The sequence below is a fragment of the Gossypium arboreum genome, chromosome 1, assembly GCF_025698485.1.
Source record: "Gossypium arboreum isolate Shixiya-1 chromosome 1, ASM2569848v2, whole genome shotgun sequence".
NCBI classification, from domain to species: Eukaryota; Viridiplantae; Streptophyta; class Magnoliopsida; order Malvales; family Malvaceae; genus Gossypium; species Gossypium arboreum.
The window spans coordinates 28,801,841-28,873,929 of NC_069070.1; the positions used below are offsets into that span (position 1 = coordinate 28,801,841).

The 72,089-nt window shown below is 32.2% G+C and overlaps 6 protein-coding genes and 1 non-coding gene across 11 annotated transcripts; 5 read left to right on the forward strand and 2 right to left on the reverse strand.

Moving 5' to 3' along the window:
• Window positions 1-15,788: 15,788 nt before the first annotated feature.
• Window positions 15,789-19,227, reverse strand: LOC108461713 (subtilisin-like protease SBT3.5). The gene is made up of 10 exons (XM_017761633.2): window positions 18,998-19,227; window positions 18,796-18,887; window positions 18,611-18,708; window positions 18,376-18,531; window positions 17,635-18,305; window positions 17,469-17,560; window positions 17,139-17,381; window positions 16,935-17,049; window positions 16,650-16,842; window positions 15,789-16,552 (listed from the first exon to the last, which is right to left on the reverse strand). The coding sequence occupies exons 1-10, from the start codon at window positions 19,082-19,084 to the stop codon at window positions 16,002-16,004; spliced, it is 2,298 nt and encodes a 765-aa protein (XP_017617122.1). The 5' UTR covers window positions 19,085-19,227; the 3' UTR covers window positions 15,789-16,001.
• Window positions 19,228-22,180: 2,953 nt separating this feature from the next.
• Window positions 22,181-22,262, forward strand: TRNAS-UGA (transfer RNA serine (anticodon UGA)). The gene has a single exon. It is a non-coding gene; the product is annotated as a tRNA-Ser (tRNA).
• A 2,308-nt stretch (window positions 22,263-24,570) lies between these two features.
• On the forward strand, window positions 24,571-27,071 carry LOC108463316 (protein ABIL3-like). Of its 4 annotated transcripts, none has more exons than XM_017763269.2 (9): window positions 24,571-24,723; window positions 24,996-25,103; window positions 25,192-25,274; window positions 25,347-25,497; window positions 25,581-25,680; window positions 26,350-26,392; window positions 26,478-26,566; window positions 26,640-26,728; window positions 26,822-27,071. In XM_017763269.2, exons 2-9 carry the CDS (start codon window positions 24,999-25,001, stop codon window positions 26,978-26,980), a joined length of 819 nt encoding a protein of 272 aa, XP_017618758.1. In that variant the 5' UTR covers window positions 24,571-24,723; window positions 24,996-24,998; the 3' UTR covers window positions 26,981-27,071. The 4 variants fall into 4 exon arrangements, with proteins under 4 accessions (XP_017618758.1, XP_052886801.1, XP_052886785.1 ...); XM_053030825.1 differs by lacking the exon at window positions 24,571-24,723 and adding an exon at window positions 24,745-24,862; XM_053030792.1 differs by lacking the exon at window positions 24,571-24,723 and adding an exon at window positions 24,767-24,867.
• A 14,290-nt stretch (window positions 27,072-41,361) lies between these two features.
• On the forward strand, window positions 41,362-43,626 carry LOC128279459 (uncharacterized). Its single transcript, XM_053018386.1, has 5 exons — window positions 41,362-41,767; window positions 41,858-41,959; window positions 42,530-42,708; window positions 43,100-43,345; window positions 43,465-43,626. The coding sequence occupies exons 1-5, from the start codon at window positions 41,362-41,364 to the stop codon at window positions 43,624-43,626; spliced, it is 1,095 nt and encodes a 364-aa protein (XP_052874346.1).
• A 238-nt stretch (window positions 43,627-43,864) lies between these two features.
• LOC108462493 (uncharacterized) lies at window positions 43,865-44,403 on the forward strand. The gene is made up of 2 exons (XM_017762434.1): window positions 43,865-44,234; window positions 44,354-44,403. The coding sequence occupies exons 1-2, from the start codon at window positions 43,865-43,867 to the stop codon at window positions 44,401-44,403; spliced, it is 420 nt and encodes a 139-aa protein (XP_017617923.1).
• Window positions 44,404-61,040: 16,637 nt separating this feature from the next.
• Window positions 61,041-65,376, forward strand: LOC108464093 (protein NLP6-like). Of its 2 annotated transcripts, XM_017764186.2 has the most exons (6): window positions 61,041-61,572; window positions 62,057-62,628; window positions 62,766-62,813; window positions 62,924-63,857; window positions 64,021-64,970; window positions 65,046-65,376. In XM_017764186.2, exons 1-6 carry the CDS (start codon window positions 61,299-61,301, stop codon window positions 65,151-65,153), a joined length of 2,886 nt encoding a protein of 961 aa, XP_017619675.1. In that variant the 5' UTR covers window positions 61,041-61,298; the 3' UTR covers window positions 65,154-65,376. The 2 variants fall into 2 exon arrangements, with proteins under 2 accessions (XP_017619675.1, XP_017619674.1); XM_017764185.2 differs by having other exon boundaries at window positions 61,048-61,572; window positions 64,021-65,376.
• Window positions 65,377-65,554: 178 nt separating this feature from the next.
• On the reverse strand, window positions 65,555-69,282 carry LOC108464095 (bidirectional sugar transporter SWEET4-like). The gene is made up of 5 exons (XM_017764187.2): window positions 68,770-69,282; window positions 68,521-68,557; window positions 67,471-67,852; window positions 67,270-67,389; window positions 65,555-65,998 (listed from the first exon to the last, which is right to left on the reverse strand). The coding sequence occupies exons 1-5, from the start codon at window positions 68,816-68,818 to the stop codon at window positions 65,819-65,821; spliced, it is 768 nt and encodes a 255-aa protein (XP_017619676.1). The 5' UTR covers window positions 68,819-69,282; the 3' UTR covers window positions 65,555-65,818.
• Between the last annotated feature and the right edge of the window lie 2,807 nt (window positions 69,283-72,089).

Below are 72,089 nucleotides of genomic sequence, written 5' to 3' on the forward strand. Positions count from 1 at the left end.
TCATCAAAACTAACATGAACTAGAAAAGTAAAGAAAAGAAAATGTTAAAATTTTTATCCTCTAATCTTGTTTTATAAAAGATTTTAATAAAAATTAAACTTACAGATTGAAATTGAATGATTTAAAATCAAGATTTCATGAAAAAATGACAGAAAGCTCGAGAAAACAATTTGTTATTTGTTTGAGAATGTAATCTTGAAAATTCCCCCAACCAATTTTTCAAAAAGGATAGTTGCCTAGATACCCTTGGTCTAATTACTCAATAAGGACCTCTATAACACCCCTAACCCGTATCTGTCGCTGGAACAGGGTTACAGAATATTACCAGGGTTTACAGATCAAATAATCAGATATTTCATATAATATAACAATCATGTCAGAAACTAATCGAAATTAAACATATTGTCCCTTATACAAGCCCTCAGGGCCCAAAATACAAGTTACAAAGAAGTCGGGACTAAATCAAGTACTTAAACTTTTTTTAGAAAAACATTGAAATTTTTCAAAGTTGTAGGGGTCACACAGCCGTGTGGCCAGGCCCTGTGACTCACACGGTCAGGAGACATGCCCATGCCTCAGGCGTGTGGGCATTCGAAATAGGGACACACAGCCGTGTCTCGGCCCATGTCCATGCTCGTATAACTCTCTGACTTGGGTCACACGGCCAAGTCACACACTCGTGTGCTAAGCCGTGTGAGCATACTGATTTTCATTCTTCAAAAGATACAGGGGACACACGGCCGTGTCACTTAGTCGTGTGTCACACACGCCCATGTCTCTACCCTTGTAGATGAAAATAGGTCATTTTGTAAGCCATATTTCTCACTCAAGTTGACACCAACCTAGCCTCAACAAATTGCACATCAATAAGACATAACAAGGCATTCGTAACAAGCTAAAAATCAAGTCTCAAACATGCATTATCACTACATACAACCAATATGCCATTAGGCACCTCAAATGACAACTTAAAAACATGTCAACCAAGTATCCAAACTTACCTAATTAATTTACCTAACCAAGTTACCAAATTTCACTACAATTTAATTACATACATACATATAACACTCATACTAACATCACAATTATACTTTAATTTCATACCAATATGTAAGTTAATTATATAAACAAATATTCTTTATAATATTTACATATGTTAAACTTTGACCAAAACCGCACAAAAGCCTATACATGTCATATAAACCGTATTGAACGTTTCAAAAACTATCGAGATAAGCTGGATAGTGTGACTTGAATGCTGATCTGATCGTCTAACCTTCCGAAAATCTACGAAGACATTAAACAACACATATAAGCTTAATGAAGCTTAGTAAGTTCAACGACTTAAACGAAAATCTTATTGAATTAACTATAATAAATCAAATATTAAAAATTATCCATGACAACTCCCTGTCATTCACAACTTCAATTGATAAATACATCCGTATTCAAATCAATACAAAAATAAATAACATGTCTTTCAAATTCATTAAATAAATCACCTTACCAAAAAAATTTCCAGTCGAAGAATGACTTACGGATAACAGTACATCGTTAACAGAAGCTCATAAGAGTTGGTCCTCCCAAATACATCAACAGAAGCTCGAAAGCTAAACAGAAGCTCGAAAGCAAAACAGAAGCTCGTAAGAGCTAAATAAAAGCTTCTAAGAGCTAATTCACCCAATTACGCTAACAAAAAGTAAAACACGAGAGTTCATAATAAATGCTGAACCCCAGTTTACTTAGAAATAATATCGTTGTCTCCCTCCAGTACCATCATACACTAAATTATAAATGTACTCAAATCTCACATTCAATTCAAACCGAATATCCAATTCAATGTTATAATTCATTTCTAACAATAGAATAAATGCATAATACCATTCATTAATTTATAGAAAATATTAAATTTTAACCATACGAACTTACCTAGATTGAATTGTAGTAATTGTAGAAGTTTAGGGACTATTTCGCTATTTTTCCTTTTCCACAAGTATCTACAGGATCTTGATCTAAAATATAAAATTATTCATTTATTAGCATATATTCCATTTCCAATTCATTATACAATTAATACCCTTTTATTTTTGAATTTACACAATTACCCCAAACTTTTACAATTTTTGCAATTTAATCCCATAATTAGTTAATCTATCAAATTAACTAATTTTCTCAATTAATAATCTATCCAAATATTCTAGGTCTTCATACAGCCCCTAATAAACCCAAAATTCACTATCAAACCCTAATATTTTAACCTTTTTACAATTTAATCCTAAAATTAATATTTAACAAAATCACTTTATAAAATCATCAAACAACATAATCAAAGCTCTAAATCCATGTTATTCATCAAAAAAATCTAATATTTATCAATGGAAACTTCCAAAAATTTTTAATAAAATCAAAAATGAAGGTACGGTTTAGTTGGACCTAATTGCAGCAATCTCAAAAATATAAAAATTACAAGAAACAAGTAAGAATTGAACTCACATGAAGCAAAATTATGAAACCAGCTTAAGCTCTCTCTCCTATGGCGTTTTAGGCCGAAATTGAAGAAGAAATGCCTAAAAAACTTTCCAATTCCAATTTGTTTTATTTTAATTTCACCTAAATTACCATTTTGTCATTCAAGGGCTTTATTTTATTTTTATTTTTTTCATATGCCACGTCATCACTTTAATTTAGGTATATTTATTACTTAAGTCCTTTCTTATTTATTAATCAAGTCATTTAATCACTTAATTATTATAATTAGCAAGTTTTGCACATTTTTCAATTTAGTCTTTTTAATTAATTAACTATCAAAACATTAAAATTTTTCAACAAAACTTTAATACCACATTATGACACTCCGTAAATATTTATAAAAAATATTTACGGCTCGGTTTATAGAAATGAAGTCCCGAAACCTCACTTTCTAAAACCACTTGACCTAGGGTTTTACTACTCGAACCTAATAAATCATTATAAAATATAAATTACCAATTCAAAAACCTTTTTAAAACCATATTAGACTTGTAAATATTAACTAGTAATATTTACAAGCTTACTCGCCGGATTTTGTGGCCTCGAACCACTATTTCGATACCACTGAAAAATTGGGCTATTACAACCTCCCTTAGCTTAAATCCTATTTTCTTACCTTAAGACACTGACCCTCTAATTTATCCAATCTTAAAATCTAGTTTATAAGTCTTAATTCTAATTTTTAATTACAACGGAATTTAAGAAATTTAGCATTAGAAATAACTAATTAACAAAGCCACAAATCCGACACCATGCCCATTCCCAAAAATTTATTGATTTAACTATTTGAAATGGTTAAATATAGGAACTCCTAACAACATACGAATTTTCAACTTTAGAAAATTTCTGGGGTGTTACAAGTAACTTTGTGATCTTTTTATCAAACATACATCCAATATAAATAGGCAAAGGTATGAAATCTTCATCACATGAAGTTGGACGCTTCATCTTTCAAGAAACAAATAAACCAATTGACTGTAGAAATAAATTAGAATTTAAATACACAATATTGAAAGTAATTGGCTTAGAAGAATAAAATGTGACGCTTTGAGAAAAATAGGCAGCTGACATAAGAGAAGACTATTACAGGATGAAACCGAAAATAAATCCTTTATCCAAAGAATGAAACAACATCGAGTTGAAGCATGTGCATGCTCCAAATAGGAAACAACGATTAACATAAACCAACTGTTAGAATTAAGTGACCCAAATTCTTATTTAAATAAAATACGATGGAAAATAAAATAAAAGTAAAATCTATATAGAACTAGACTTCTTTTATTTTATTTTAGAATAAGGTTTTTAAACCTTATTAAACTCCATCTATTTTATATTGATTAGGATAAGGTGTTTCAATCCTACTAGAATATGGCTTTGCAAGCCTATAAATAGACATAGTCTATTCCTCTTGTATTTGAGTAAAAAAATTTTTCGACATAGTGAATTTTCTTCTCCTCCGCCTGTGGTTTTTTTTCCGAAAGGGTTTCCACGTAAAATTTATGTGTTCTTTATTTTATTTATTTTATTCTATTTTATTTTTCACAAATTGGTATCGAGCTTAGGGTTATTCATCTCGATCACGGTAATGGCGTCTTTGAAGTATGAAATTCATTGTTGGATCGCAACACCGATTTGCGTTGTGGCAAATTAAGATGCAAGCGCTTCTTGCAGATGGATCTAGAGGATGCCTGCTAGGATAGATAAGATGCCTTCGACATTAACAGATGAAGAGAAGAAGCGTAAGGATCGAAAGACATTAACACAATTACATCGCATTTGTCCAACGAAATTTGCAGGATGTGATGAAAGAGAAAACCGCATTGCATTATGGAAGAGGCTAGAACAAATATGTATGTCAAAAACTCTAACAAGCAAGTTGCATATGAAGCGGCGTCTTTATGCTCATCGTTTGGAGGAAGGTGCGTCAGTACACGAACACTTAATGGTGTTTAAAGAAATTCTCTCAAACTTGGAGGCCATGGAGGTTCAAGATGATAAGGAAGATCTAGGGTTGATTCTACTTTGTTCGTTGCCCGTCTTATTCAACCTTTAGAGACACGATTTTATATAGCCGTGAGTCTCTCACGCTTGATGAGGTTTATGATTCTTTAACCTCGTATGATAAGATGAAGCATCTTGTGGTTAAACCCAACTCTCGTGGAGAGGGTCTCATTGTTCGTGGGAGACAAGACCGGAATGTTGATGATGATCGTGGTAGAACACAGAACGGAATCCTCGTGGTAAATCTAAGGGTAGATCGAAATCTTCAAGCAGAGGTAAAACTTGCAACTTCGCAAGAAGAAAGGGCACATTAAATCTGAAAGTGCTATAAGCTACAAAATAAGATTAAAAGGGAGGCTGCGAATCAAAAGGAAAACAAACGAGAAAATTCGGTGAAGGCGATGTTGTAGAAGACTACAGCGATGGTGAACTTCTAGTTGCTTCATCAATGATTCTAAAGTAAGCGAGGAGTGGATACTTGATTCAGCTGCACCTTCCACATGAGTCCCAATCGGGATTGGTTTACAACTTATGAAACAAGATTTGAAGGTGTTGTTTTGATGGGAAATAATGCTTCATGTAAAATCGCGGTGTTGGAACAATTAAAGTTAAGATGTTTGATGGAGTTGTCGAACACTTAGTGACGCGGCATGTTCCGAATTGAAAAGAAATTTAATTTCGTTGAGTACTCTTGATTCAAAAGGGCAGATACACACTGAAAGTGGGGTTTTAAAGATTTCCAAAGGGTCCTTGTTGTGATGAAAGGGCAAAGAAAGATTGCCAAGTTATATGTTTTCTGTGGTTCTATCATATTGGTGATGCAATTGCCGCTTCCTCTTCCTTGTCGATGATGATATTACTAAACTTTGGCATATCGCCTAGGGCATATGAGTGAGAATGGCACGCGAATTAAGCAAAGAGGACTTCTTAATGGGCAAGGAATTTGTAAACCAATTTCGTGAGCACTTGTGTTTTGGGAAGCAAAGAGAGTTCGATTCACTAGAGGAATCCATAACACGAAGGAAACATTGGAGTATATCCATTCGATCCGTGGGGCCGCCCAGAGTGCCTTCGAGAGGTGGAGCTAATTATATGCTAACCTTTATTGATGATTTTTCGAGAAAAGTTTGGGCGTTCTTCCAAGCGAAAAGCGATGTGTTTTCCACATTTAAGTCTTGGAAAATTATGATTGAAAAACAGACGGAAAAGCAGATAAAATACCTCCGCATGCATAATGGCTTAGAGTTCGCTCGATGAGTTTAATAGATTGTGCAAGTCGGAAGGATCATGAGACACTTGACGATTCGTCATACTCCACAAAAAAACGGCGTTGCGAGCGAATGAACGAACGATCATGGAGAAGGTTCGATGTATGTTGTCAAATGCCAACTTACAAGTCATTTTGGGCGAGCGACCTCTCATGCATGTTTTTGATCAACCGATCTCCATCCGTTGCCATTGAGAAAAAGACTCCACAAGAGGTATGGTCCGGTAATCCCGCTAATTATTCGATTTAAAGATTTTTGGGTGTCTGCGTATGCTCATGTTGATAATGGAAAATTGGAACCGAGATCCATTAAATGCGTTTTCTTGGTTATAAAGTGGTGTAAAAGGCTATAAGTTATGGTGTCTGAAAATAGAAAAGTTGTGATTAGCAGAGATGTTGTTTTTGATGAAACCGCTATGCTACCTAACTTATCTCTTAAAGACTCTTCCAATAAAGAAAACCAAAAGCGGTGGAGCATCAGATTAATACGTAATCAACTCCTCAAGCCAATACAAAATTGAGAATAGAGTTGCTTCTTCACCGCAATACTCTATCGCCAAAAACAGGACAAGAAGAGAAATTAAACCTCCAAAGAAGTATGCCGAGGTTGATCTAGTTGCTTATGCTTTAAATGTGGTGAAGATATAGATGCGAATCAAGAGCCATTTAATTATTTCGAGGCGATTAGTGTGAAGACTCGAAAAGTGGATGTTTGCTATGCAAGAGGAGATGGAATCACTCCACAAAAACAGAACATGGGATCTTGTAAAACTTCCTAAAGGTAAAAAGGTCATTTCGTTGTAAATGGGTGTTTAAAAGAAAGAAGGACTCAGGAGTTGAAGAACCCGGATATAAAGCAAGGCTTGTTGCAAAGGGTTACTGATCAAATTCCAGGAGTGGACTTCACAGATGTGTTCTCTCCGGTTGTTAAGCATAGTTCGATTCGAGCTTTGCTTGGTATTGTTGCCATGCATGATTTGGAGCTTGAGCGGTTAGATGTAAAACTGCATTTTGCATGGAGAACTTGAGGAAGATATTTACATGCAACAACCAGAGGGTTTTATAGTCTCGAAAAAGAGGACTATGTTTGCTTGCTGAAAAAGTCCCTTTACGGTTTGAAACATCACCAAGACAAGGGTACAAGAGGTTTGATTCCTTTATGACTTCTCATGATTTCAAAAGAAGTAGTTTTGACAGTTGTGTCTACTTTAAGAAAAACAGTGATGGTTCTTTTGTGTATCTACTTCTTTATGTTGATGACATGTTGATAGCGAAAAAGATAAAAGAGAGATAAGAAAGGTTAAAGCCCAACTAAGTAAAGAATTTGAGATGAAAGATTTAGGACCAGCAAAGAAGATACTTGGTATGGAGATTCTCGAGATAGAAAAGCAAGTAAATTGTACCTAAGTCGGAAGGGTACATTGAGAAAGTTCTTTTGAGTTCAATATGCAGAGTGCTAAGCTGTTAGTACTCCTTTAGCACCCATTTCAGACTTTCATCGGCCTTATCTCCTCAATCGATGATGAGATTGAGTACATGTCACATGTTCCATACTCTAGTGCAAGAGGATCTCTCATGTATGCTATGGTTTGTTCACGCCCAGATTTATCATATGCGATCGGGCAGTTAGCGATACATGGCGAATCTCGGTAAAGAACACCGAAAGCGATTCGATGGATTTTAAGATACCTACGAGGCACTACTAATGTTTGCTTACAGTTTGGAAGAACTAAAGATGGAGTTATAGGGTATGTTGATGCTGATTTTGCTGGAGACCTTGATAGAAGAAGATCTCTCACAGGTTACGTCTTTACAATCGGAGGTTGTGCAATTAGTTGGAAAGCCACTTTGCAAACTACGATCGCTTTGTCTACCAATGAAGCGAGTACATGGCGATTAATCGAGGCTTGTAAAGAAGCTATTTGGTTGAAGGACTATTTAGTGAACTCAATGAAGACCTTCAAATCAGCACAGTATTTTGTGACAGTCAGAGTGCCATCTTTCTTACAAAAGATCAAATGTTTCATGAGAGAACAAAACACATTGATATTCGGTATCATTTTGTTCGTGATATTATTGCTCGTGGTGATATTGTTGTGAGCAAAATTAGCACTCATGAAAATCCTGCAGATATGATGACTAAGTCACTTCCTATAACCAAGTTTGAGCATTGCTTAGACTTGGTTGGTGTTCATTGTTGAAGTTAAACCCTTAAGGGGTTTTTTGGAAGAGGTGAAGAACTTGTTTATTGAAAGTTCGCGATGAAGAACTTGTTCATTGAGAATTTGTGTCAAGGTGGAGATTGTTAGAATTAAGTGACCCAAATTCTTATTTAAATAAAATACGATGGAAAATAAAATAAAAGTAAAATCCATATAGAACTAGACTTCTTTTATTTTATTTTAGAATAAGGTTTTTAAACCTTATTAAACTCCATCTATTTTATATTGATTAGGATAAGGTGTTTCAATCCTACTAGAATATGGCTTTGCAAGCCTATAAATAGACATAGTCTATTCCTCTTGTATTTGAGTAAAAAAAATTTTTCGACATAGTGAATTTTCTTCTCCTCTGCCCGTGGTTTTTTTCCCGAAAGGGTTTCCACGTAAAATTTATGTGTTCTTTATTTTTATTTATTTTATTCTATTTTATTTTTCACACCAACAAATATTAAAGAAGTCAATCGAAAACAAGGCAGAAAATATATGATGAAAAAATAAAGCACGAATAGGATTATGAACATTATTAGAAATTAAGAAGAAACAACACTCAAGAACACGGAACAACCAAACAAAAAGAAAAGGATGAGAAGAGGAAGGATGACCAATGACGAAAGATTGAACAGAGGAAAAGCAGACACAACTGTCGATCAAGCTCAGTGAGATTGGTGAAATAATCAACAAAGAAAACCAACCTGGTTGACAAGAAATATCTCATATTATGTTTTTTTCACCTTACTATTTTCTTTTCATTAATGTAAGAAATTTAAACCCTAATTTAAATGAAAATGTTAGTTTTCATGCAAACATGACGAATACTTCAATCATAAAAAATATTTAAATACTTTTTTAAATTTTATTTATACCATGATGATGTTCTCACTTCATTACGGACATGTAGAGAATGACCATCTAAATAACATAAAACAACAAATTTAAAGATAAAAAAATTGAAGAAGAAAATATTATAAAGATAAAAATTTAAATAAAATGTATAAAAATTATAAAAGGTTAAATGATACTAAGATAAAGAATCAAATTATTGCATCATATCAATTTGGAAGCTTTAAAAATTGAAAGCAAAACAAAGTAATATTGTTACTCTATTTGTAAATCATTCTATTTCTCATAAACCACAACAAAAGTTGAATAAATAAGTTCTTTTTATTTCCTAATAAATAGTTTCAATTAATAATTGATCTTTAACGATAGTGGACTAAAAAGAAAGCATGTAAAAAATAAAAGTTAAACACTAAAGAATCAAACTTATATGTAACAAGGTAGAAATAACAACAAAAAAAAAAATCAAACCAGCGATTATAAGTGAAATATTATTGTTGATACCTAAGATCGATAAGGAGGAAGAGTGGCGAAAGTAGGAGGCCGGTTCACCCAGTGAAAACGAAAAGTCGTCAAGAAGAGAGAGAGAGAGAGTGTGTGTGTGTGTGTGTGTGCACGTTTGTGTATATCCTCTCTTTAAAGGAGTTCATGGTTATCATATTAAAAGTGCGAGGAGTCATGTGATAAATTCCTATAAATAGATGGGTCTTCCAATTATCCTTCAATAAAGTTGACTGTGTGACATTATAAAGTGTAGATAAAATGGATAATGACTGTCATGTCAACATGATGGGCTTTCTACTAGTGGTCGTTTGAGTGTTCATAATAATATTACTCATGGTGGAGGTGTGTTAGCAATCTTGGTTATGATCAATGGAGGTGATTAGTCAAAGAGCTGCAAACGAACCAACACAATAATTGTAAAAATAACTTAGAGAACTCTATTTTAGATTTGATATTCATATTTAGAACATACTTCATGAAGCTTCTGTAACACTCAATTCCCAATTAACCCAAAAATTGAAAATAATTAGAGGACTATATCGAAAGAGATCACAAGCTGGCGACCTCCATTGAAAGAAACGAGAAAGCTTGAAACTAAATTAGACATGGTTGAGAACCAAATCTAGTTCGGGTAGAAAGGAACCAAATGATTCCATTGTGGGAGACATAATGATTGTGAATGCATAGTTCTCATGAGGTTGGTAATCGCACAGAAAGGGCTATAAATAGCTGAAAATGGCTTCCTAAGGATGATTTTCTTCTCGGTTCTATTTCATTTTCTTTCGTTCTTCATCTTCTTTGGTCGCCCGAAAAAGGAATAGCTATGGAAGGTTCTGTATAAAGTAAACTTCATGAAGATTAAGCTGAAAAAGTAGGAAAACTAGCAAGCTGGTAAGATTTTTAACCCTTCTGTGTACGTAAGAATAAGTAAATAAAGTTATGGACTTCAGGACTATTTTTAGGGTTCTCCATGTATGGGTTTAAGCTAAGAATATTGAGTTTAACCTATGATTTTAGTTGAAATACTTAACTGCTAGGAGAATGGAAGATTTGGCATTCAAGGAAGCTAAGTTGTGGAAAAGATAAAGATTCAGATGAGTTCCAAACTCCAAACCTGCTGTTATGATTTATGCCATCTAAGTATGCCATGTTGCATAACCATAAAATATGATGATATGTGCATGCATTGCATAAAAACTGTGGGAAAAACCGTTAAGAGGATAGATGAAGTTAGAAAACAAAATGCGGAGTGAACCTGTTAGTTATCGCCATGAGCAAAGCTCCAAGACTTGTGGAGGGAACATCGCGATGTTCGAGTATCAAGGTTAAGTGCTATAACACCCCACACCCGATCCCTACGCCGAGACAGAATACGAGGCGTTACTACACTTAAACACATGCTTTTCAATGTTCTCGAGTCATCTAAACTTGATCAAATTTAAAACTTTAACTAATCTCCTTAACAAAGGCCTATGAGGCCTCAAACATCTATTGGGAACCACTCGGGACCGGCTCGGGTCCTTAACCGACTTTAGAAAAAAATAACCCTTGAAACAGGGCACACGCCCGTGTGGAAGGGCAACACGTCCGTGTGTTCATTATAACACGACCATGCTGATGGCCCGTGTGGCATACACGGCCTAAGCCTCTAGAGACACGCCTGTGTCCCACGTCCATGTGAATTAAATTCTAAATTTGAGCCTACAGGGGTTTTCTCATGGCCTAACACACGCCCGTGTCTATGGCCCATGTCTCTCACACAGCCATGACACGTCCGTGTACTAGCCCATGTCTGAAAATATTGACATTCTGTTTCTGAAGTCAGCAGTCCTTAAGGGTCACACGGCCAAGGCACACGTCCGTGTGCTAGGCTGTGCCCTTCACACGGCTGAGATACACGGCCATGTCTTTGCCCGTGTATTTACTACCATGCATACTGACTTGAAATTTTTATGTGCAAGGGATACACGACCGGACAACACGCCCATGGGGCTGGCCGTGTGTCTACCAGTGTGGACAATATAGGGCTATTTACTTGCCACTCTGAAACACAAAATTACAACATCCATCACGCTAAAGATCATCATAATATGATTCCTTAATCCAACAACCACATCTAAGGCCTTTACACATTTCTTATTTACTAAAACAACCAACAAAATTACCCATTCATGAAATAAATTCTTGTATTCATATGACAACTTTCAACTTTAGCCATTTCTGTGGCCTTGTACAAAATGAATCAAAATGCTATAGTAAGCCAACACATTTGGCCAATTAACAATGACACAAAATTCTAAAGTCAGGGTCCTATACATGCCATAATCAAAATAAATAGATCTAACTATACCAAGTGCTTCGATTGATAGTGTGATCGATGCCTTTGGCGTCTGTTGATCCACGAGCTAATTAGACGGCACTATGAGAAAATGGAAAGAAATAGGGTAAGCATAAAGCTTAGTAAGTTGCAAGAAAATAAGAATAACGACAACTTTACCATTCATCATCACCCTTATAACACTAAAATAGGCATAAGCACAACTTACTTGTCACTATCCAACACAATTCACATAGCATATACTAAGCTCACATCTCATGCATTTCATTTAGGTACCTATATCACTCACAACATGGTTATACTTTTCTCGTTTAACTTAAACTATAACTTTCACTGTTGAACCATTTGAAATACTATCGGATAGTCATTAAGCCTCAAACATAGGGTATAATGCTGATGCCATGTCCCAGACATGGTCTTACACTGACTCTCATGTATCCGTGCTGATGCCATGTCCCAGAAATGGTCTTACACTGACACATCATGTAGTCGATGCATGTCCCAGACATGTCTTACACTGGCTTACATCTCGAGGCCGATGTATGTCCCAGACATGTCTTACACTAGCTCTCGTCTCAATGCCAATGCCATGTCCCAGACATGGTCTTACACTGGCTCTCATAATGTGGCCGATGCATGTCCCAGACATGTCTTACACTAGCACACAAATAACCCGAGTGTCATGGCATGAATATGCGATTTATTTTCTAAGGTTCGAACGGGAGTTCTACTATCTCAATATTCATCATACATAATTATTTCCACAACAAGAAATCCATGCTATCTCAATTCAAGCACATATAATAACAATGTATTTGTATTATTTACATACAACTTACCTCGAATTACAAAATGTAGACGACTAGTTCGGCTTAGTCCACTTGCTTCGCTTTTCCCCGATCTATGCCCGGATTTTGTAATTCTTGATCTAAAATGATAAAAGTTCACAAATTTAATCATTTTATTAATCTAGATACTCAACAATTTAAAATTGGGAAAAATGATCATTTTGCTCCTAGACTTTTACAAAATGACCATTTTGCCCCTAGGTCCGAAAATCCATTTTTATCAAATTTCTTCATATCTTAAGCCTAGTTGATTACTTTTTACACTAGAAGCAGTCCAAAATTCTCAATATTTCACAACTTTATTACCTATTTTACAACTTATGCAAAATGGTCCTTTTTAGGGTTTTCATGAGAAATCTCTTCACAAAAGTTGTTTATTTCACCACCATGGTTCATTTTCTTCCATAAAATTTTAGAAAAAAACATGTCTACTATCATGGCAAAACCTTAGACTTTCAACCATTTTGCAAAATAGTCCCCTCATTTGAAAGTTCATGTTACAAAGGTTTTGAAAATGTAAAAATTTTCAAGAAAAACCATCAAGGTCACTTACTTGCAAAAGTGGAGAGTGGCTGAAATTTTTGAAGCTCAAAACCCCCTAAAATGGCTGAATTTTTTATGGAGAAGATAATAGAAAAAATATGATATATTTTCTCTTTATTTTATTTTTATTCTAGTCAAAATTAGGTCATCAAATTACCTAACCATTTGACCCATTGATTTCCTTGTCCCTATGGCCGGCCATGCCTTTTGGAGGGGGTCTAATTACCCTTTAAAAACCTCCAATTATGGCTCTCTAGCTGTTTGGTATGTTTATCAAGTAAAATAGAACTTTTACCCTTTATGCGATTTAGTCCTTTTTCCCAATTAAGCATGCAATCACTAAAATTAATTCACCAAAATTTTCATACTCTCATATAATCATGCCAAAACACATAAAATAAAAAAAATAATTTTTCCAACCTCAGTTTAGTGGTTCTAAAACCACTATTCTGATTAGACCTAAAATTGGGCTGTTATAGGTGGTTTAAAAGAGGTAATGGGAGAAGGATTTAGGAAATCAATATTATGGAAAGGTATTTACAGCAACGGCGGTATCAACTGCTCATTTAGGGCAATACCGTGACGACTGTATATGGCGTAAGACCATGGATGAAAAATGCTATAGCAATCTAGTATAAGGTATATAGCGTAAGATCATATATGAAAAATGCTATGGCAGTTTGGTATGAGGTACGTAGTGTAAGACAATGGATGAAAGACACCATGGCAGCATGGTACAAAGTATAAGGTATACTGTGTAAAACAATAGATAAAAGTTGTTATGACAGCTAGGTATAATGAGTAAGACCATGGATGAAGGACTCCATGGCATCCATAAAACAAAAAAAGTCCACTGGGATACTAAACACAGAATAGATAAAGTTCGTTGCGGCAGTAAATATGGGTTAAGTCCGTCGGGACAGTGAATACGAGTTAAGTCCAACAGAACATAAGAAATATAGTGAGAAAGGTATAAGACCATAGCTCAACTACAATAACCCATAGAGTCCGCTAGGAAACAGATGTAGAATGCTCATCAGGATCTCAAGCGATGGATATGATGCCAGTGCGTCAAGTATGAGAAACCACGTAGGTGGAAGAAGAGTTAAGAGAGAGCGTATGTATGGCGATCGAATCATGTGAAATCTGCAAAAACTGATGAAAATGGTAAGGATATATGCGAAAGCTAACAAGGCATGATCAAGGACCCAACAAAAATTAGAGAAAGATAGGTCGTGCAAAAGCTAGCCTAATTATGAAGATGTAAGAGAGGAAATTATCCAAGGATCGCAACTAAGGATCCGTCATGAAGAGCCACAAAAGGTAGCTAAATGAAGTTATACGCGAGAAGCAAATCTTATGAGAGGGATGGGAATTTCCACTCCCAGGATAAGAATTCTGGCTAGGGGACAGAATGTCTATTAAGACTATTCCTCTTTAAGGAAAGTCTAATACGGGTACACCGACATAATCAGAGCCCGTAAAGAGGGAATGAATAAATGGGATGACAAGCTCGTATAGTTATAGAGATGATAACTTGTTGGATCAACAAGTCAGACTGAAAATCACTTATAGGACGAGTGAGTTCCCAAGTAAAAGCTAGAGTGAGGGGCAGATTACTGGAAGTAATTCCTCCCATTGTAACCAATAGGATGGAAGAAAATGGGTTCGCCAGAATGGCAAGGTTTGTTGTAAGTCAACATAGTACGGATATGTCAACAAGTCTTTTAGGACCATAGATGGGAAAAGGGAATCCGCCAAGGATTAGTTTGATTGGGAAAGTCTATCAAGAAAAGTGAGGTGTATGAAAGGAAGAAAAGACAAGAAGTAAAGATAGGACTTGCTGATATGATGAGGTATTTGGCATATGGTCGAGTGGTAAGTGCGACCACAAGGAGGCCTTATAGTGAGCCGAGTAGCTCGAAAGATTGGGTGGAGTCTGCCACCCTGATAAAGAACACCCGTCATGAGCAAGTAGAGAGTTAATTTAAATTCAATTTATTTTATATTTGTTACCCTCGTGTGATAGGGTTTATGTGTGAGTGGCCTAATGAAGGAATTCACTAAGTTCTCTCGAACTTATGGATTTCATTGATGTTCATAGGACTTACGAGAATGATCAAGGACTTAGATGAGTGACCAAGCTAGATGGAGTGGAGATCGTGGTTTGCGAGTAGATACAGTCATGCATATAGGAAGGGGGTACCATTGGAGGCTTCACCTCAAGATCAATAACAACGAAGCCAGATAACATCTCTAAAATTTGGATTTTTTGGAAAAATAGTTTTTAGCTAAATTTTAAGAGTATCTTGTAAACAAATAGTCTGTATAGAAACAGAAACCTTGTGAGACCCAGATTTTAGATAAGTTTGAGGCTTTTGCTGTAAGAAGTATTATTAATTCAATATAGTTTGTTTTATAATAGTTTAGTCGATAAAAATTAAGTATAAGGAAACCCGATATATTTATGACACTCCATACTAGGACCCGGTGGACGGGTCGAGTTAGGGGTGTTACAGCTTCATTTTTTTACTTTAAAAATATTATCAACACCCAGCATTATTGTTGATCTCATATACTACCATCGGACAATTGCCTCTACCCTTCGGCCATCATAGACACACATTCATAAGAGCAAAACAATGCCAAGCCAAAAGAAATAGTGTGATAACTTTCGGCCTTAATTTTTACTATTATGATTTTTTTTGAGAATTAAGTTATTTTAATATAATTTGGCTAACATTTGTCAATATTCTCACAACCTTCATATGATTTTGGTACCATACAAAAATAATAAACCGTTTTTTTAAATGGCACCACAAACCATTTTTTCAATCATTCCTTCCATAAAATTAAAGCTTATTTCATCAATTTTATTTTTAATAGAAACAGTTTCAACATCATTGTATGGCTCAAACAAAAATAGCTCGTATCGATATAGGAATCGTCACAGTGTGCTTCGGATCTCTCCATATTAGGCTCCCAAATCTATAATCTCCATATACTTTCCCAGTCGTGAAGAAAGTAACTTTAAAGGGTACAATTTGGGTGGTTTTATTGAACCTCAATATCTGGGGTTCTACTTTCATCTTTATACCTTGTGGAGCTTCCACAACAGCTTTATATATTGACTCAACGGGTCCGACATTCGTTACCTTTCGGCTCACTGTTACTTTTCTTTTCAGGTATGGGATGGTGATGGATGGAAGGTTGAGGTTCAACTCATTTAGTCTATTTTTGGTACAATTGGCTTTGGTCTGGGTTAAACCACTCACAGACTTGCTACTGAACCCAGTGCCGCAAAGGAAATTGACATAATCGTTTGTTTCAATGTCATAGATGAGCCCTGGATCAATAGCTCTATTGGGATTTACTACTCCACCGCCTATATCAAATGGGTCAGCTACCTTGGGAGTTGAGCCCTCCTCGGCTATGTTTGATCTATCAGTTCCTTTTTGGGAAGCTGCAGCGTTAAGCTAATGGTTATAGTTGAGGGAAGAAAAGATTACACCCTTAAAGTGTATGAAAAAATGTCAATATAGGAAGTAAAATTTGTTCACCTGTGGTGACTAGAGCTGATCTTATTGCAGCTGGAGACCAGTTCTTATGTACAGATTTGATTAGAGCTGTTATGCCTGCAATATGGGGGCAAGACATTGAAGTTCCTGACAGTAGTGCAAATTTACTACTTTTTTTTGCGCCAAATGGTATATATGCAGCTATGATGTCCACGCCTGGTGCAGCTATGTCGGGCTATATATCGTAATTAGACAAAGGAAAACTAATTCTTACTGCAGTTAAAAGAAGAATGATGGAATTGGGAGTTTATAGCTTGTTAAATTTACCTTTAGCACTATTGGGGAAATTGAACTAGGTCCTCTGCCTGAGAAATCTGCAACTTTAGGAGATACCCATTTCCCTATAATTGTCTTTGGAATACCTAACTTGGCAATTGGATACCTTAAAAGAGAGGTGGAAAAGGTAAAGGAATTTAAGTGCTAAAGTCATACTATATTTATTGATTCTTCACTTTCTTAATTTATGTATACCTTGCTTTTCTTATATAGGATAGTATCTGAGTTCCTACTTCATAATCTACTTTAATGCATGGTATATAATGACATGACTCAAGTCCATCACTCCTATATTGCGCAAAAATAAGCCCTACCCCTCCTGCTTCTGCCACTGAAATTGCAGCACTAAATATATTCTGAGTACTTGATTGTGAAAAACAAAGTATGATCTGTCCTGCTGCTAATGTTGCATTCAGACTTCCTCGCTTGCACCCCAGGCTAGAAAAAGTAAATGTATCTCACCAGATGTATGAAAAAATAACATATATGAAAAATCATTTGACTAGATCAAAAGATAGGCCTAACGCTGAATCATCGCTATCATTTAAGGCAATGCGATCAGAGAATGTAATGCCAGTGAATCCATGGTTATGCATTCGAGTGTCAACAGATTGTCCCTGCAAGACAATAAGATTATTATGGAAAAAAGGACTGTATTGTTTGATTAATCTAGTGCTAAATTAAGATTTACCCAAAGGGTGTGGTTATTTCCTAGTGTAATGGCTGTTGGGAAGGCCCTATCTATGGTAGTAGCAGCAACAGTGATAATCCAAGGAGCAGTGTTCTCAACTGTCATTGCAGTAGGACCATCATTCCCTGCGGAGCAAGCTACAGTAATGCCCTTTGCAGTTGCATGAAAGGAACCAATTGCAATCGAATTACGTTGATCTGCGTAAGAGAACAAAGGTATAGAAAGGCCGATGGACACCGATAGGATATCGACTCCATCTTGTATGGCTTTGTCAAATGCTTTGAGAAGATCAGCATCAGTGCACCCTCCATGTCCAAAAGACCAACAAACCTTGTAAACTGCCAAGTGAGCTCGTGGAGCACCTCCCCTAGCCAAACCAGCAGCTAGTCCTTCATAGTTTGCATTTACTACAAAATTACCAGCTGCTATAGAAGCTGTATGAGTACCATGCCCTGAGCTATCTCTTGCTGATAGAATATCCTTTCCATTACTTATATTTATAGGTGTTTGGTTTTGATCCAAGATGCCTTTGACGAACCATCGAGCTCCGATAAGTTTCTTGTTACAGTTTGAGGAGTTGAACAACTGTCCCTCTTGGCATATACCTTTCCAATGAGATGGAATTAGATTCATACCCCTATCATTGAAACTCTCAGATTCTGGCCACACTCCTACAATCATGGTTTCCAAATTTATCAGCCTTTATATTGAGCCTTGTAAGTGTAGAGATTTATTTATTACCTGAGTCTATTACTCCAATGATTATTCCTTCACCCATGTTGCTTTTAGTTAAAAGATTTGTTGTAGAATGATCATTTAGCCCCATGAAGTCCCAACTTCTAGTTGTATGAAACTTGTGAACTTGATTAGGAATCACTTGGACAACACCAGGAAATGCTGCAATTTGTAAGTAATTTTTCTTAGTTTTTAAAGTTTTAGATGTTAAAATAAAACAAAAGCTAGGAAATTATATCACCTTCAATTTCTTTTGCCTGAGAATCTGTCAACCTGGCTGCAAACCCAGAAAAGCCATGTTTATAGCTATAAAGCATTGAACTTTTTGCTGCTTCCTTGCTGAGATTCATCCAAAATAGAAAAAGGAGCAAAGCTTTTGTTATTCTTTTTTTATTGAAATTTAGTGTAAATGTAAATTTAGAATACCTTCCAAGCAAGTCGGACAACATTTTGTAATGAAACATTTTGGTAACAGTTGGATCTTCATTTTCTTTCTCTCCCATGTACACAATATGCACCTGTGACATTGGCATTTATGTGCACAACACCAAACTTAAGTAATAAAACAAAATAAAATAAAAGCCACACCTGACTTAATTTCTGAAGTTGTATGCAGATATATGCTTACATTGCTTATGGCAGCCTTTGGAAAAGTTGACAAAAATTGAATTGAAACAAGAGTGAGAACAACAAACAAGTTTAATTTTGTATCCATAAACTAATCTTATAAGAAAAAACATATAAAGAGTTTCCAGTTCTAAGTTTGTTTATTGTTACAACATATAAGGAGTTTCAATAAGTTAGTTATCCCTGTATCCTTGAGCAAAGCTTCACCAACACAAAGTGGAAAGTGGGGAACATACTTTTCAGACCACACTTTCAATCTTTTATTTTTTTTTTTATATTCTTTATGTTTATTTTACTATTTATGTTCATGGTTCGTAATTATCCCTCTCAAAAATTTCATTTTCAATGTTCGAACATGTATTTCCTCTTTAGATGTTTAATGTGTCTGACTACTACACCTACACTTATTTGTGATCTTTATGTTTAATCAATAGACACTGTTGGTTTGGACTTTAGAGATGATTGAGTAAAAATTAATTCACGGTGTAAATCATATGAAACTGGGAATCATGAATAGTATGTTAATAACATAACTTTTTTTTATTCACTTTTCCATAAAGTTGGACAATATCACTTTTTATATGGAAAACTTTCCTAAAAAGATGAAATGATAGCTTTCTCTACTTTATCCTATATCTTTTTCCTTCTAGTTAAAGCTGCTGGTATTACTGTAGGCCAAGACATACACTTTATGCTTTTAATTATTCTATGGTATATGATGACCAATCTTATAAATAATTTTTAATGCACAATAAACTCAATTTTATAAAAGTTTGAAGATGATTCCCACAATCTAAAAAGATTGTTAAAATTCTTTTAAACAAAATTCAAGAAAAAAATTCAAAGAGAATTTATTAACTCAAGAGAGAAAGTCGTTGAATAATAAATGAATTCATTCTTGTGTACAATGTAGAGGCCTTTTTATAGGCTAACTAAATACATCTAAATAAAACTTTCAAGTATACTAAAATTCTAATTAATCTAAACAACAAGTAGTTTTAAGCTAAATTGTCTTGTTGCCGTAAAACTCCTAAATAACTTAAAATACTTAAAATTATCCAAAACTCAGAATAAATAAATAATAAAACTTAATAAATAAAATATTGGGATCGTATATAATAAAAATTAAGCCTGAAACTCAAGTCTAATAAGATTTAAACTCGAATAAAAAGTCTAGAATGCGTAATTTCTGTAATAATCCCGTCCAAAAATTCTGCTCGTGCAGTCTTCACTAAAATGGTCATAACTTAAACTCCTGGACTCGAAATCGAGTGATTCAAAGTGCGTTTCGAAACTAAGAGATAGGTATTTAAACGTTATGTAGACATCAATGCCTAGATCCCATAAAAATATCTGTCGCAAGTTGACTAATCTTTTTAGCTTGAAAATTGACACTTTGGTTGAACTGACTTTAATAAATTTCACTTATTACGTTCCCTCTCTCCTCAAAAAGTTTCATCCTCACATATTGTCTTTGATCAAATATTTATTTGAATTGCTTGACCTTTGACTTTGTTATTGGGCCTTAAGGTAGTGTAAGCCCATCACATTCATGGGCTTTGAGCTCGCATCAGGATGTCTACATGAACCAACTAAACTAAACCCGGTTGTAATGAAATTGATTTTGTTTCCAAAAAGTATAGATTTCGGAAACCTGTATAATTATCTGCTAGCCTTCCAATGAATGGTTGATGAATGATTGAAAGTTTGGACTCTCCCTAATAATGTAGACCCTATCCAAATCCTTTCTAGATTCCAAGCCCATGATTTTCAAAGTGGTGCTTTTGCTTTTGCTTTTGCTAGTTTTTTTTTTTTCTTTTCTTTTCTTGTTTCTCTGGAGGTACTATCTTTAAAGGGAAACAAAAAAAGCACTGCTTTGAGGAAAGGAACCAATGCAATTGAGCAATACACAACGATTAAAGATGTAAAAAAGGGTTGACAAATTGGAGTTACGAGAGTGGAGGACTTGAAGAAAGTTGTTGTGAGAGAATTGACAAGTTGGAGGTGATATGCTGATAATGTCCATAACTAACATCTCTATATATTCCCATATCTATATCTCAAAAAGCATTAGCATTGAGTGTTCACCTCTAAACTCCCATCCTGAGTTCAAGTCGCAAAAATCATCTGTGTATGGTGTACTTGTGTGATAATTGAGTAACTTATCATACGAATGTGAGTTGTATAACAAAAAAAAAAAAAAAAAATTTGGACGTTAACAACTTAAAAGAATAAGAATCCAAAGCAACATAAACAACCCCACTTTCTCATTATGGACCAGTTGTTGCCCTATTCCAACTTTTAAAAATGGAATCAATGTGAAGATGAAGAGATACAATCATGCACTAGTAGATGGTGACCCATCTTGTACATCACAAAGTTATAAGATAGTTTATTGTACCCACAAATCTTCGAACATCAAATATTCATTACAATGCACAGTACAATTATTTAAACTTTGTTTTAGTTGTAATCCCCTTTTTTTTTCCTTTCAATGAATAACTAAAAAGAGTGGAAGTGTTTAATTTTCATCTGCATAATTTTGTAAAATTTGTGGTATTGGCCACCAATTTTCCATTTGAGCCGACTCATTTGCCCATGAGAATTTGTGGTCTTGGCCACTAATTTTCAATTTGAGCTGACTCATTTGCCCATGAGAATAGATATATAATCTTATCCAATTTCATCAACAATTTCAAAATTGATTTATCCACAAGGCCTAAGTTTGAAAGTAATTTCCCATTATTCACAATACAACAATCCATCCAAAACAAGTCTTTTCGAAATTAGCTAATTATTTTAAAGGTCAATACTACAACTTTAATTTGAAAAGTACTTTAAATGTTAAAAATTCAATCAATTTTACTATTTTAATTTAAAATTTCTAGTCTAATCATTATTTTTGGTTTATAATTTCTTTCAAAATTTATCAATTTAACATGTTCGTATTTTGGCAATCATATGCAATGTTATATGAGTCAGTCTATTCAACATGTCAAGTACTCAAATTCTGATGAGAAATACTAATAATGTTAATGATTGAACTAATATTTTTAAATCATAAAAGTAAAACAACTTAAATTTTTAACTTTTTAAGCACAGTGACTAAATTTTAAATTTTGTCTAGTAGGACTAACTTTAGTAATTTCATATGTTACTATAGTATAAATCAACAATGCATATTGTCGATATGTCCGAGTGGTTAAGGAGACAGACTTGAAATCTGTTGGGCATTGCCCGCGCAGGTTCGAACCCTGCTGTCGACGCTTTTTATTATTATTTTTCCTTCTTAGACTTCCATTCATGGGCCTTAACATCCTTAGTCCTTCTCTTGAAATTCCTGGGCCTTAATACCTTTGACCCCAACAAAAGTCAAATTCATGTTATTTTTACTGAATTTATGTAAAAATCTTTTATTTTAAAATTTATTATAAGTGGAATTGTAAATAATTTATGTATAAATATTATTAAATTAATATATGATTTTTAAATGTTGTATTCATTGATGATTATATACAAGTAACAATATTAGTTATAGAAAAATATTAAATACTAAGAGCTCTATGTCAAATATTTAACGTGAAAGATATAATATTTTTTTTATAAAATAGGTATATTTGATTTGGGATTATGTCGCAAATTTAATATTAAATTTTAGGCTATGTTTGATAAATTAAAAATATAAGTGTTGAATTTAATTCATAAAACATGTTTAGTATTTTATTTAAAATTAAATATTAAATATGATTTGATTTGATTGTTTGATAAATGATAATATAATTTTGAAGGAAATTAATAGAATTAAAACTATTGAATTTATTCTCTATTAATTGATAAGTAGGTTCTTATCTACCTATCATTTTCTATATTTTTTTTTTGTGAGTTATCAAAATTAAATTGCTGTAAACATTAATTTTCAATTAATTGAATTTTTCAACGCTTGATAGCATTACTTACTTTTATCAAATCTAGTAGACTATCCATTGAAATTCAAAATAATTTAGAAAACAATAATGATAATGAATTTCTAACCATCAAGGCATGACTCTGTTCAGTTTAAGTTGAGATCAGAAAATGATTGTATATATTATAATTTAAACTTTAAATTTATTAAAGGCTAATTTTATACATCATTAAATAAATAAAAAGAATGATTGTATAAATTAATAGATATGCATATAATTAGAGCACTCTAATTATTTTAACAATTTTAAAAAAAAACTTGAAAATTGAGAAAATAAAATTGAATTTTTCAGTTACAATAATGTATAACTACTATTTTAATAATTACACTTCTTTGTAATTACATTGTGGTGTACAAACACATCTAATTAATAAATAAAAATATTATAGAGTGAGTGGTAAATCACATTACACTCCTAAAAGAAAACTTAAATATAAAATCTAAAAATATCATTATCAAAATAACAATTATAAACTTCAAAAAGAAATTAATTCCCTTGCCCATTATCCTTTAAATGAATCTTGTGTTCCATGTAAAGGTGATCTTAGGCTGTATTGGGCCTCAACAAAATTTTAAGTTTCGATCCGGCTCTAATAAAAATATTAAAATTTACGTCCGGTCAATTCTTATTAATTTTTTATATTGTTCTTTTTATATAAAACAATTTTAAAAAGTATAATACATCGAATATACTAAAAATTTTAAAATAAATGTTTCCCACTAAATTCAAAATATATTAAAAATTATTTATACTTAAATAACACTAAGATAGGTACAACTTAGCAAGCAAATACTTCTAAAAAATAATAAAATTAACAATAAAATAAAAATTATACAATATTTAAATAATAACAGTAAAATAATAACAATATAATAACAAAACGAAATCAAAACAATGACAAAAAGTAGCAAAAAGCAGTAAGTTTTTTTTCCTTTTCTTTTGCAAATTTAGATTAGATTAGGCCCTCAAAACTCAATCCATTCAGAAACCAGCTTTTAATTTTTTATCCAAATATATTTTTTTAGTTTATATTTTTACTCTGAAACAGTCCGAATTCACCTATGATTACCTCTAGTAGCATGAGATAGATATTTGCGTCAAAAGAAGAAACCATATTTTAGTAAGCCAACATTTTTGAAGTATATATGAGGCTGACAGTGTCTCTGTTGGCGGCGGTTGGGGGCTAATCCACACAAAATTAAAGTCCACCGGCTGCTTTTTTTATTTCACAGTCCACCTATTATAATAAAAAAAATTGAAGTAAATAAATTTTAATGCCATTCGAGGACATAATATGAATATATATTCTGAAACACAAATATAAAACAATAGGATTAGGAATACAGAATCAACTAAAATACAATAATGAGCAAGTGAAAGTGAATGCGAGAGGTAAGTTAGGGGTCATTATTGCAATTAAATCTCACAGTTGAGCGTGGTGGAAACCATCATTGGTAACAGTTGAGATTTATACACCAAATTAAAGGGTTCCTTTTATTCACATTTGCATGCAATCTACCCAATTAAATTCATTTAGGTATGGCAGTTAATTAATTGCTTTATCTTATTTGTCATAAAAAATTAATTGGGATGATTGAGTCGTGTTAATTACTACCATTATGAAATTAATACATCTTTTTCTTGTTTCATTAACCCAACCCCAATAACCATCACATTGCCAGCATTTGGTTTGGCTATTTTGAAAATAATATGAACAGAAAACAAAAACCTTGTCCTCGACACTAGGGAAAGAGATTTCTGGGTATGTTGCTTTCAGAAGAGTGGCCTATAATATATCAATTTTTAACGTGTGAGATTGTTCATTTTATCCCCAAACATTTTGAAACAAAATACAACCACTAAATATCTTTTGAAACCCAGCCTCAAGTTTGGTTTTTAGTGTAAAGTGATTTCACTATCTGCTCTTGTTTTTTTTTTCTTTTCTTTTTTTTTTTTTTTGTGGAAACAAAGTCTGTCAGTCTTTAGTTGATTAAATATTTCTTCAGTTTTTTTAACAATCTTCTGGTTTTTCAGTATATGAAAAATATGAATTCACCCACTTCAGTTCCAGTTCCTCAACAATCTTCCCACCGTGATGAAGTCTTAATGCAGCAGAGCTTGGTTTTTGCAGATAATCTTAAGGTAAATTTACACTGATCATCATGTTCATTTTCGATTTTAGATATTTACATATGGATTAAATTAACCGCATTGATGAGTAATACTTTAGGATTTGAAGAATCTGAGGGAACAGTTATATTCTGCAGCAGAATATTTTGAAATGGCCTATACTAAAGAAATGCAGAAACAAATGTAAGTCATCATATACTTGAAACTTATGATGAGGAACATCCCCTAATCCTGTTTCTCTTTGACAATGAGCAGAGTGGAAGACACTTTGAAAGATTATGCCATTAAAGCTTTGGTCAATACAGTGGATCACTTGGGCTCTATAGCGTACAAGATCAACACTTTCTTGGATGAAAAGATCAATGACTATTCTGTAATGGAGCTTCGTTTGTTTTGCCTGGAACAGGTAAAATGCTTTGTTAACTTTACTCTCAAAATCTTATTACACTGAGCTTGTTTGATTTTTTTGTTTGACATTGTTCTGTTAAGAGACTGCGAACATGCCAAGACTACGTTAATTTAGGGGGTCTTTCACAGCAGTCATTGGTGTTAGAAGCACCCAAGCACCATAAGCACTACATATTTCCAGGCAAGTGTGTTGTTGTAGAAACTTTTTTTTTTCTGAACCGATGTGATCGAAATTTTATGTTATCTCTTGCAGTTAATGAGACACTTACTGATGTTGCCATTGCCAACCCTAGGCTGAAATCCCACCGCACTAGCATGTTTGCTAGATTAGACTTGCACCTATATAAGAATCTTGGTATTATTTGATTTTGGTCCTTTTACTGTATGCAAATTTACATTTTAGTCCTTATATTTTCAGACCAAAGGCATATCAGACGAAGTTTTGATGGTGTTGTTGGTAAAAGCAGCATAGAGGTTCCTATACTAAGAATCGGATTGGATTTGCCCCCTCTAATAAAAAATAGGCAAATTAGCCCTTATACATTAGATTAAAGAACAAATTGGTCATTTCTGTTAAAAATTTTATCCATTTAGACTATTAAAAATCAGTGTGGCTGATGGAAAATCAGACATTAAAACGTGGTATATCAAGTGTACTTTATACTGACGTACAGGGACCAATTTTTAACAACTAAAATGGATAGAATTTTTTACAAAAGGACCGACTTGCTCTTTGATCCAACATACAATGACAATTTTGCTCAATTTTTTAACAGATGAGACAAGTTGTAATTTAACTCTTAATACAGATGCCTCTATAATATTTTTACATATTGTCTTATATTTTCAGGCATTCAAGCAAAACCTGCAGATACCCCTTCTGAGCATGCCGGGTAATCCTGGAATCTAATAGTATCAATATATTGTATGTTCCTAATACTAGGATTCACCATTGATGTTATTACAATTGTGATGTAGTGATGGATACTTTATGTTACGGTCTCCACGGCATTTTCCAAGACAACGCCCCCAGTTGTTGACCAGTGTTTCAATGAACCCGAGACAAGGTAACAGTGATACGGATTCAAACCCTGTCTGAATTCTTTGTTACGTACTGATTACAGGTTATTTTGAAATCAGATAAACAATCAAGCTCTCCTCGACACATTCCGCTGCCACGAACTGTGTCTCTTATGCCCAGATCCACTTCTCCCAACACTAAAAAAAGGGTAGGGGCCACGAACCAAGGACTAACTGTGAGACTTTTAACATATTTAACATTGGATTTTTTTGCTTACATATATGGGTGTTGATTGGAACAGTACCCGTCAGAGCCCCGAAGAACAGTATCGTTGTCGATGGTGGGCGAAGATGTGGATCAACAATATTCTACCAAAAGCAAACGTCTTTTCAAGGCCATGCTCAGCTTGCGCAAATCCAAAAAGGATCTCTCTTTTCACAAATTCTTGGACGATAATTGAGAGGAAAAAAGGTTAAGCCATTATATTTCATCATGTATTACTCAACAATTTATTTAATATATTATTCTATTCATTTTTAAATCCACAATAATCTTGACTATAGTTGTTAAAATCGGACTGATCGAGCTTAAACTGATCGATACATTAATCTTGAACAAGAGTGAAAAACGATTCATTTCAAATTGATATAAATCAAAATAAAATAAAAAAACCAATGAAGTTGTCGCTTAAATAAAATTCTATATATTTTTTTTATTTTTAAGAATTTTTAAGAATTTATTTAAATAAAATAGACCAATGATCAAATTGGTGAGATTAAGAACTAATGGACTAATTAACTTGACCATGGATACGATCTCAAAATTATAGTGACATAAATCCCTAGACAATCTTAATCTTTTTATTAAAAATGATTTCTTTTTCAATACAATGTTGTCAACCATGAAATCTTAAGAAAACATGTTTAAACCAACATTCCCTCATTGCAGAGCTAAAATTCAACCATCAAAATAATAATAATAATCTCCCATTGTTTATAAAATTAAAAAAATCCCGTAAATATAACAAATAATAATCCTTTTAAGTTTAATAAAAATTATCCTTAAAACTTATTAAATGTGTTTTTGAATAATAATTATAATGAAATTATTTAGGTGAATAAAATGAGGGTTTGTTTGACCCAAAACTCTTGGAGAAACCTCCTAGTTGCAGATAATCATAAATTTCGTGGAAAATAAAAATTAGATTTGATCAACTTGTTTGTTTGGATCAATCCCCAGGCCCAGTGAGGAAGAAATATGTCTATCCATCCACCTCGCATTGGTGGTCCCTGCAAATTCATTTTAGGAGTCGTTTTCTATCATCCATGTAATTACATATTCAATATAATAAAATGTTTTTTTTTCTTCTTTATTTGTTTGAAGTAGTCAAGCACCAACTTATAAAATTTACTAACCTACATCACTGGATCTTCCCCCTATCTTTTTTTTTTTTTTTTAACGCCGACTCCCTTTTCGACAACCACTATTTTATTTTTATTTTTATTTTTTTGTCTTCTCTGTTTTTAGTTTTAATATTATTTTATTTGAATAAAATTATTTATTCTATAAGTTGGGTATCCATCTAAAAGGTATGGCCTCCTATAATAAAACAAATTATTTGTATAATTGAATCCTACAATTAAAAATATAGCACTTTGTAATAGTCAAATATATATATATATATATATATATATATATATATATCTCACTTTGTCGACATGCTATTCCTAGGAATTATATATCTTTCACCTTAAGATTGTTATATTTTGTATTCCTAAAACCTTGTTGAAACATAAATATTCTTGTAATTTATGATTGAGGATAGATTCAAAGAATCATGATTCATGAAGTTGATATTGTTTTAAAGGTTGAATATTTTGTCCCTCAAGTGGTGCGATGCAGTTGTCTCTTATGATATCAAAAATGTTACTTGGAAAAGTTGTATAACTCTTGAAGGTCCATGAAATTATATAAAATTTTACTCATTTTCCTCTTCAAAGTAACATTATCCGAAGCTCTATAGTAGATAAAAATTATTACAACTTTGGCAATGTTCTTCACAATGTTTCTCAATATATTGTAACATAACATGGCAATATTCTAACAATTAAAATGGAAATCCAACAACAATCGTAAGTGCATCACACGACACACATTTAATTTTTCACCTCCAAAGTGTTCCATTAATATAAAACTTTTAACTTTCAACAGAAATATGATTGTTTTACTTTAAAAAACAAAAAGCTTTTGAAGATGCCCAAATCGACTCAAATATTTTACTTATATTTTAAATTATAATAATATTGGGAAAATATAAATTCACGTCCTCAAGTGTTTTTATTTACAAATAAATAAATACATTATAATAAAAGAAGAGAAAAGTTTACAAATATAAGAATCGAACTTTAAATTTTATGTCAATTAATTTAAAATTTTGTGACGTAATTGATATTTGAATATTTATTAAATATATAATTATTATTATTAGTAGTAGTAGTAGTAGTAGTAGTAGTAGTTAGTTAGTGGAATGATTAAAGGAGTTGGAAGACAACAAAAGCAAAAAGGTAGTGGAGGCTGACAAATGCCCTCACTTTTCCATTTTTTTTTTTTTTTGTTTTTATCCTTAACTATTTCGTATATATATTTCGGTGGGGGGGGGGGGGAGTTTTTGAGGAACAAATAATGGAGTAGGAAATTATTTCCACAAAATATGGTTTCAAATGTCAATTATGCAACTACACGAAAATAGTAGTTAAAAATTGTATTACGTAAACCAAACATGCAGAGATTTAAAAAAAGAACAAAAGAAAAAAAGACCAACCCAAAATAGAGTTGTAAACTTGCATTCTTGTGCTTTTTATTTATTAAAAAACATATAAGTATTCTTGCTGTCACTAGATTTCTCTCGTTATCCTATTACTTCAATGCATGGCGGCTGAACTATTCCAATTTCCTTAGTTGAAGAGTTGGTATGGAAGAGGAGTTTAGAGTGTCTCCCATTATCCTTTTTAACTTATAATTATAATTAGGTTATACCACACTCATTATTGGATGAAAATTTTATATAATAATTAAATATTTTTTTATTGAAATGGTAAAATTGAGATGTTAAATATCATAATGTTTTGTATTCAAATTTTATTATGTATATATGTTTTTCTAAATTTTATAAGAAAAATAAAACTATTCTCAAAATAATATCTATTGTTTTGTAAAATTCACGATTAAATTGAAACCCAATTAAAAGGTGATACTAACTAAGTCAAAATCTTAAATATAGTTGTAAGTATTGAATATAAAGAGGCACAATAATCTCATTTGAAAGCGAACTAATCACTAAAGTTATTGATTGGGTCTCAGTAAAAATTGTGAATTCTTCAAACATTATTAAGTATGTTTTTTCTTTTTCTTTTTTAAAATTTAAAGATTTTGAAAAGGTTATAAGTAGTAACAAGCTTGGTGTATAAATAAAAAACAGTAATTGGAAAATAACAAAACATTAATTGAAACAAACATGTGCAGATGAAGTGGATTAGTAGTTGGGTTTAGTAACATAACTGAAAATTAATATAACAACTGTGATATCTAATAAATTCTTAAATAAGATCAATAAAATAAGACTTTATAATTAAAAATGATTTATAAAGTTGCAGATGCAAATAAAACAAATATATATTTATATAAGCATGAGTTAATAAGCAATAGCTATTAGCTATAGTTTAGGAGTAAATTAGTTGTTATTACTTTAAATTAATATGGTGTCATCCTTTTAACACAAGTCAACAGAGTGATTAAAATATAACAATTTAATTATGATGTAATTTTTAAAATTAGGTGACTAAAACATATATTTAAACAAAGTTTATGGCAGATTAGTTACAAAAATTTATTTGATAAGAAAATTTATCATGCTTGTGAGAATTCTAATTTTATTGAAAGACTTTTATTAAATGAATTTATATAATTATAAATAATAAAACTCAAATTTTATATTTAATTATTTTATATTTAAATTAATTATTTTCTATTAAAAAAAGAAAAGAAAAAGAAAAATAATTTCTTTTAGATATTAAATTTTAATTAATCATATAATAGTTAATTTTAATATTTTATGTATAAAATTTTATAAATAGTATATTTTATAATATAATCTAATATATGATATTTTTGTATTGATTAAATATTATTTACAAATTATCATGATGAATTTATTAACTGTTAAGAAAAATAAAAATGAATAATGAAGACTTTAATTTATAAGATAGCTTTAACAAATACTTTAATAAAAATTAGAACATTATATATGAACTATTATAATAATTTAATTATGTTAATTAATAATTATTTTTTAATAATATTATTTTACATTAATTACATGAAGTAAAGTTATATTGTATCTTGAATAAGTTTTAAATGCTTTAATTACTATTTGAATCTATTCTTATTTTTATTGAATAATATTTTTTAATATTAGTTTAGTCATATAATGAATAATAAAAGGTATTTATGTTGTTAAATTTTTTAAAAATTTATGTTTCTATAAACATTTAATATAATGGTAAAATGCCTCTCCAATCTTTCTCAATTTTGATATTGAATAAATTGGTGCCTTTAAAAAATTAATTCTGTCAAATTTAAAATGAGCAACTAATGACAATTAATCATAATATTAATGTTTTAGACAATTTTACATAAATTTGACTGATATAATAACAAATTTAGCTTTCATTATTTACGCATTCTATAATTTTGGTCATGATTTAACAAATTTGGCCCTCAATATTTTTGTAAATGTTGAGGTTATTGAATTTTTTAGAATCAATACCAAATTAACAAAATATGTAAATATCGAGAGTTAAATTTATTATTATACCAATCAAAATTATGCACAATTAAGACATTAACACTGTGACTAACTGTCCTTAATTGTTCACTTTCAAAATTGACAAGGATTAAATTGCTCCAATTTTTTAAAGGGGCTAATTTGCTGAATTTAGAAATTGAGAGGGACTAGAGAGATTCTTTTACCTAATATAATTTATAGATAATGATAATAAAATATATATTATAGAGTGACAAGTTGATAAAGAGTGGGGACATTTGTCCTCATGTGATTTGATCTAATCCGATGAATTTCGAGTAAAAAAAGAAGCCTTACGTAATGAAGGTGCGATCTCGAGATGCCTCATGCATTTATGCCCTTATTTTTATTTATTAGTTTCAGGAAAAACAAAAAGGTCAAAGAAAATCATTCAACGTTCCCATTCCAAATCAAATGGATATAATTTTTATTTTTTAAAAATATAAATTCTGTGGTTTTATCATGCCAACTGCCAAATGGTCCATAAATATCAAATCCTTGGAAATTATGTGATTTTTAAGCAACCATGCACTGCTCCATCTCCATCGCTCCTGTCATTCACGCTCTAATTTTTTTTTCATAATTTTTTTAATTTAAAAATAAAAATCATTGCAAATATTAAATTAAAAATTTGGTTTAAAAATATAAAATCATTTAGTGACCATAATGTTAGATTTTGGAAATGTGATTACCATATTTAGATTTCAAATATTTTTACGAGGAGATAATTTCACAGTCCAAATAGTGTTAATATTCTAGAGTATAAGAGTAATTTCAATACTACTTCTTCCTCAGGTAATCTATATGTAGATAAAATATAATTTTAATTAAAAATAAATTTGTTTTATCAACTTCTTCTTCTTCTTCTTTTGAAAAAGTTTTAAAGTCAACTAGTTGGTTATGCAATTACTTTTCATGAATTATTATAATAATGATTATAAATTTATCTCAACAACATATATTTACATATTAATATATAAGTTGTAATAAAAATGTTAAAAAAATATGGAACTGGCAAATTGAGTGTCAAAGGAATGCCCATTCCCTCACCATTGGAGTTGTTTTAGACTGTTTTCGTATTTGAGATGTTGACAATTTATTGAACCATATTTATGAGATGGGTTGAGTATATAGATGATATCTAGCTCGTCAATGAAGAATTACTTTGGGAAACATATTTGAAAGATTGGATCGAATCAGATCGCCCTTATCTAATCCTTTGAATTAAGAAAGTTGGATTAGATTGAATCACTGAAAACTTAGCTGTCAAGAATCCTTGTTTACCTTGAAATGCAACAACTTTGTTAAATTCACCCAATGAATGCACGCATTATAGTTGGTTTAGGTTAGATCATAATATTTTTCTTTTGTTTGATACACTCGTGTATTAGTGTATTGTTCATACTGTTGTAACCTAATTTTGTCCACGTCAGATCAAATTTTGGGTCAATTTCACATTTGTTCTTTTAGATGGTTTTGCATTTAATCAAAGGCTTCATTTTGAGTCCAAATTCTGACAAGTTCAAATATGTTGTAAGCTTTATTGTTTGATTTCGATTTGATCTTGTTATTCGAACTTAGATTCAACTTACAATTCTAAGTTTGTTCTATTTTTAATTTTAATTTTTTATCTCGAAAATCTTAAGTCAAGATCTGAACTGAAAATTGAGTCTAGTCTAAGCCTAACACTACCAATGCCCCTACCCACTCTGCCAACACTCTCATCACTTGCCTCATCACCCCTCCACAGCCACCCTACTCTAAGTTCTTAATCCCTATAAAGCCCTTACTCAAACTCCCACCACCGCCACTCTTTACCTATCACCTTCTAGTACTTAAAACTAAAAGCAACCAACCTATCCAAAGATGGTTCTTTGGAGGATCTCTCTCCCAATCTCACTTTCTTGACTCTCCCCAACTCTTTTCCAACCACTATAACTCACCACCTTAGATGGCTCTCTCTTAGCTTTCGCTCTCATCATCCTTAACTCCTATCAACCCATAATACCTTCACCCTCATTCATTGTCCCCACTCTTGCCCTCTCCACTTTCATCCCCATCAAATCCCACAACTTTCAACATCAACCTTTATTCCACAACCAAGCCACCATTCTCAACACTTTTCATCACTTCATCACTGTAATACCCTTAAAATCAATATATTGTAAAAGTAGCATTAAATTGAATAGTGTATAATTGATTTTTCATATAAAGTGAGAAAAGGATATAAGGATGATAAAAAAAAGTTTGAGTGATACCAAGGAAAATTTTGAATTAAGAAGTATGTTGTGATACATTAATTTAAAGCAAGGACTAAATTGTAAATATGTGAAAAGCTTATAGCTCAAATGTAAATATTCAAAACTTAAGGGGTCAAAGTGCAAAATAGAGTAAGCTAAATGAATAAGAATGAAAATAACCCAATTTGTTATGACATGGAATTGGCATGCAATGACTAAATTGAGTAAGTGGAAAAATAAGGGGGACTAAATTACAATTTTACAAAAGTAAGTTGTGACTCAATGATGGAATTTTTGAAGAAACATGAAAGGTAAAATGGTCATTACTTAAATGAGATAATTATGAGAAAAATATCTTTGTTATTGGTGGAATATGGACCATTGGATCAAATTGAAAAGTAAGAAGAAATATTGAACATTAGATTGAAATAATGGCATAAAGATATTTTGTATTAAATTATAATATGTTATTGTAAGATTTTTGCATGGGAACATGAAGAAAAGTCTTCATGCTTCCAATGTCAACTATATATACATGCAAGGGAGGTTTTCATTTCTCTACAATTTAGTCATTTGTCATGAAAACTCACTTTTTCACTTAAAATTATTGAAAATTTCCTTAGACACCAAAGAAATAAGATGAAGTAGAGATTCTAGAGAACATGTTCATCAATTTAGAAGTAAGAAAATAGTAGATGAAAGTGGAGAAAATGAGAAGAAAAATGAAAAAAAGCGGTGAAAATGATAAAGGAATGGAAATGAATAAGAAAAGAAGAAATTTTTGACAAATGAGGTAAGTTTCATACTAATCCTACTTGTACTTCAATAGACTGAGCTAAATATGTTGTGAACGAGATGTTTGAAACATGTTTTTTAATCTAAATACTAGAAATAAAAAGTATTTGATGAAGTATAAAGACTTAAAACACTAAATTGGTAAGTAAGAGAGTGTGATTTGTATCGTGAAAAAGTACCAAGATTAAGAAATGAGTATGTGATATAAACACAAACATAAGTGATTAGATTGAATAGCGATCAAAATTATGGTGATTATGTATGATTGAATGAAAGACAGTGCAAAAAACCATAGAAAAAAAATAATTTTATTAAAACTATTTGGACAGTATGAGAGTCTTAAATTTGAAAATTCACCAAAAAAAAATAGTTAGAAGTTGAATTAAATATGAAATTAAATCTTATTGAGTCTAGTTTCATATGGAAGAAACGGTGAAAGAAAAAGAATTTTATATTTTGAGATATATTAGTTTTTGTGGGACAATTCAGGAATGGATTCGAGTTCCCTTGTTCTGACTTTGGAAAATCATCAAAAATCATAAAAAAATTTATTAGGGGCTGAAATTTGTATGTTTGAATTTTTAATGATTCTATTTTCAAGAGAAACAAATAAAAACATCATCCAAACCTCGTACTAAGAGATAATTCATTTTTAGTAAATAAAGGTCGAAGCTATCAAGCAACAGAACAGGGGTCAGTTTGAAGAACTTACTATACAGATTGGCTAAAGTAAAAATTTTGAAATTTTTATGGTAAAAATTTTATTGAGTCTAGTTTCATAAATAAAAAGCAGATCATAAATTCGGGTTTTGTAGGCCAAGATATAAATAATTTAGTGACTGCTACTCAAGTGGACAAGTTTGCTAAAAATGTGTAGTTAATGAAATCATAATAAGTGTTACTTATAAGCATACTATTCTCAAAATCAAAGGTTCATATTTACATATATACATATGTACACAAAGGATGTGAGCTAGAGAGGAGAAGAAGGAAAATAATTGAAGAATTATAATACTAAGAAATTGTTATAAAGGATGGTTGCAATTGTTTTATTGAAATATTAAGTGACCGATATAAAATGAATTAAGGAGGCTCTAATTGATAAATTGACTGGTAAATGTTAACAATAATAATGACTTATAGAGAGGATAAACAATTTTTAGAGTAAATCCTCTAAAGGACTTATTTGTAAAATGTTGATAATTATGTTAATTTTATAAATTTGGAATTACTGGCATGTTCATAAGGTTCATTACAAAATATCATATTTTTAAGAAATAAGTGGTTGGGTAATGAATTTTGATAATAAACTTGGTATATTGAACGTAATGAGTTAAACTGTAATGACTATAAAATATTTACGATATAAAAATGCAAATTGCCCTTAATTTTTTTCCCATAACATTGAATCAAGATTTGGTATCGATACTAAGGGCAAAATACCGATATCTTGAGGAGGGTATTGATACCTTTTGCAGGGTATTGATAATTATTAAATTAAATTGAATTTTTCAGATATCAAAGCTTAAATTAGTATCGATACAAACACATAGGTATCGATACCTGAAGTTAGGTACCAATATCTGTAGTGAGGTACCAATACTTTAACCTTGAATAAATATGTTTCTAAATATTTTAAGACATAAGTTTACAATTTAAGCCTCAAGTGATAGGGAAATTACCTGATAAGTTTTAAAAGGTGGTAAACAGTACTTTAAACATAAATAAAATATTTATTTGACACAAATTTATTAAAGTTGCTTCAGCAATGAATATAACATTTTAGTGCTCAAAACCACTAAGGGAGTCGAGTATGAGGATGTTACAATTGCTCATCGTCATTATCACTTACTACCACTTTCAACTTCTATGCCTAAAGCAAACCAAAGCCAATTAATACTGATCCCAAACCTAAGCAAAGCTAACAACATTTAAAATGGGTTTAGTTTCATATTCTTTTAAGTTAAGGTAGTTTAGGATCTTAGTTGAAAGATCTCAACGGTGGAATGGAAGCTTAAGGGTGGAGGAGGAACATACCGAAAATGAGGGTTGATCCAACGATGAAGGAAGATCAGAGAAAGCTAGGTCACAACATTTATTTTAGATTTAGGGAAATCAGTGATGGTTTTTAATAAGGTCAAATTTGGAAAGAGCATGAAAAATGAGTTTGGAACATTGTTAAGGACTTCATCGACACAATGACCGGCGTGGCAGCCCAATAGCCCAGCACTAAAGTTGGCCAATTTCTCTCTTTCTCTCTCTCTCTCTTATGGAAAAATTGACTAAATTGTTAAGTTTTAACGACATTAATATGACAATTCACGTGAATAATTTTTTAAAACTCTTTTATGAAAATTTCTTACTTTTTTATTCTTTTTAATATTTCATTTGTTTATTTATGATTTTTTTATGAAGTATATGTGGATTGCATGTTACTACTGTTGACATTTTAGGATATGTTTGAAAAGTCACATAGTAATTGAATTTTGGTGTAATTACTTGTAATTACACACATGTGGCATATTTGGGTAACCACTATAATTAGTGGTTCTCATTGAATTATGGAGCACCATAATTACACTATTCAATTCTTAAAGGGGTAAGAATCAGAATAATTACACGTGTAATTATAAATAATTGCACTCAAATTCAAACCCTAAAGATTTTTAAATATTTATGTGCATGATTTAATTTTAAAAGATATATTTATATAATAATAGTGTTTTAAATTTAAGATATATATTTTATTTTATTAATTTGGCTTAAATAATTTGAAATTTTCATTATTGAGAGATAGTTTTCTATACATTTTAAGCTACTAAATAATTAACTAATTTACATAGTATTTATTATAAATTATTTATATTAAATATAACTAAATTACATAGTATTTATTATTAATTTTTATACTTGGTCATAAATCAATCTATCACACCCCAAAATATAAGGGGTTAGTTGTAATGAATAAGAAAGAATTAAGCCTTAGGCTTGATAGAGAAGCAGATTGTATATTCTTTAGAGGTTATAAGTTTAAATCACACTTCTCATTTTTCCTTTTTAAATTTTCAGCAACATATGATAGAAGGTACACCAAAATAAAAATTACTTAGAGTAGAAACTTATCAAAAAATGGGCAGATGGGTAGCAACCCAATGGTTAAGCACTTGCTCCTTCTCCTTGCACAACCAGGTTTGAACCACCTTATTCCCAAGTCCCTTTCATTTTATTTCGATAGAATAGTGGAAATTACCATAAAGCCCTTTCATATTTGAAAACCCTAGCTATTTAGTCCATTTTCCCTTAATTACACTAGGATTATGTTTCTTTTTTCATTCCAATTAGAATTTCTCTTCTCTCTTCCTATTTCTTATTATATTTATTTTCCATCCTCTTCTTTCCATCAAATTTTCTCTTCATTGCTGAAATTATCTTTGCTCTCAATATCAAATTTGTAACGACCCAAAATTTACAGGTATTGAAAATTTAAATTTTCGGGTCATAATTTCCGCAAAAAGAATCCGTACATATTTATTAGAAATATTTACGAAGCTATTAGTGTAGTTAACTAGACTTTGATTAAGTGAATTAGATTGAATTAAGGCTAATTTAGTGAAAGGACTAGATTAAATATAGGGTAAAAGTTTAATTATAGACTAAAGAAAATTGAAGGGACTAAATTAGCAAATAAGCCTTATGTGACAAGTGTGGAAGAAAATTGAAGGGACTAAATTAGCAAATAAGCCTTATGTGACAAGTGTGTGGTAAGTATAAATACATGTGTATTGTTTTAATTGGTACAAATGTATGTATATATATGTATGTGCTATTATTTAAGAAATAATAATTATAATTTTTTTAAAATATAATATAATAATATAAAGTAAAATAAATAAAATAAATAATAAAAAGAATAAAGAAAAAAAAGTAAGAAATAGAACAGAGAAGTAACGAAAATTGAGGGAAAGAAAGAAAGAAAAAGAAATGGGAAAATTAGGGCTTTGAAGTTTCAAGTTTGATTGGTAAGTCAATTTAATCTCTTTTTTTTGTAATTTTGATGTTTTTGGAATCCTAGAACAAAGCTCTACTTGAATTATGTTGAAATTTATAAAGTTAGTAGATTTTAGATGTTAAATAAGTTGAATAAATAGATGAATTATGTTACAAAGTGATAGAAATTCAAGTTAGAAATGGGAGAAGGATTGAATTGTAAAAGAGATATAAGTTTTGTTATAGTAGGGACTAAATTGTCTAAATTATAGAATTGATGTTTTATATTGAATATGAAGAGCTGAAACTTGTTTAAAGTAGGTATTAAATGAAAATATGAGATTTATTTGAAGAAAAGAATGGTTATGGTGGAAGGACTAAATTGGAATTTTGTAAAAGTTATATGGAAAATAGAAGGGTGTTATTAAATGATATGTATTGATGATTTTAAATGTTAATTTTTCCGTAGCTAATGTAGCACCGAAAACGTCAACAAAGAAGGGAAAAGAGAAAGTAAGCGAAGATAACGAATAAACTCGAGAATTACGGTTTGTATTTCTATAACCAAACTTAATAGTTATTTTGATACATATTATTGATATTATGTATGGCTATTAAAATTAAGGTAAGTATTGATATTCTGGTATTGTGTTGATTTACGTATATTTGAATTAAATGTATATTGATTTTTGATGATGAATTGAAAGCGAAATGAAAACCCTATTAATAGTGTCGGGCTAGTCTAATCCTATGGCATGCCATAGGATTAGAAGTGTTCAGGGATATTCCGACTTTGTGTTGATGAGACACTATAAGTGTCTCCTTACTGTTACTGTTACTATTACTGTTCCGGATTCATTCCGATAAGGTACTATGTGTACCGCTACTGTTACTGTTACTATTATTGTTACTGTTACGGTGTATTCCGACTTCGGCCGATGAAACACTATATATTATCCCGGTGTGTGGGTTCGATCTGTGTATCTATCCAGGTCCGAGTTATGTTAATAAGGGTAAATTATTGCACTGAAGACTGAATGATACTGACTGAATTGTATATCTTACTGGTTTCGATTCTAATGATAAATGTTATTACGAAATGAAGACAATTAATTGAATGTTCATGATGTGTTTATTTATTAAAATCTAAGGTTTAAGTATAAATGCATAATTAAGTATTGGTTTATAGAAATACCACTGAGTATATACTCAGCGTACGGTTTGTTTCCATGCGCAGGACTAGGTACGAAAGAAAGCTAAGGACTCAGCATCCAAGCCAATCCCGGACTCAAAGTGGTGAATACTTTTCTTTTGGTAAAATGGCATGTACGTAGGTTGTTAAGGTGTTATTTTGTACATGATAGTGAATGAACATGAAAGATGTTGAAGCATGGTATGAAATATGCATATTTTGGAAGTTAAATTTATATGAATTTGTTTAGTATGATAATATAGTATAATTTCAATATGAATTGTGGTATCCATGAGGGTACATTGCTTAGATGAGTTAATCTTTAATTGGACATGTATTAAGTATGTTTAATTGAGTTTTGGTTGAATTAAAAGTTGAGGAAATTATTAGCTTAAAGCTTAAGTTATGCAGGGTTGGTAAACATGAGACAAAAGGCTTATTTTGAGTCCACACAGCCTGGCACATGGGCATGTGATCAGACCGTGTGAGACACACGGCTTGCACACGGGCAAGTTGATAGGCCGTGTGTCCCTTGCATCCTTAAATGTGAAGTCAGGATAGTACACGGGCAAAAGACACGACCGTGTGTCTTGGTCGTGTGAAGGATACGGGTTTTAAGCATGGTTGTGTGTCAAAATCATATAAAAATGGCCTAAAAATGGTGAAAAATCATATTACCATGCGGCCTAGCCACATGGGCGTGTGCCCATGCCGTGTGCCCCTCTGATGCCTAAGAATTTGTAAGTCAAATCTGCCCACAGGCTGGCCACACAACCATGGGAACCCCACGGGCTGGCTACACGGCCATGTCCCAGGCCACACGAGCGTATGCCCTTATCTTCAAGGAAAAATTTCCAAAGTTGTCAGTTTAGTCCCGAACCACTTCCAAAACATGTATTGAGCCCGTAGGCCCATATTAGGGATTTTATAATGAAATTTAAAAAGAATTGATTTGGAATGAAAATTTATGACTCGGTTTTGTATAAATGTTAGTGTATAAGTCAGGTAATGCCTCATAACCCTATTTCGGTGATGGATACGGGTTAGGGGTATTATATTTTATGGTATCAGAGCTAACCAGGTTTAGCCGATTCTAGGATTAAGTCGAGTATTAAAAAAAATTCTAGAGGTACATGCCATTTTTATGTTCACTTTGAGTCGGGATTGGATGCTGATTTATATATATTAATTAATTAACTCTGTTTTATAGTGTGTAAAAGATGTTTGACGAAAGTATCGAGTGTACCGATCAAGAAATGCACAGTAGGGATGAATCATGTGATGTAAATGAGTCCAAATCTGTAACCCCCAAGTTTAAACCCGGTAGGTAACCAACCACCGAATACTGGAAGGGATAATACAGAAATATTTAGAATGATCGCCGAAGCTCTTAAAAGAGCCGTAGGAAGTATGCCTACTACTACTTCTACCCCTGCTACCCGACGAGATCCTATACAGAGCTGTGAAAATACGGAGCTACAGAATTTCTAGGATCAAAAGGAACTAATTCAACAACAGCTAAAAATTGGTTAGAGACTACCAAGAGAATTTTGAAGCAATTAGAATGCACACCACAGGAAAGTTTAGTATGTGTTGTTTCTCTGTTACAAGAAAAAGCTTACATATGGTGGGAATCAGTGATTCAAAATGTACCGGGAGAACAGGTAAATTAGGAATTCTGTCAACGGGAATTTCAGAAGAAGTATTTGGGAGAGACATACATAGAAGACCGGAAACAGGAGTTCTTAATATTGAAACAGAGGGACATGCCTATAGTGGATTATGAACGAGAATTCCTGAGATTGAGTATATATGCAACTGAATTTGTACCGACTGAAGTTGACAGATGCAAGCGATTTCTAAGAGGACTGCGAGATGAATTTCAACTGCAATTGATGCCTCTACGGATTACAGAGTTTGTAGACTTAGTAGAAAGAGCTAAAATGATTGAGAAAATGCTAGGAAAGAGTAAAAAGTACAAAACTGCCCGTTCAATTGGAAAACATCCTGGAACTGTTAGTTTAAGTCCGCAATTCAAACGATCAAGGGAATCTTGGGGTAGTGGAAGATTCAGTTCAAGATCAGAAAGAGGAGACAGAAGTCGAGAGAGACAAACTACTGTATCTACTGGCAGTATCAGAAGCCCAACTCAGAATACTAAAATTCCAGAATGTGAATATTATGGAAACAGACATAGGGAAGAATGTAGAAAGTTAACTGGGGGCTGTTTTCATTGTTGATCCACTGATCACTTTGTAAAAGATTGCCCGAAGATTAATAAAGCAGTACCAATGGTTCCTCAGAAATCTGAATCTGCATCTAGAGGTCGAGGTTCAGGCCGAAGTGGTTCAGTTGCTAGAGGAGGTACTAGAAGAACTAGTGAAAATGCTACATAGCAATCGGAAGTAAGAGCTCTAGCCCGAGCATATGTTGTAAGAACTCGAGATGAGGGAGATGCTCATGATGTGGTGACAGGGATATTCTTATTAAATTTAGAACCCGTTTATGTTAATAGATCCAGGATCATCACATTCCTATATTAATACAAAACTAGTTGAGACGGGAAATTTAAAACCTGAATTGTCTAGAGTAAAGATAGAAGTGTCTAGTCCATTGGGGCAAACTATGTTAGTGAATCAGATATGTCGAAGATGTCCATTAATAATTCAGGATAAAATCTTTTCTGTTAATCGGTTGATCCTGTCATTGGCGACTTTGATATTATATTGGGTATAGATTGGCTACCAGAACATGGAGTAATTATGAACTGTTATAGAAAGAAATTTATTGTTTAAAATAAGAATGGTGATCAGATTGAAGTAAATGGTATTCGGACCAGTGGGACTGTTCGTGTTATTTCAACAATTAAAGCTAGTAAGCTTCTTTATCAAGGATGTGCTACTTTCTTAGCATATGTTATTAATTCCAATTCAGCTGAAAGCCAGTGTAGTAAAATTCGAACTGTATGTGAATTTCCTGATGTGTTTCTTGAAGAATTGTCTGGATTATCTCCTGATCAGGAAATTGAATTTGTGATTGAAGTATACCCAGGTACAGATCCAGTGTCAATACCTCCATATCAAATGTCACCTACTAAGTTGAAGGAGCTGAAGGTACAACTGTAAGACTTATTGGACCAAGGGTTTATACAACCTAGTACGTCACCGTGGGGAGCTTTAGTGTTATTCGTTAAAAAGAAAGATGGTTCGATGCGGTTGTGTATTGATTATCGACAGTTGAATAAGGTGACTATTAAGAAAAAATACCCGCTACCTCGCATTGATGATTTATTTGATCAATTAAAAAGATCTTCTGTATTTTCAAAAATTGATTTGAAGTCAGGATATTATCAACTGAAGGTAAAGGAGAGTGATGTACCGAAGACAGCATTTCGTACACGGTATGGATATTATGAATTTTTGGTGATGCCATTTGGGTTAACAAATGCTCCGGTTGCTTTTATAGACCTTATCAGTTTTGATTTTTCAACCGTATTTGGACTAGTTTGTGGTAGTTTTCATTGATGATATCTTGGTATACTCCAAGATTGAAGAGGAGCTTGAGCAACATCTTCGAATTGTTTTACAGACACTACGAGAAAAGCAATTATATGGAAAATTGAGTAAATGTGAGTTTTGGCTATCAGAGGTTGTGTTTCTTGGCCATGTGCTATCGACAGATGGAATTAGAGTGGATCCAAAGAAGATTGAAGCCATGCTTCAGTGGAAAGTTCCTAAAAATGTGTCAGAGGTACGTAGTTTCCTTGGTTTGGCAGAATATTATTGAAGGTTTGTAAATGGATTTCAAAGATAGTTTTACTGATGACAAAATTACTGCAAAAGAATGTTCCATTTGTTTGGAGTGAGCAGTGTCAGAAAAGTTTTGAAACGTTGAAGCAAGTGTTAATAGAAGCACCAGTATTGACTTTACCGGAGTTGGGAAAAGATTTTGTTGTGTACGGTGATGCTTCCTTAAATGGTCTCGAGTGTGTACTGATGCAAAGTGGAAAGGTAATTGCTTATGCTTCATGACAATTGAAACCGCATGAACGTAACTATCCGACTCATTATCTGAAATTAGCAGCGGTGATTTTTGCTCTAAAGATTTTGGAGACATTATCTATATGGTGACAAATGCTATATCTACACTGATCATAAAAGTCTCAAGTATCTTCTGACATAGAAAGACTTGAATTTGAGACAACGTCGATGGATAGAACTTTTAAAAGATTATGATTGTGATATTAACTATCATCCGGGTAAAGCTAATATGGTAGCTGACGCATTAAGTAGGAAGGTTGCAACTGAATTGAGAGCAATGTTTGCACAGCTCAGTATTATTGATGATGGAAGCCTTTTGGCTGAATTGAAAGTAAAACCAGTAATGTTTGATCAAATCAGAACGGTACAGTTAGAAGATGAAAAGTCAATGAAAAAGGGAGAGAAGGTACAGAATGGTATGATAGAAAATTTTAGCATTGATGAGTATAATTGTTTGAGATATCAGAATCTACTATGTATTCCAACTACTTCAGAGTTGAAAGAGTTAATACTCCAAGAAGCACATGATAGTTCTTTTGCATTACATCCAGAAGGAACAAAGATGTACTGTGATTTACGAGAACTGTATTGGTGGCCAGGTATGAAAAGAGATATAGTGGAATATATGGCTAAATGTTTAATATGTTAGCGAGTTAAAGCTGAACATTAGGTTCCAACTGGTTTACTTTAGCATATTAATATTCCTGAATGGAAATAGGACTGCATCACGATGGACTTTATAATCGGGTTACCATTGTTAGCAAGTAAGAAAAATGCTATTTGGGTGATTGTCAATCGACTTACAAAATCAGTTTATTTTATAGCAGTCAAAACGGATTGGTTACTACAAAATTTGGCAGAAACTTATGTCCGAAAAATTGTGAGATTACATGGTTTTCCTGTATCGATAATTTCTGACTGGGATCCACAGTTTACATCAAGATTTTGGAAAAAGTTGCATGAATCTCTTGGTACTCGACTTCATTTTAGTACAGCTTTTCATCCACAGACTAATGGATAATCAGAATGATTCATTCAGATTTTAGAAGACATGCTTCGAGCTTGTATTATTGATTTTGAATCAGGTTGGGAACGTTATTTATCGTTAGCTGAGTTTGTATATAATAATAGTTACCAATCAAGTATTCAAATGGCGCCGTATGAAGCTCTATATGGTCGGAGATGTCGATCACCGGTGTGTTGGACTGAATTACATGAAAGAAAAGTGGTTGGTCCAGAGTTGATTCAAAAAACAAAAAGTACTGTTGAAAAGATTCGAGAAAGATTGAAAGCAGCTTTTGACATGCAGAAATTGTATGTAGATCTGAAACGTCGGGACATTGAATACTTAGTTGGAGACAAAGTATTTCTTAAAGTCTCTCCTTGGAAGAAAATATTGAGATTTGGTTGAAAGGGTAAATTGAATCCACGATACATTAGACCGTATGAGATTATAGAAAGAATTGGACCGGTGGCATATCGTTTAGCTTTACCTCCAGAATTACAGAAGATTCATGATGTTTTCCATGTTTCTATGTTAAGAAGATACAAGTCTGATCCTTCTCATATGATTTCAACTGAGGATATAGAGATTCGACCTGATTTTTCATATGAAGAAAAACCGGTTAAAATACTGGCACGTGAGGTAAAGGAATTATGAAATAAACGAGTTCCCTTAGTAAAAGTGTTATGGAGAAGTCATAATATTGAAGAAGCAACGTGGGAATCAGAGGATACAATGAGATCACAGTACCCCCATCTCTTTTCAGGTAAATTTCGAGGACGAAATTTATTAATAGGGAGAAATGTAACGACCCAAAATTTATGGGTATTGAAAATTTAAATTTTTGGGTCATAATTTTCGCAAAATGAATTCGTAAATATTTTTAATAAATATTTACGAAGCTAGTAGTGTAGTTAATTAGACTTTGATTAAGTGAATTAGCTTGAATTAAGGCTAATTTAGTGAAAGGACTAGATTGAATATAGGGTAAAAGTTTAATTATAGACTAAAGAAAATTGAAGGGACTAAATTATCAACTAAGCCTTATGAGACAAGTGTGTGGTAAGTATAAATACATGTGTATTATTTTAATTGGTACAAATGTATGTATATATATGTATTTGCTTATTATTTAAGAAATAATAATTATAATTTAAAAAAAATATAATATAATAATATAAAGTAAAACAAATAAAAGAAATAATAAAAAGAAGAAAGAAATAAAAGTAAGAAACAGAACAGAGAAGTAACGAAAATTGAGGGAAAGAAAGAAGGAAAACGAAAAAGAAAAAGAAAAGGGAAAATTAGGACTTTGAAGTTTCAAGTTTGATTGGTAAGTCAATTTAATCTCTTTTCTTATAATTTTGATGTTTTTGGAATCCTAGAACAAAGCTCTACTTGAATTATGTTGAAATTTAGAAAGTTAGTGGATTTTTAGATGTTAAATAAGTTGAATAAATAGATGAATTATGTTATAAAGTGATAGAAATTCAAGTTAGAAATGGGAGAAAGATTAAATTGTAAAAAAAGATATAAGATTTGTTATAATAGGGACTAAATTGTCTAAATTATAAAATTGATGTTTTATATTGAATATGAAGAGCTGAAACTTGTTTAAAGTAGGTATTAAATGAAAATATGAGATTTATTTGAGGAAAAAGAATGGTTATGGTGGAAGGACTAAATTGGAATTTTTGTAAAAGTTATATGGAAAATAGAAGAGTGTGTTATTAAATGATATGTATTGATGATTTTAAATGTTAATTTTTCCGTAGCTAACGTAGCACCGAAAACGTCATCAAAGAAGGGAAAAGAGAAAGTGAGCGAAGATAACGAATAAACTCGAGAATTACGGTTTGTATTTCTATAACCAAACTTAATAGTTATTTTGATACATATTATTGATATTATGTATGGCTATTGAAATTAATGTAAGTATTGATATTGTGGTATTGTGTTGATTTACGTATATTTGAATTGAAATGGATATTGATTTTTTATGATGAATTGAAAGCGAAATGAAAACCCTATTAATAGTGTCGAGCTAGTCGGATATAGCTGGCATGCCATAGGATTAGAAGTGTTCAAGGATATTCCGATTTTGTGTCGATGAGACATTATAAGTGTTGCTTCTTATCTTTATCAAGTATCTTATTACTATTTCGGATTCGTTCGATGAGGTACTCTGTGTACCGCCATCATTCTTCATTATTGTTACTATTACGGTGTATTCGACTTGGTAGATGAAACATCATATATTATCGGTGCTTGGGTTGGATCCTATGATCCGTCCAGTGTCGAGTTATGTTAATAGGGATAAATTACTGCACTGAAGAGTGAATGATACTGAGTGAATTGTATATCTTACTGGTTTCGATTCTAAGCCAATCCCGGACTCAAAGTGGTGAATACTTTTCTTTTGGTAAAATGGCATGTACGTAGGTTGTTAAGGTGTTATTTTGTACATGATAGTGAATGAACATGAAAGATGTTGAAGCATGGTATGAAATATGCATATTTTGGAAGTTAAATTTTTATGAATTTGTTTAGTATGATAATGTAGTATAATTTCAATATGAATTGTGGTATCCATGAGGGTACATTGCTTAGATGATTTAATGTTTAATTGGACATGTATTAAGTGTGTTTAATTGAGTTTTGGTTGAATTAAAAGTTGAGGAAATTATTAGCTTAAATCTTAAGTTATGCAGGGTTGGTAAACTTGAGACAAAATGCTCATTTTGAGTCCATACGGCCTGGAATACAGGCTTGTGATTAGACCGTGTGAGACACACGGCTTGCACACGGGCAAGTTGATAGGCCGTGTGTCCCTTGCATCCTTAAATGTGAAGTTAGGATAGTACACAGGCAAAAGACACGGCCATGTGTTTTGGCCGTGTGATGGATACGAGTTTTAAGCATGGTCGTGTGTCAAAATTATATGAAAATGGCCTAAAAATGCTGAAAAATCAGATTACCACACAGCCTAGCCACATGGGCGTATGCCCAGGCCGTGTGCCCCTTTAATGCCTAAGAATTTGTAAGTCAGATCTACCCACGGGCTGGCCACATGGCCATGTCCCAGGCCACACGGGCATGTACCCCTATCTTTAAGGAAAAATTTCCAAAGTTGCCAGTTTAGTCCCGAACCACTTTCCAAAGCATGTATTGGGCTCCGTAGGCCCATATTAGGGACTTTATAGTGAAATTTGAAAAGAATTGATTTGGAATGAAAATTTATGACTTGGTTTTGTATAAATGTTAGTGTATAAGTCAGGTAATGCCTCGTAACCCTATTTCTGTGACGGATTTGGGTTAGGGGTGTTACAAAATCAAACCCTGATAAATAGATTCTCTAACGATTATTGAAATCATTATTGAAAGCCTCTGTAATTCCATCAAGTTCATAAGTGCATCTCGATCTAAAGTTTAGACCCCAAGTTTCGTAAAATTTCTATCTCATATTGATTTTTCAAATCAATTACTCAATTTTCCATGGTTCTTGACAAATCTTTTGTTAATATCGTCGAATCTTGATAAATCTTATAAAATAAACATTAACCCGTGTGAAATTATTGTTTGAATGACCCATTTTGGGTGCATCAGACTAGATTTGAGTGCAAGGAAAATCATTCAAGATCCCAATTACATGTGTGTGTTCTTTTGCTAGCGAATCGGGGTAAATCATGCCTCATACTAGGGTCATATAGCCAGTCACACGGGCATGTGGACCACACGTGTGGACCACACAGCCCCCTCACACAACTATGTCACCCTGAAACCTTAGGAATTTTGAATCTCAAACAACCTAAAGCCTTCTACACGACTTGCCATACAGTCGTGTCTTCCTTTTACCTTGATTTCACAATTCTCACACGGCCTCAGTCTGTTATAAAGCCTGGCCATATGGCCATGTGCCTCTGTTTTATAGTTTTGCCTAGAATTCTATGATTTGTTAAGTTTAGTCCCTGCATAGTTTATGAACTAATTTTAGTGTTTTTTTTAATTGAGTCCCTAATAATATAAATAATGTTGGAATCCAGGACCTGATTGACTAAATTAATGTTATATAATAATATATATGTCTGTTGTATTTGTATTTATGATGGTACGTACAACCTACCTTATGTTACTATTAAACCGAACACATGATGAGCATGCTTTTTTCTACTGAATCAATATATTATAAGCATAATATTTTCCACTGAATCGAACTATTATAACCATAATGATTGTTATTATAAATTTTTTTAGAAGCATATTAAATGGTACTGTATTGATCTGTTTTGAACATGCCATATTGCATTGGCAGAATGATATGAACGGAGGAAATTGAGTAGTTTATTTGCACAGTTGAGTGGTTTATCCACATCGTTTGAACAACTTTTATCTGCATCATTTGAGTGGTTTAACCACACTGTACTAGCAGCTTTTATTCTACAAACATGTGTATTCGCAACCTACTGACAACTTGTCTGCAAAAAGTTTTTATCAAAAAACCCGATTGTTCATCCACCCTTTTTATTACTAGTTGTTTATCCACAACTTAGTGTAAAGGTAGAGGAGTTCTGGAAAACTCCTACTGTGATGTGTAGCGATGGAGTAGGACCTTTTTATTGGTAATTGAAATTACATTGCATGCATAAGCATTATGGTGAACATTGAGACGTTGTGGCGATAAGATGAATTGAAAAATTGATATTCTGAAATTACTATTGTGAATTCTATACTATTGATGGTTAATCTAAAAAACCAATTCTCTAATTTGCTATTTGATTGTGATTATATTATGCATTATTATTTAATATGACTTATCGATTATTTGCACTGAACTTCTTGTGATTGAACTTACACTGAGCTTCATAGCTCACTCCCCATTATTATTCATCTTTATATATAACTCACCAGGTTAGAATGTGGACACGACATTTGGAGGAACTTGGCTCGATTTTGTCTTTTATAGTATTTTAGATCTATTATTTGAAATTTTCTGTTATTTAGAAACTGTAATGTTTTATTTAAACTATAATATGAGACTTATGTTTTTAGGGATTATTCAGCATGCATGATCTTTAATTTTGATTAGGTTATTAAAATTAGGAAATCTAATTATTTATGCATAAAATACAACTTCAATTAAAACTAAGATTAGGTATTAATTTATCGCTACTAGATCATAAATTTTAAGTATTAAATAGACCGAAAATTAATTAAGTTTTCAAAAGTAGTCACCACTATATAGGAAAGTTAAGCCAAATTAGTTTTTTCTAAACTCGTAAATTTTTTTTGAAAATAGGCTAAAGTTTTCCACTAAAACAAATAAATGTTTTAAAATGATTATTTTATAAACCCCAATCGTTACTAGGCCATTTTGTGGCCAATGTAATTTTTCGGATTCGGGCTTAACATCCAAGCTGGGATGGAGAGGTTACATTTGGTGGTATCAGAGCTATATGCTTACAAAACTTAGACTGTGAAAATTTAATTAAGTCTACATGCATTCATCAAAAAGGGGTATTTTGGGAAAAATCGTGCCACAAGTTTTACAAATTTATTTTTCTGCAGAAAATTAAATCCAAGACTCTAACGTCGATCCTACTTTAGTCACTGTCACTTTTGAAACTGTAGATAAGTTGTGATTGTGTAAATACTCAAGAAAAGCTAATGTTTGAACCCCTTTGTTTGAAACATGTAGATACCGTTTAAATCCTAGATTTTCGATAGATCACTATGAACACCTAAGGTAGATGAGGTAAGGGTAGGCCGCATAAGGTTCACATGTAGAGTCGTCCATTATTCAGGGTGAGAATCCGATTCTTGAGGAGGAGTATGTTGAAAATTCTACTGCCAATGGTGGTAGAGGTTAAGAGAACGATGATGATGCTATGACATAGGCAGTGCTGAGAGTGCTGCAAAGGCTTGCTGGAGCCCAAACTGGAATGGGAGTCGTGGGTTTGTTGTATAGAGAGTCCAACCGAATAGGGCTGGAGCATTTAAAAGCGTTGCTGAGAAGACTCCTATTGTTGCTGAATATTGGATGAAGTTGATAAAAATGATTCTGGAGATTTAGATTGTATTCTAGAATAAAAACTAAAAGGATCTGTGTCCTTGTTAAGGGAAGAGGCCTATCATTGGTGGCAATCTATTGTAAAGGATATGCATGTTGAACGTATAACCTAGGAATATTTCCAAAAGGCTTTCCAAAAGAAATATGTGTGCACTAGGTATGTGAAACCCCATAAAATCAAATTTATCGAGTTAAAACAAATAGATAAGACTATGTTAGAATACGAGGCTGAATTTCTAAAGTTCAACCACTATGCCCAATGAATGGTCGCCACAGATTAGGATAAGTGTATAAGGTTCGAAAATAGTTTGTAATATGATCTTAAAATACATGTTGCTTCACTCCAAGAATGGGTGTTTGAGACTCTAATGGGATAAGCTAAAATCGTGAAAGAGACCAAACAAGTGGAACGCGAAAAATGAGAGAAAAATAAGGCCCCGATAAAGATAGATTTTGGTTCTACTGACTCAAATTCTTATTCCATCAAACGAGTCAAATAGGGTAGTCCACAGCAAGGGGTTGCTACAACTAATCTTAGAGGTAAGACTTCTAATTGTATGTATTTCAGTAAACACCATTTGGGCAAGTGTTAGAGGAATTGGGTGCCTGCTTGAAATGTAGATCGATGGAGCATAAGTATAAGGATTGTCTTCGAAAGATCGAGCAAGTACAACCTCCTGCTACAAATCAGGCCCAAAACAAAATATTGTGCCATTTACCTTCAAGGGACCAAGGTCAAAATAGGACCACAAATATTGTAGCAACCAATACAAACTAAACCGAGGCTAGACAACTTACCTTTGTTTATGTTGTTAAAGGTCATGAGGAACGAGATACGTCCAATACTATCATAGGTATATTGCTGTATTAGACATAAGACCTAATATTGTATAGAACTGAATAGAAATCAGAGTTGTACAGCAAAAACGTGATGGTTGTTTTGAAGAGAGGAATAATGGATTTTGTGGCTAAGCTATTGAAATTTCAAGGACGAAATTTTTTTAAGGAAGGGAAAATTGTCAATCCCTAAAATATATGGGGTTAGTTGTAATGAATAAGCAAGAATTAAGCCTTAGGCTTGATGGATAAGTAGCTTGTACATTCCTTAGAGGTCCTAGGTTCAAACCACACCTGTAATATTTTTCCTTTTTAAATTTCCAGCAACCTAGGATAGAAGCCATATCATAATAAAAATTATTTGGAGTAGAAACCTATTAAGAAATGGGCAACAACCTAATGGTTAAGCACTAACTCCTTCTCTTAGCACAACTAAGTTCAAACCACCCCATTGCCAAGTCCCTTTCATTTTATTTTGATAGAATAGGGGAAATTTCTATACAGCCCTTTCGGATTTGAAAACCTTAGCTATTTAGTCCATTTTCCCCTAATTACACTAGGATTATGTTTCTTTCCCATCCCAATTAGAATTTCTCTTCTCTCTTCCTATTTATTTTTCATCATCTTCTTTGCATCAAATTTTCGCTCCATTGCTGAAATTATCTTTGCTCTCAATATCAAATCAATCCCTGATAAATAGATTCTCTACTGATTACACTAGGATTATGTTTCTTTCCTATCCCAATTAGAATTTCTCTTTTCTCTTCCTATTTATTTTTCATCATCTTCTTTGCATTAAATTTTTGCTCCATTGCTGAAATTATCTTTGCTCTCAATATCAAATCAATCCCTGATAAATAGATTCTGTACTGATTGTTGAAATCATCATTAATAACCTTTGTAATTCTATCAAGTTCCGTAAGTGCATCTTGATCTAAAGTTTATACCCCAAATTTTATAGAATTTTTATATGATATTTGATCTTTCAAATCAACTAGTCAATCTTTCATGGTTCTTGACAAATATTCCATTAATATCTTGAATCTTGATAAATCTTAGAAAACAAATGTTAACCCATGAAATTATCATTTGAAGGATCCGTTTTAAATGCGTCAGACCAAATTTAAGCATAAGAAACATCTTTCAAGATCCTAGTGACAGGTGTGTATTCTTTTACAAGCGAATTGAGGCAAACTGTGCCTTAAAATAAGGCCACATAAGCGTGTGGACCACACAACCTCCTCACACAGCCATGTCCCCCTAAAACCTTAGGAATTTTGAATCTCAACGGCCCAAAGCCTTCCACATGGTTGTGTCTTCCGTGTACCTTGATTTTGCAATTACCACACTGTCTAAGTCTATTACACAGCCTGGCAACACGACTGTGTAACCCCTTCACGCGACATGTGCCTCTATTTTATAGTTTTGCCCAAAATTCTATGATTTGTTCAGTTTAGTCCTTGAATGGTTTCTAAACTATTTTTAGTGTTTTATTCTTTTTCAATTAAGTTTCTGATAATATGAGTAATGCTAGAATCCATGACCTAATTGGCTTAATTCATGTTATATATAATTGCATGAATTGTGAATAATATATATGTCTATTGTATTTGTATTTGTGATGGTATGTACAGTTTACCTTATGTTACACCGAACTAGCAGCTTTAGTCTGCAATAAGTTTTTATCAAAAACCCCGATAGTTCATCCACCATTTTTATTACTAGTGGTTTATCCACAACGAGTGGTTCATTCACAACGTGGTGTAAAGGTAGAGGAGTTCTGGGGAACTCCTACTGTGGTGTGTAGTGGAAGGGTAGGACCCTTTTTTCTGATAATTAAAATTGCATTGTATGCATGATCATAAGCATTGTGGTGAACATTGAGATGTTGTAGCGATCAGATGAACTGAAAAATCGATATTCTGAAATTACTATTGTGAATTTTGTGATACTATTGATGGTTAATCTGAAAAATTGATTCTCTAATTTGCTATTTGATTGTAATTATACTATGCATTATTATTTAATATGACTTATCATTTGTTTGAACTGATTTTCTTGTGATTGAATTCACACTGAGCTTCATATCTCACTCCATTTTATTCTTCATCTTTACATATAACCCACCAGGTTAGGATGCGGACATGACATTTGGAGGGACTTGGCTCAGTTTTGTCTTTTCTAGTATTTTAGATCTATTATTTGAAAATTTTCATTATTTAGAAACTATAATGTTTTATTGAACTATGGCATGAGATTTAAGTTTTTAAGGATTATTCAGCATGCATTACCTTTAATTTTGATTAGGTTATTAAAATTAGGAATTTAATTATTTATGTATAAAATACAACTTCTATTAAAACTAAGATTAGGAATCAATTTATCCTTTGCTAGATCATAAATTTTAAGTATTAAATAAATTGAAAATTAATTAAGTTTTCAAAAGTAGTCACCATTATGTAGGAAAGTTAAGCCAAATTGGATTTTGTTAAACTTGTAAACTTATTCTCGAAATAGACTAAAGTTTTCCAACAAAACAAGCAAATATTTTAAAATGACTATTTTATAAACCTCGATCGCTACTAGGTCATTTCGGTTGTCGATAAAATCTCCCTAATTTGGGCCTAATGATCAGGCTGAGTCAGGGAGGCTACATAATCGATAATAACAATAAATAGATGTTTACTTTTAAAAATAGAATAATTCAACAAATATGGAATGCTAGAGTAATTAGATAAAATTTCTTAGGATATTTATTTATTGTTAATTTTATCGAAATTGTATTGCGAACACTTTTTGGACTAATGTATTATATACGATTGTTTGATTTTAAGTTTTGTTACTTCTTTAGAATTTTTTTCTCAAATATTATTAATAATTTTATAATAATTAATATCTTTTAAAATTTAAAATTATTTAATTACGTAAATACAATTTATACTGTGAAATATGAATTTGAGAATTACAATATAAACACCCTTTATTAATCAAACAAATCTGGAGAATTAGAATTATTTATAATTACGTGTAATTAGTATAAACTTTCCTCCAATTCCTATGTGATATTCCTATGTGATAAACAAACACACTCATAATGGCTTGATCAACTTTTATGTTCAAATAAAATATTTAGTTATTTATAATTTGGTTTGACCAATTTTAATCCACATACTTTTCGAAATGGTCATTTTTAATTCTTTAATTTTCTAATTTTAAAATTTTAGCCCTCACTCAAATAATAGCAGTTAAATCAGTTTGGTTAAATTCAATTATTAGTAATGTACCATGCATGCAGTTGTAGATTTAGTTCATATTCTCCAATTGGATCATTCTAAATCCTTATAAATTTCAAATTTGAAATTTTGAGTTTTGACAAAAATAATAGTTGTTAATCCATTATAGGGATTTTAGTGAGTAATATAAAAAAATAACAAGTTGATATGGTATTACACATATGATAATATATTTATCATGTCGATTTTAGAAATGACAAACTTAATCAAATGAATTTAATATTTATTGTTTGGTAAGAAATTTTAAAAATACAATTACTAAAAGTGACCAAATTAAAATACATAAACTAAATTTATAATTTTCGTAAAATACAGGAAATAATAATAATAATTAATCGCTAGAAAAGAACAACAAATTCCTCAATTTTCATTCAAAAACAAGTCTCAAGCAATCTACCAACAAAACAAAACAAAACTTGAAAACATAAATAAAAAATAATAATAATTAAAGTCTCAAAAAGATGATGCAAGAGTTTAAGCTATAGTGGCAACCGCAACGGGAGCAATCAAAGCCACCTAGCACTTTCCATTGACAATGGTGTAGCTATCTCTTGATCTTCCTTCATCACAATATTAAAAGCGATTGTATGAAAATAATATAATACAACTTAATATCTCACATGATAGTTATTTAACCAGTAATTCGAAACTTCGTTAATCTTTCAAGTTAATTATTTATAGTGATTATCGATTGAGTCTTAACTTAATTAATATGAGTATTATTGTCAATATAGAAATACGTGGGTTTAAGTGCATTGAAGCGCATTGTCCTTCTATTTATGGGTTAAGGAGGGGCTATTAGTAATTATAAGTATTGTGTAAAAAAAGAAAAGATATGATCAGAACCTATAATGATATTATTGAAAAAAAACTTACAATAATTAGTTTAGTTAATAAGAGATAAAATTTTGTTTTATTAATTAATTTTTTATCATTGGGAAATATATTAATTTTAAATATTTAAATGAACAAGGAACATCGAGTGATTATTAAATTTTAAAAATTCTTAAATTTTATGTAAAATTTAATATTTATTAATATTTTTCCATTTTTTGGAATTATAAGTTTTATTTATGATTTACTGTTTTTTTTTTTATTTTAACTAATTTTCAAGTTATTGTTGAGATAACATATAAGATAAATAATGTCATGTCAACAATAAAAAGTTGGGGACCAAATAAAAGAGTAAATGTCAAATTGAATAAATTAGTAAAGGCTAAGGGTTATTTTTATTGTGCCTTATATATAAAAGGTCAATATAAGCATTTAACATCTTGCTTTTAGTGAAGGGATAATTTTACTAATCCATCTAATATATAGGGATCAATTTGTTTATATTTCTAATAAAAATATCAAAATGCAATCCAAAATATAATATAGGGATTGCTATAATACTTTCATTAACTATGATTAAAGGAATAATGATAAATTTAGCCCAATGTTTATATTTTTTGTCAATTTGATTCTTATTCTTTTTAGCTAAATTTGACCCTTAACATTAAAGATAAAAGTTAAATCATTTTTTAATGACAATACTGACTAAAATATTAATTTTTACCTTTATTGGCGTGACAACTCGCATGGTAGTCCATGTGCACATTATGCTAATATAACATCATTTGTTTTATATGTCAAGTCAATAAATAATTCAAAAAATATAAAAATACACCAAAAATTAAAATATAAAAAGTTCATAAAAATTCAAAAAAAAAAATGTGGAATAGACTTGGATTGTCATGCAGGCTGTTGTGTTTAAAAATTAAATATTTTAATTAGTATTCTCGTTAATAAAACATCACTTCGACTTTTTTTCAAAAATTTGATAGTCAAATTTGATTTTTTTCTAAATGTTAAAAACAAATTGAGCTAAAAAATTTTAAATTGACAAAAATATATAAATATGGGTAAATTACACCAATAGTCACTCAACTTTCAGTTCAGTCACTCTACTTTAAAAAAAATAACAAATCAGTCACTAACGTTATCGAAAAGTGACAAATTAGTCACCCATTAACATTTTTCATTATAGGTCTAATGAGACAGGTGACGTGGCCAATTAACTTGCCACGTTGGACGAGGCAAAGTTGAGTGATTGTTTTCTTTTTGTCCTTCCTTTTCTGTTTTTTAATAAATGGCTCAATATTTTACTTTTTGCTTAAATGGCCAAATATATTTATACTTCTTCTTCTCCATCCCAACAATCTCACCGTCGCCACCTCCGCCACAACCATCTTTGGCGTCACCATCGGTGACCTCCAAACCACCACCCTATCCTTTTCTTTTTCTTTTTCAACCCCTCAATAGAATAGCCACCATAGTTGGGATCCGACTGTCTTTTTCTATTGCCAAAGCCATCAACTCTGAAAAAACCATATTGAAATGGGATTGGAGGCAATTTGAGGTCAAACTATCAATACCCACAACCAAACCGGTGAGGATAAAATCCCCCAAAACAACATTCAAGCTATTTAAGAACCAAAACAGCTCGAATTTGTCGAGATCTTCATGGGATATGATGATATAAACAAAAGGGTCGATTAAGCTAAACAACACTAACTCCATTGCCAATATTATCAAGTTGCATAAAACAAAATCAAAAGCAAAACAAGGGGAACATCCAGACAAACCAAACAATCGATTGAACACATGATTTTCGGGAAAAAAGAAGAAGCGATTCCTCCAAAGAGACAACCAAATGCCAACAAGTGAAATTCTGGGTAGGGTCAATAATTAGAAAGATCCCAAATTCGAAATTGGACTGGGTATTGTAGCAAAGGATCTTACTTTTTTCCTGAACGGTCGAGATGGTGCATTTGGCTGGATACAACGAAGAAAAACTCTCGACCGTTCTTGTCACTGGAACTATTATTTGTGAAGCTTGCCCCACCGTCGTCGCCGCGATCCACAACCTCATGTTGCTGCTACCACTATAGAATTTTTCTCTTCTTCTCATCCTCTTAATTTTTTTATTTTTCTTTGCTTTTACTTTTTCTTTTACTACCTAGCTCAGCTAGGGTTAATAGTTCAGTTTTTCGTTACATCTGTAATGGAAAATGGTTAGAAGGATTCATTTGTTATTTTTTGAAAATTGAATAACTGAATTGAATGTTGAGTGACTGTTTTGTCATTGAAGTTAAAAATGAGTGACTGTTGATATAATTTACCCTATAAATATTAAATACTAGATTTGACATTGATAACCTTCATAAATTGTAATATTCAATAAATAATAATAATAATAATAATAATAATAATAATAATAATAATAATAGTAATATGGCATGATTAGAGCACTTATTTTACCGATATGTCAATGTTTTGACCAACAAATTTTCCGATTTTCTTGCGAACGACATAAATATTGTTAGGGGCAATTGTGTCATTTCATGTGTCGCGGGTCCTCCATTAATACGTCACAATCTTAATTAAATAAGGCTTAAGTGCTGATGAAGGAAAGCTCAACACAATATAACTATAGGAGTCTTCCTTTAAATCAAGTCATTTTTTATTATCTTATTCTTAAATTAAGTAGGTGCTTAAAAACACCATTTAAATAATATCTAGCTTTTAAATGTATTTGATAATTATTTTAATTTTTATTTAATATAAAATTTTCAACAAAAATAATTAAATAAAATAAATAAGTAGATGACTATTTATTAAGAAAATATCAAATTATATCTTATTTTATTAAAAATTTGAAATTTCTAAAGAAATAAGATATTCAAACCATCATATTTATTTTTTACCTAAAACTATTTAAAATAATAAGATTAAAACTAAAAAAATAGATATATTTTTTAAAATTAATATTTATTTTATAAAAAATAACTATATTCTCTATTTATATTTTACAATTTACCAAACAATTTTTAATATAAATTCAATGCAGTAATATTTAATATTTTAATATTAAAAAACAAAATAATGTTTATGTAAAAGAATTAATTATAAAATTTCCAATATTAAATTTCCTTTTCCATGGAATCATCATATAAAAAGTCAAAAACATAATCAATGAATAATGATGTACTGATCAGATAATTAAAAAAATTTAGAAGATTAGCAAGTTGTTAATTGTTAATTAGTGAAATGCAGCATTAACCCTACTTTATTTTTCCTTTTTGACAAAAGCATTAACCCTACTTTTAATATTCATTTTCTATTGTATTTGTGGGGATGAGTCGTTAACCACTTTGAGTAAAAGGCTTCAAACTGTGGATAGAATATGATAAATTCGTCACCCCAATTATAAGTAACAAAGGTTAAATTCTGGTATTTTAATTTCACCATTTTTAATATTTATATTTTTAAAATTTTAAAATTTCAATCCTCATCAGATAGTATTTGTTAAATTTAGTAAGTTATGAAATTTTCAAAATTTGATGCAACAAATATATTATCATATGTGTAATGTCATGTCAACTTGTTATTTTCATATATTACTTAGTACAAATTTTAATTAATGAATTAACGACTCTTGCTTATGTCAAAACTGAAATTTTAAAATTTAAAAAGTAAAGAGATTTTAGAATTATCCAATTGGAGAATATGAACAACTATACACATAGTACATGACTAGTAATTGAATTTAACCCAATGGATTTAATTGCTTTTGTTTGGGTCGAGACTAAAATTTTAAAATTCAAAAAGTACAATAACTAACATTGCCTAATTCAGAAAGTATAGGGACAAATTAATCAAATTAAAGTACAAAGACTAAATTCATAACTTTTGCAAATTATAGGGACTAATACTAGAATTTAACAAATATATTATTATTTTGGAACTTATTTTGTCTAAATTTAATAACAAAATTAATTAACTAATTAAAGGCATAGACCTAATTAAACATGTTAAATGCTTCAAATAAGGACCTAACTACATAAACAACAAAATGTGAGGGGCTGAATCCTCATACAAAAATGGTTAGTATGAAGTCCACATAACATGTTAATGCTCATATTGTAAAAGTTTATTAGCCTCATATTCAATTATTATTAATTAACCTATTCCCTTATATGAAATCCACAAATAATACATAAACTCCCACTAAATTGCTCATATCTATATACCAGCTTGGCGGAAGCAATAGAGTGATGATGGTTAGTATACCACACCAAAAATGGTTGACCTATAACCATTAAAAATATACATACAAAAAATTGGTTTACTTTATTTGAGGATTATAATTGATTTTAAATTTGTCATCATCGTACTAATTGTCTCTTAGTTCGATTGATATGGACATATTGTCAATATTAGAGGACGTGAGTTCGAGTGCGCTAAAGTGCATTATCATCTTATTTATGGGTTGGGGAGTGGTTATGAGTGGTTTTAGATATTGTGTCAAAAAGAACAAATATAACCAATATAATTTTAAACTTGAAAATTGAAAGATAAATAAAAATTCTTGTAAAAAATAAGACCTCTCTAGAATAATTGAAAAATACTCCTACCAAATGTAATATTTATAATATGATTTATTTTACTGTAGAATGTTATTTGAATCATCTTTACTATAAGAAATTTAATAATAAATAAAAGGTGAGTATTTGATATACTATGAATGTAATTTTTGAAGTATACAAACATAGTTAGAAATTTGCGCTATTAGAGTTGTGTGACCCAAATTCTTATTAAAGAAATAATATAATGGTAAAACTAGGGGATCTGTGGAGGGTTTAAGGCTAAGGGCCGAAGGGCCGAAGGCCCGAGTAAAATCCGTATAGAACTATAGTTCGTCTTTTTGACATTGATTATAATAAGTTTTTTTCAACCTTTAAATAGATGCAGTCATAACTCCTCTTGTATCATTTTATTTTCATCATTAGTGAATTTTATTCTCCTTTGCCCATGGTTTTTTTGAGAGGGCTTCCACATAAAATCAGTATGTTTTATTTTTTTTCTTATTACTTTACGATTGTTCTATATTACCATTATCGATGTTCAATTTTACAACCACATATTCCATTTCTTTTATATATTTATTTTTTAATTTTTTACCATACCCTATATATTATTGTCATCAACCTAAACCTACCAAACAATGTTTCAAATATTTTTCCATTAACATAGGACCGACTGATAGAGAAACCAAATTAAAATAAAGACCAAAAGAGGGAGTATAATAGAGGGACTAAAGAGAAAATTAGACCAAAAGAGGAGGTTATAATGGAAGGGAGCACCATAGAATCATCCTTCCCCAATTATTTTATGTAATAAAATATAATCCAAATGGGAGCAACTTGCCCACAACCCCACTGTTGTATTGGATTCCTCCGATTAAAATATTATTAAAATAAAGATGAATCACACTGCAATTTTTTTTTCTTTTTTACCATTTCCAGGTCTGTCTCGATGTTGTATTCTTCTCCACCAAACGACCCAACAACTTTCCTCCACAGGAAAATAATATTAAGAAAAATAACTGGTTCTTTTTCCCTGTTTGATTTCCTGGAAAATGTGTGAGCCAGTGGAAGGCAACGCGTGTTCTTTCCCCTCAAAACAACATCGCCACCACCACTTGGAACAAAGTCAGGGGATTATGGATTTGGATGATCTCGATCTCGAGAGTTCATGGCCGTTGGATCATCAATCTTTCCTTTCAAACCCCACTTCTCCTTTTATCTTAGCTTCTTCTTCTGAACAGCCTTGTTCTCCTCTCTGGGTTTTCTCCGATGAGGATAATAATAAGCTTGGCTCTCACCCCGCCGATTGCAATCTTTTTCTTACGTGTTAGTCCCTTTCAACTCTTTTCTCCCTTTCTTTTTTTTTTCTCCTGATTAAGATAAACTATTGACTTTTTGGTGGATTTGGAGCTTGAACTTTGGTCAGTTCTGCCTTGGTTGAATTTGATAATCCTGAAAACTTACGAAATTTCTTCTTCTAAGATGTTGCTGACTTTCTAACATCATTTCTGGTATCTGGATTTAAAAAGCTCCATTTGGTTTCTCAAGACCTGGAGAGTAAGATAATTTGTAAATGGAATATAACGCTTATACAATCTAGTTCCAATCCAAGTTTCTTGGTACCCAAACTAACCCCATAAAGAAGAACTTAAACCATATGATTATAGTAATTTCTTTAGCACTTTTTTATGGAGAGTGAATGTCTTTTTGTTTTTTTTTTTTGTCTTTTGAATAAACCGTAACTTGAAACACTGAATTCATGCTGGAAATTGCACATATTTAATTGCCTTGATATTTTTCCAAAATGCAGGTATTCCCAATCCTGGAAATGAATATCCAAAGGAGGAGAATGATAATAGAGGGATGCCTTCTCCATTTCCGGGACAGCTACCCCTTGAGAACCCGGATAGTTATTGTGTAATTAAACAAAGGATGACTCAGGCACTACGTTACTTCAAAGAATCAACTGAACTACATGTTCTAGCTCAGGTTTGGGCACCTGTAAAAAATGGGGGCCGTTACGTTTTAACAACGTCTGGGCAACCTTTTGTCCTTGATCCACATAGCAGTGGGTTACATCAGTATAGGATGGTTTCTTTGATGTACATGTTTTCTGTGGATGGAGAGAGTGATGTACAGCTTGGGCTTCCTGGCCGTGTTTTTAGGCAAAAATTGCCGGAATGGACTCCAAATGTGCAGTATTATTCCAGCAGAGAGTATTCACGGCGTGATCATGCTCTGCATTACAACGTTCAGGGAACCTTGGCATTGCCGGTCTTCGAACCTTCTAAACAGTCCTGTGTTGGTGTACTTGAACTCATAATGACTTCACCGATGATTCACTATGCACCTGAGGTTGATAAAGTATGCAAAGCACTTGAGGTTGGGTTTCTTTTACCCTACCTGGTCTCTTATTGGTTTCGTATTTGATTAGTGCTAAATCATTACTCCTTTCTCCGAGAACCTTATTTCTTGAATTCTTAAGCACCCTCAGTCACATGATTTCAGTTCTTATGCAGGCAGTTAATTTGAAAAGTTCAGAAATATTGGATCATCCAAGCACCAAGGTCGACTGCACTGATTATTGTGTCAAATCTGATATTCTTTTCTGATATTTTATTGTGGTGTTCTTCCATTTCTTATATCTATGCTGACAAACTAATGCTTTTTATACCAGATTTGCAATAAAAGTCGTCAAAATGCACTGGCTGAAATTCTGGAGATCTTGACTATGGTCTGTGAAACACACAAACTACCTTTGGCTCAAACCTGGGTCCCTTGCAGGCATCGTAATGTTTTAGCCCATGGTGGTGGTTCAAAGAAATACTGTACAAGCTTTGATGGTAGCTGCATGGGACAAGTCTGCATATCCACGACTGACGTAGCATTCTATGTTGTAGATGCTCACATGTGGGGTTTCCGGGAGGCTTGTCTTGAACATCACCTACAAAAGGGACAGGGGGTTTCTGGGAGGGCATTTTTATCCCATAATCCATGCTTTTGTGCTGATATTACCCAATTCTGCAAAACTGAGTACCCCTTAGTACACTATGCACGCATGTTTGGATTAACCAGCTGTTTTGCAATCTGCTTACAGAGTACTTACACTGGAGATGATGATTATGTTCTTGAATTTTTTTTGCCTCCTGCTATTGCTGACTTCAATGAACAACAGACCTTGTTGGGTTCCATATTGTCAACAATAAAGCAACATTTCCAGTGTATTAAGGTTGCTCCTGGAACCAAACTTAAAGAGAATAAAGGATATATAGAAATCATTATAGCTTCTTCAGATGAAAGGCTTAGTTCAAGGCTCGAATTTATTCCAATTTCACCATCTGTGAAGTCGCCACCTGGGACTAACAGCTCACCAAATAGAGGAGATCTGCAAATAGATTCATTGAAAAAGCAATTAAGTGATAATCATGACCCTGCAACTGATGGAAGCAAGGTTGTTGCTGGTGGAAGCCAAGATCCTGTTTGTCTTCCAAAGAATGAAGAACTAAAAAAACCCGAGAGAAAACGTGGGAAAACTGAGAAATCGATTAGTCTAGAGGTGCTCCAACAGTATTTTGCAGGGAGTCTCAAAGATGCTGCAAAGAGCCTTGGTGGTATGCGTTATGCTCTGCCTCCAAAACTTTTTCTTTGCCTTTTTAACTTGCATTATTTAAGATGCCGATTTATTTATATATAAACTGGAATATATATATATATATATTTTTTTTCCGATACCTATTGAAATGGACTATGCTCAGGGAGATTCTTGCTTTACAGTTTGCCCTACAACAATGAAGCGAATCTGCAGGCAGCATGGGATCTCCCGATGGCCTTCTCGTAAGATCAACAAAGTCAACCGTTCCCTCACTAAGCTAAAGCATGTTATTGAATCTGTCCAAGGTGCTGATGAAGCATTTGATTTGACTTCACTTGCCACAAGTCCACTCCCAGTTGCAGTTGGTTCTATTTCATGGACAACCAGTTTGAATGGTTCTCATCAACAAAACTTAACAAATTCCAAACCTTCCGAGCCTCAAGTTGACAAAAGCGATTTGCCAACATGTCAGACACCAGGAAGTAACACACAAGTTTTGGTGGATGATCAGTTGCTGGGAGGGAGGACATTGAGCCAAGAACAACTTTTCCCTCACCATAATGGGCTTTCACCAAGCTTGGATAAAGGGGCAAACAGATTCAAAACAGGGAGTGGTTCTAGAGAAGAGAGCGCTGGGACACCTACTTCTCATGGATCATGCCAAGGTAGCCCTGCAACTGAAAGTGCCGCTACTAAGGATCCACTTGGTTTCTGCCACGACCAATGCTCCCCCAAATTGGCCTTCCATTTAGAGGAACTGAATATATCTACTTCATTCTCAATGCCTGAAGCCCCTGTGACAGCAGAACCTCGAGAACCATTTGGAGGCATGTTAGTGGAGGATGCTGGAAGTTCGAAAGACTTAAGAAACCTATGTCCAATAGTAGCAGAAATCGGTGCCGATGAACGATTACCAGAATCTAGTTGGACACCGCCTCAATGTTCCGATCTGGGTATCAAGCACACAATGCATACATTCACTCAGACAACACCCCATGTAACAGCGGGGCATGGAATGAAGAGTGTGACCATTAAGGCTACATACAGGGAAGATATAATCAGATTTCGGATCTCCTTAAGTAGTGGGATAGTGGAACTGAAGGAGGAAGTGGCCAAGAGGCTGAAACTGGAGGTGGGTACTTTTGATATCAAGTATTTGGATGATGATAATGAATGGGTTTTGATAGCTTGTGATGCTGACCTTCAGGAATGTCTAGATGTTTCAAGATCATCAGGCAGCAATATCATTCGATTATCAGTTCACGACACGATGGCCAATTTAGGGAGTTCCTGTGAGAGCACTGGAGAGTTGTGATTATGTTGTGTATATATATATATTTAAAGTGTAATTCTTATAGTCAGTCCTAGAATTTTAGGCGAGTGAAACTGAAGATTTTGTTTCCAATAGCTTTCTCAAGTTGTAAGAAACTTAGAAAAAAAATTCCATCAATCGAATTTGTTATCTTTGCTAATGAATAAGGACGTTTTATTTGTATTCTTACAACTTTATTCTTAATGCATCAGGAAGTCTTTGTAAATCTAGCATATCATTTTAAAGCACTCATTTTCAGTTGATGATATGATGGGGAATTTGATATCACAAGTCAAATGATAATAATTTAAAATTAGTGAAGTAAAAAATTAACATAATTATTATATTTTCTTTTAATGTTTACTGATATAAAAAGAAAAGGAAGAGAGAGAAATCTGCTGAGATTTAAACATAGAAGTTTGCAGGGACCTCTTATTATTGGATTGGAGAAAACCGTATGCAGAAAAGTTGGGCCACATAATAATAAGTTTACAAAAATCTAAAACTTGATAGTTCAGCCCGCACGTTACCCCGCAAAAGAAAAAGAAGACTTGAAAGGGAAAATGATTAGGTAAACAAGCTGCTGCATAGCACCATGTTTATGGTGATTGATGTTCATAACAAAATTAAACACCCTCTCTAGTTATATATAGTAGAAGGATGGGTCTCTAAGGTGCTGTGGAGTTCTTTTTGGGATCCTTATTATCACCATTGACCACCACCTCCGAGAGATGCATCTCCATCTTGGCCTCTTGTCTTGCTGCTATTATTCTCTTTGTGGACTTGTAATATGTGGCATACAACAACAGCTGTGCTAAACTAAACAATGTCCCTAGTCCATTTGGAACCTGCAAATTTTATGAAACCCCAAACCCCTATTAAATCATTTGCAAAACCAAATCTATCTCAAAGCTCAAAACCCATATAAAAGTTTGTATTTGATAAAACATCTAGTGTTTAAATCTATGAACTGGACCATCTCATCACTAAACCTTAAAAGTAAATACAAACAACTCTACATTTGATCAGATGACATGATATGATTCAATATAAATTCTTAATGTAACCTCCCACATGGTAGTTAGCTGATTTTGTGTCCTTAGTGAAAAAGGGCCTTATTTCCTTTGCCTTTCTCTTTTAGAAGGCACATGGAATGAAAGGTGCCTAACTTTCCAAAACAACACAAAATACCAACCTTCCCTCCTAGACTTCATTTCTTGTTGGGCTTTGCAAAAGAGGTAATTTGATGCCAATTATTTGAATTGTACAATGTAATATGGCCTACATGTATCCACTAATACTAAATATATTGGGTAAGAAAGTCGGTTACATTAATATTATTGTCCTATTTGCTTAACATGATCTCCTTTTTTTTTTTTTTAACCCATACCGCGACATCTGTTAAATATAATACGAAGAATCCATTATTTATAATAAAAAAGGTATTATTTTGCCTTTTCTTTTCTTACACTAAATCGCTAAATGTAAAAACCATTTTTCTTTATTTTCTACTTTTTTCAGACACCTTATCACATCATCTTATACCATAGGGTGTCTTAAAATGTGGAAATCAAAGCCAAATCGCCTTAAAAAAAATAGTATTTATTTTGTATTATTTTGATAATAATTTACTACTCATGCTATATTGATATTTCTTCTTTTTCTTGGATTTTTTACCCTCCCCCAAATGGGGATTTGCTTAATCAATGTTTATAAGTTATTAATTGAGTAATTAGATTTTGTTTCGGTAAATATCAAGATTTATGTTTCTTTCTCAATTTCATTTAGTAAATGATTCGTAAGTATCACATTTAATCTTCTATGAGATTGTTGATATGTTTTGTCTCTGAATTGAGGTAGTCTTTTCTCATTTAATTGTTTTATAGTTCATGCTCCGGAACTACTTCTTTTAATAGTATCATCTTTAAGGTTTAAATTTGTATTCTCTTATTTGAAATGTAATATGCCATACTAGTGCAAGTAGCACTCGTTGGTACTACTTTTCAATTTTTGATTCATTTCTTCAGTTTTATATATAATTAATTTTCTTGTTGAGTTAGTAGAGATGAAGAGTAATGAAAACAGAAAGAAAAAGGTGAAAACCCAATGTGTAACTTACAGCAATAAAAGGATCAAAAGGGAGGAAAGCATATGCAGTCCAAGCAACACCATTGGCAAAGGATGCTAGTGACAGGAAAAATGGCATATACTCCACACTTTTCGTCGTGATCACCAGTTTCTGCATCATCATCATCATCGTCATCATATAATAAAATTGGTTTAATAGGTAATCAATATATAGATTTCCATTGATACTAACCATGACGGATAAAGGGGCAGCATACATCATGATATTGAACAAAATAGCTATAATTCCGACCACCATGGATCGACGTTGAGTGGTGTGAGCTATGATAAGAACCAGAGCGGTGACACCCGCAATAAAAATAATCTCAACTAGCACTATTAGCATCACTTTCACTCTCTTTTTCTTGTCATGGCAATAGATGAGGAAGAGGGTTAGGTATACAATCTCAATGGCAGTCCCTGTGCCATTGATGGTTACAACCAGGGTGCTGTTGGGGTGCACCATAGGCAGCCCATAAACCACCCAAACCATGCAATTGATTAAGGTTGCAAGGTATGGGGCTGGGGAGAACTGTTCCACTGATCCTTTCTTCCAAATTCTAATAAAAGTTGGTCTGCCACAATAATACTCATTCATTAGCCAAAATAATGCAATGAACTTAACACGTTAATTAAACAAAACCCAAATAATTTAATTCCTTTGTAACTAACAAAACTAATTATGGTAGGTTTGATTATTGGCTTTAATTATGTTACCCTTCACAGTGAAAAAGCCAACAATGCCCTTTTGTTTTTCTTTTTTCTAGAATTCAGGAACACAATCCCAAATAATATAAAAATAAAAATAAAACATATTTTGACATGGTTATTGGAACTAGATTAGATTAATCGGTATATTAATTTGGATACAAGATTTGAATTTATTAAATTATGCATCGTTTTGAATTGGTTAAACTAGGATAAAAAAATGATTGAACCAAGTTTTATAATTTTTAAATAATTTATTTAATTGAAATTAATTTGGTGGTAAGGAATGATAACTTGATTGGTTTGTTATCATTTTGATTTAAAAATCATATATATAAAATTAAATTAAAATAAATTCAAACACGCCTAGACGATAATAACTTAAAATAAATCTAAGAAAAATATACCTCAGATTGGAACTTAAAACATTAAAAGATTATTTTCTTTTTCTTGACTTGAAGAGAAAATCTCAAAAATTAAGGAAAAAAAAAACTCAATGATACTTTGGAAAGATTATGCTAAAGTCAAAGCTTACACAGGAGACAAGAACAAGAAGAGGGAGATTACATTCCCTGGAAAAGAAACAGAAGAAACAACATTAGTTTAGCCTTCCAATACATGGAAGTCAAAGTGAAAAATAATAATAATCTCTTCCTATATGCAAATTTAAGGAAATTCGGAATTTAAATAGCGATTACAACGAATCGTTATAATTTTTTTTCATTAAGTTCATAACAGCGATCAATACGATGCAATCCAAAAAGCATATATCATATGAACGTACCTGTGATTCCAACTACATTTCGGATAGTGGTGACAAGGTGCGAAACCATGGCGGAGAGAAGTAGAGAAATGAATGAGAGAAGAGGGAAGAAAGGAGGAGAAAAATGTGGGAGAGAGAGAGAGAGTTCCAAAGGAATAGGATATTTTCAGAAGAGAATAGATTTGGATGAGACACCAATGAGTTTGTACACACATATATATATACACAAACAAAGAGGAATCAATGAGTTGATGTATCTAAAGCTGGTGGTTACTTGCATGACATGTAATGATCCGAAATGTTTCTGCTCTGCCGAGAGCTCTACGGATTCACTTAGCAGTCTAAACAAAAAACTGTTATGGCAGTGAATTATTTCCTCATGTATAGTTAACTAAGCCAATGATAGATATTCACTGCTATTTTCCACTCAATTGTAGGTCTTGGCTTATCCAAAACAAAAATTCCACATGGGTTTCAACTTTGCAAGAGAGATCTTAGGCAGACATTTGGCTAGCCACGTTTTTGATAAGTGAAACAAACCCCAATTGGAACCTTTTACTATATAAGCACAATGAAAAGCTTTTCAAGGGTTGAATGACGAATATGCTTTTCATATAATGGTGCAATTCATTTCATTTATACTGTAGGGAATATTACATTTAATTATCAGGCTGAGTGAAGTAATAAATTAATAAACTAGTACAATTTTCAACCTTGGGACTGATATTGCTGTCAATACAGGTCAGTCATGGTAAGTATATGAGTTGGACATGCATTTTGTGTTATACATCAGATCCATCACATCACCTAACATTAACCTTACATGTTATTGATCATGTCGTTTTAATTGCGAATACCAAAAATGAAAAAATATAAATCGTAAAATAATGATCATAACATCGCGTTGCAAATATACCTTGAAAAGGTACATGATATTGGCACCATGAACATTCAACACTTTCTAATGTTCCAGAGATCAGCTAACAATGAACATGACAGAGACATGGAAGACAAAGAAAACTCAAAGTCAAAAAGATTCAGCATTAGGCAGATAATGTAGTAGTATGCTGATATTGATATATTGGTATTGTTGTTGTTTTTTTTGTCAAAAAAAAAATAGACTTAATAACATTGGCTGAGGAGACAGATATTTTTTGAAGAGGTAAACGGCTAGTTATAAAATGTGTTCTTTTTTCATGGATGGAAAACAAACCCCCAACTTTATAATTAAGGAATGAGATAAACAATTACTACACCACATCTCATGATTATATTAGTACTATTTTCTTTTTATTTTCAACCTTCTTTTTAGCTCTGGCATGTTTGTTTAGATTGACTACACATAGTGCTAACCTTTTACGCAATTCTATCAATCAAATCAGCTGCAAAGTATCAATTGGCTTCAACCTTTTTCCAGAAAATCAATTGAATTGGATATGGACACATTCAAGAGCCTTGTAAGACTTTGAAATGGTGGAGATGATGAAAGGCAAAGCTATAGCTACAGACTAATTAAATTTCTAGGCTAAATATAGAGTGAACATAAAGAAGTTTGCTGATTTGGATCTCAGTAAACACCTTCAACACATGGTTTTCCTTAGTAAAAATACCATAGAGGTCCCATACTAAAAGTTGGATTACATTTTGCTCACTTCACTCAAAAAATAGGTAAATTAGTTTATTTACGTTAGATCAAAGAGCGAACTGGTTATTCTGTTAAAAATTTCATCCATTTATGCTATTTAAAATTGATCCTCGTACGTCAATATGAAGTACACATAGCACGCCATGTGTCATTATCTAATTATTCCGTCAATTATACTAGTTTTAAATTGTACAGATGGATGAAATTTTTAAGAGAAAGGATTAATTTGCTCTTTGATTTAATGTATAACGACTAATTTACTTATTTTTCAGTAAAAATATAAAATATAATCTAACTCTTAATATAAGGACCTCTATGATATTTTTACTATTTTGTTTTGCTTTAAATTCAAGATAAAAAGGTCATCCATTTCCTCAAAGCAATATGGAGCAATTTACTAAATATAATTATTATTTTACCCTTTTTGAGATACAAAATTGCTCCGACTTGTATAGTAATTTCATATCTCACAATCTATACCATCTTTTCATTAGTACTGTGCATGTTTTTGTTTGTATTAGGGTTAGGGGAATTTATTCACACAAAAGAAAGGGAGGAGATCCAATGCACCAAGAATTGGATCTTCACTAAAAACCCAACAAAAATCTATTCAGAACCTAATATATTCCACCATGATAATATTCCATGATAGTTATGATGGATCTTGTTTGTCAGACAAATAGGAAGGTTACACCACACATTGTACATAATCAAGTGACCAAAGCGTGTAAGTCTTTATCGATAAACAGGTCCCTGCCCCATACATTCGTCTAATCAATGGTGAGCCTTCAATGTTGCAATATGAACATATTCTTTGGTCATCCACAGATGATGTGATCTTTTAAGGTCTGAATGAATCAAATTCCGATAAGGACCCTCACTTTTTTCTTGCTTCTTCTTCTTCACTTTGATTTAGTGATTGAAAAGTGCAAAGACAAGAAATGAAGATATGAGACGTGAGTCAGTCGCATCCTACCACCTCTCCTTCGTGCAATATGTTGATGTGTTGTGAGGTAAAAAGATTGGATTGTGCAAGGGCAAGAAACGCTTTGAAATGTGGCATATGAATAACCAACAAATTGTCTAAAAGAGACTATGAAGAAAGGTTTGGATTTTGTATTAATAAAAAAGAAAGAAAGGTAAATTAAACGTTACTAAATTATTAATAATTTTATTTTTTGGTCATTCAGTTTTAAAAAATTACAAAATTATTATTGAATTATTCAAAAGTTTTCATTTAAGTCATTGAACCATTTGAAAATTTTTATTTAAGTGATTAGGTTATTAAGTTTTTTTGAAAAGTCTGACTAACGAGCTTGAAGTGACGATTCGACGATCGATATAGTGTATCAATACCTATTAGATCCAATCGCTCTGACAGTCAATGTTGGAGATTGGAAAAGAAAATTATTTGGATTTTGGCTAGCAAGTTCATGACGTTCAAATTTATTTTATGAAAAAGCTAATTGTAAAAGAGAAGGGGAGAAAAAGCTTTCATTTGATGCAGGTGGTGGTACCAGAGGTGGTCATACAATAGCGATGTTAACAACCCAGCAATTTAAATGAAAACTTTTGAAATAATTTAATGATTATTTTATAACATTTTAAAATTAAGTGATCAAAATTTAAACTTTTTAATAATTTAATAACCTTAAAAAATAAAGCTAAGAAAATTTTGATAAATGGTTACTTCATC

Coding starts and splice junctions, on each gene's coding strand:
- LOC108464093 (XM_017764185.2), top strand. CDS start 61,299: ATGTGTGAGCCAGTGGAAGGCAACGCGTGTTCTTTCCCCTCAAAACAA. Junction 62,814..62,923: donor TGGATCATCCAAGCACCAAG/GTCGACTGCACT, acceptor TTTTTATACCAG/ATTTGCAATAAAAGTCGTCA. Junction 63,858..64,020: donor TGCTGCAAAGAGCCTTGGTG/GTATGCGTTATG, acceptor CTTGCTTTACAG/TTTGCCCTACAACAATGAAG.
- LOC108461713 (XM_017761633.2), bottom strand. CDS start 19,084: ATGGATACAAAATTAAACTTGTTTGTTGTTCTCACTCTTGTTTCAATT. Junction 17,382..17,468: donor AATGATAGCGATGATTCAGC/GTTAGGCCTATC, acceptor TACTTTTTCTAG/CCTGGGGTGCAAGCGAGGAA. Junction 17,050..17,138: donor TCCTATATAAGAAAAGCAAG/GTATACATAAAT, acceptor CTCTCTTTTAAG/GTATCCAATTGCCAAGTTAG.
- LOC108462493 (XM_017762434.1), top strand. CDS start 43,865: ATGGTAGCTGACGCATTAAGTAGGAAGGTTGCAACTGAATTGAGAGCA. Junction 44,235..44,353: donor AGAACTGTATTGGTGGCCAG/GTATGAAAAGAG, acceptor GAATGGAAATAG/GACTGCATCACGATGGACTT.
- LOC108463316 (XM_017763269.2), top strand. CDS start 24,999: ATGAAAAATATGAATTCACCCACTTCAGTTCCAGTTCCTCAACAATCT. Junction 25,275..25,346: donor AAAGAAATGCAGAAACAAAT/GTAAGTCATCAT, acceptor GACAATGAGCAG/AGTGGAAGACACTTTGAAAG. Junction 26,567..26,639: donor TTCAATGAACCCGAGACAAG/GTAACAGTGATA, acceptor TTTTGAAATCAG/ATAAACAATCAAGCTCTCCT.
- LOC128279459 (XM_053018386.1), top strand. CDS start 41,362: ATGCCTATAGTGGATTATGAACGAGAATTCCTGAGATTGAGTATATAT. Junction 41,768..41,857: donor GAATACTAAAATTCCAGAAT/GTGAATATTATG, acceptor ACTTTGTAAAAG/ATTGCCCGAAGATTAATAAA. Junction 43,346..43,464: donor TTCCTAAAAATGTGTCAGAG/GTACGTAGTTTC, acceptor TGGAGTGAGCAG/TGTCAGAAAAGTTTTGAAAC.
- LOC108464095 (XM_017764187.2), bottom strand. CDS start 68,818: ATGGTTTCGCACCTTGTCACCACTATCCGAAATGTAGTTGGAATCACA. Junction 67,853..68,520: donor TTCTTGTTCTTGTCTCCTGT/GTAAGCTTTGAC, acceptor TTATTGTGGCAG/ACCAACTTTTATTAGAATTT. Junction 67,390..67,470: donor CTGCCCCTTTATCCGTCATG/GTTAGTATCAAT, acceptor ATGATGATGCAG/AAACTGGTGATCACGACGAA.